A 70840-nucleotide genomic window follows, 5' to 3' on the forward strand; every position below is an offset into this window, starting at 1 on the left:
TGAAGTCATTTATTGTTAAGAAGATCCATACCAATAACAACATGTCAGACATGATGACCAAACCTCTACCGAGAAAGAAGTTTGAATTTTGCAGAAGGGAAACAGGCTTGGTAGAGCCTCCTAAATTAAATCTTACATATTGATTGTCAATATGATGAATTTCTCACATAGAGCATGAGGGGGAAATTTGTCATGTGTGGTCCCGCACCATGTGATGGTGGGACCAACACATTAATTGTTAAGAGACAACAACATAACTATCTATTGGAATTAAAAACATAATGTTACTACAGTAACATTATTAAACAAATAAAAAAAAGAGAAGAGAAAAGGGAGAAAAAAAGGAAGAAAAGGCAGCAAAACAACCTGTCTTCTTTCCTTGATTTCCAGTTTATTCACCATTTAATTGTGCTGAGATTTTAACAGTAGTTTTTAGACATGTTACTCTTCATTCTGAATGGTTGGATCAAATATTGGTGGTGTGGAAACTGGTTGTTTTGATTAAAAAAAAGGGCTGTTAGTATTGTGAGTTTTTTCTCAAATACTTCTTCTTTAATCTTGTTGTATTTCAAGAATAAATTGTTATTGATGATATGTATATTGTAGCCCTTAATTGAATCTAAGAAAGAATAGTTGTAAATTCATTATTTGTTGATAGTAGAAGTTTTTAGGTGGATTACTGTCTCGTGGTTTTTCCTGTTTTCCATGTAAAAATCTTAGAGTTAATTTGTGTGATTATTGCTTTATATTTGTTGATTGTTTGATCCTAATTTTAATTGTATAAAGAGAAAAAAGAATTGAAACTTCTGGATTATAAATTAATTAGGATAAATTGATGTCCAGTTATTTGTTTCTAGTTTTTCCAACAATATGCAATATCATTTTCTTACCCAAATTTTGTGAAAACAATGTCATTGCAATTCTTAGCTAGTGCTGCTTCGTCTGCTGTTTTTGGCTGTCGCTATCAGTGTCGTCCTCATCATAAATGGAGGAATTACAAGACTCAACTAGCTTGGGATGTCAATAATCAGAATATCTTTTAGGACCCATCCTTTAAAGAGAAGTTTGTGGCAGTCCGAATTTTGATCCACTAGCAAGCTTTGTTGAGCTGTTGCGCTTCCAGGTCGCAAATTGCTTTTTAATAATCAGTTTATCCTTCAAATGGATGGTGCTACTCTAGTGGTGTAAGGATTTTGGGATTTTCTTAGGCCTTTGGCCTAGTCTACACAGTGACCAAGCCGCTGCATCAAGAGAGGCAGTGCAAGTTTTGATCCTTTTAGACACTCTACATTCAGACTGAAAGGCTTCTTCTCGTACACTTCAGTGTTGATGAATTCAGCTCTGAATTCAATTCTAGGCTGAAGGGCTCCATGGTGGGAGCTCCACGCAGCATATCCAATAAGAACATTTTGCTGGGTTTCCATACTGGACCAAAAGTGGATCCATGTCGAGACTTGATACAGTTGAATTTTGAGCTGGGCCCGTTAACTGTTGAAGCAGTTCTTCCATTCTACTGGTAAAAAGAGACGCAGGTATGATGTTGAGAGGAGGAATTTCTGCGTGCTAGTCGTAAGTGTCTGCTAAGCATTCATATCTGACTCGGCAAAGGAAGACTAGACGCAGGAAAACAGTATGTCTAGTTCAATGTTTGATCATTTCCAAGTCCTCCAGAGGGACAGTAGCCAACCTTGACCACTTGGCTCTAGAACATCAACAAAGATTTAAAAAAAAAAAGGGTATGAATATGATCCCTAAGAGGAAGAGTGATGGCTCAAATTGAATTAACATTAAAATCACGAGCTTGATTAGATTTCAAGTTTCTTTGGAATCACATCATTTAACTTAGTAAATACTAGCTTAATGGCGTGTAAAGCTGTGGTTCAAATATTTTTTTTTATATACATAATAAAAATTATTATTAGTATAAAAAATTATTTGATTTTTTTATTAAACTCAATTTAATGAGTAAATTTTAGAATTTCTTGATTTAATTCTTTATTTAGCTCTGTTTTAAAATTAATTAAGTTAGAATTGCCAGTATAACCTAGTCATCTTGGCTAGTACAAATATATCTAATTAATTGATAAAAAAATTTAAGGATAAAATTAAAAAAAAATAAAATTAATATAAAAAAGCCTCTTAATTCAATTTTTTACATAATTCAGATTTAAAATTAAGCCATATAAAAAATGTCCCTACTTGATTTAGTTGATTTGAATAATTCAAAAATAACTTGATTAATTACTGCTTATTGAATTTAAGTTTTAAACGAACCGTGATAGTTATTTGGATTTAATGAATTTATTTAATTAAAATTAATAATAAATATAATTTAATAAATGTGCTGAGAAGGGTATGAATTTTTTCATTTAAACTGGCCATCAACATAATATACTAGTATTACATTTCTTAATAATAACAAACTATTTTTTATCATTAATTGTTCTAAGATTTTTTGAACATAATTGTAGTCTTGACATTAATGACGTGAAACATAACTTGTGAACATTTTATTTCTTCCCTGATATAGAAACCAGTTACATGAATTTACTATTTAATGTCATGCATGAGACCAAAAAAAGAAAAGAAAAGCAGGACTAGTTATCAAGGACTTTGATCATCGGACTTTGTCCCTGCGATAGATAGCAGGTTCATGGGAAACTTCAATTTAGTTCTAAATCTATATATTCATTCTCAATTTTACCCCAAACTTATAAGTTTAATCAATTATGTACTAAACTGGTTTCTTTCCGATAAAATTTGATGAAGAATTAATAAACATTAACACTTTCTGTCTAATGTGTGTATTTATGTCCTAAAATGATATTAATTTGATAATAATACTCATAAACATTGACTAGAAAATATTAAAAAGATTTATAAATCTGCGACTTAACCGAAAATAAATGCATATATTTGAAACTAAAATGATTTTTTTCTAGAAAAGTAAGCTTAAAGATAGCAAAAACTTCTTGTCCAGGAAATATGATACTATTACTAACTGCTAATTATTAAAATTAATCTATAAACTATAAGTGTGTTTGTTTAAAAAGTGCCCTGTACGACGCATCATATAAATAAACACTCTTTATATAAACTATGTATAAAAATAAAATCTCATTTAATATCTAAGTGTCTATAATAAAAATATTTTAAACATTGTTGGTTCTTTGAAGGCTAAAACATCTTAAAAAAACTTCTCATCTAAATTTTTTAAAATTATTTCTTGAAATATATTAGATTTTTATTAGTATTTATGAGAATTTTAATTAAAAATAATTAAAAAGAATTCTTAAAGAGGGTTCTGGTAATCAAAACTTGAGCCACTTGTAATGGTGAAATGGACAGCGGGACAAAGTTTCCCCCACAGATAAAATTGATGGCTCAAGGGCATGATTGAACAATTTGTTAGTATAAGGCTAAATGTGTCTCGATCTTAATAGTTTAGGGAGAAAAGATGACAAGGAAAAAACCGTTCAAAAACCTTTCTGACAATGTATTGCGACATAATAATCCGAAAAAATTGATGATTGACCGAAGGTGTAGTTAGCAAAGTGCACATAACACAATTTACAATCGGTGAAAATCCATTACCAAACGCGTTTAAGTTTTGAAACTCGCTCTCTCTATATATCTCCAAAACCCTAAGGAGGCATTTTGTAGACAATTCACTTGCGTTTAACTTTCAAAAGAGGGAAGGAAAAGGAGAGAAGCTGCTAGCAATGAAGGGCAAGGCAAAACACGTAGTCGGAGGAGGAGGAGAAGATAGCATGAAATACAGCAATAACAATGGCGGAGTGGCATGGTCAAGAGGGCCACTACTTGGCAAAGGAGGGTTTGGATCAGTTTATTTAGCAAGTTTAAAGAACCCCAAATTAAGAAATGGCTATTATCCTCCAGTTATGGCTGTCAAGTCTGCAGAGGTCTCTGCTTCTTGTTCACTTCAAAAGGAGAAAGAGGTATTTAACTGTCTCAATGGCTGTCCTTTTATTATCAAGTGTTTTGGTGAAGAAACTACTAGGGATGGAGGTGGTGAGATGTTTTATAATGTGTTGTTAGAGTATGCATCAGGAGGGACCTTAGCTGGTCTTATCAAGAAATCTGATGGTGTAGGTTTGCCTGAATTGGATGTGAAAAGATACACTAGGTCTATTCTTGAAGGGATCAATTATATTCATAGCCATGGTTATGTGCATTGTGATCTTAAGCCTGAGAATATTTTGCTTGTTTCCAGTAGTACGAAGGCAGGTGAATTTGTGGCAAAGATTGGGGATTTTGGGTTGGCAAAGAAATCAGAGAAGAGGAACAAGAAAAGGAAAATCGACCCTTATTTAAGAGGGACTACTTTGTACATGGCACCAGAGACCGTGGCTAATCATGTTCAAGAGCCTCCTTGTGACATATGGGCTCTTGGATGTGTCGTTCTTGAGATGCTTACTGGGAAGCAAGCTTGGGATGTGAAACCTGATGTTACTGTTGATGAACTAATGAGAAAGATTGGTGATGGATATGAATTGCCTAAAATGCCTTCAGAGGTTTCGAAGGATGCCAAGGATTTCTTGAAAAGGTGTTTTGTTGCCAACCCTATGTTCAGGTTTACTGCTGAGATGTTGCTGGATGAACCTTTTGTGTCAGGAGTGGATTTAGATGGTGGTGAATTTGTGGAGACTTTGGATGCAGAAAGTGTGGAATGGAAAGACACATTATGCGGGACAGATGATGAATTTAGTGGTTCCTCATTTTATGAAGAGTGGAGCTTCACATCAGATGAGGGCTCATGTTTCTCTCCTTGGTCTGATGATGAAGAGGGTATTACCAGTAGTGTTGATGCAATGACGCATGCACCACGGGTTGAAGAAAATGCAGTGCAGCAGTATCTGCCAACCTGCACTATCCCTGCTGGTGCATAAAAGTGAAGAAATGCAGACTCTTCAGTCAAATAGGTCTAGTTTGAAATTCAATGTTGAGGATTCTTTCATTTTTTCTGCGTATTGCAGTAGATTACAAGATAATTTTGTCCTTGTAGTCAATGATTCGTTTATTGTAGGTAGCCATATTAATGGAAGAACTATGTTATTGGTTAACACTCGCTTCCTTTTATTGAGTACTATAATTTTTAATTTATATTCGTAGCTTCATACCATCCGATTGTTTAAATGTTACGGGTGAAAGGCTGTATTTGTGTCTTGGATGTGCAGGTAACTGTGAAATTCACATCCTAGAGAATAATTCATCTTTTCATGCCCTTAAGCTAAATACTTATTCTCTTCCCATCTGCAGTTTGAATTAACAAATGCAACAAGACACAGATCTTCCACGTTACAACAAGGTTCACCCCAAAGCTATATATATTCTTGGGAATATGAGTTTCAAATCCTCCACTCTAACTCCAAAATGAAGGAAAATCATGATGCATTACCAATTTAATCCATACAGAACTAAGGAATATCTGTCAGGAAAGCTTACTAAAGCTCAAGCTTGGCTTTTAAGATTTTCAGATTCTGCAGTGGTCAATCTCAGATATTGCGATTCCTTCCTTTATTTTAGCACTTCTTTTTCATCAACTTACTTACAATCAACTTGGTCGTTGAGATATTCACTTGAAGATTGTCACTCCTTAACTACACGTAAATGTGTGTGTTGAAGTTACTTAATCTATCCCCACTTCCTAATTTGTTTCAACTTCCTTGAGCATGTTCTTCTAACAGGCTTCACTGCCAGAGTGAGTGCATCCTGTCCTTAAATACTGGTTTCCTTTGGAAATTAGGGTTTTCGTACCATGCGTACCTATTTTTTGAATATTGCTATGATAGGGTTTATTTTTGTTCTGGAACCTGATTGTATTACAACAAGAAGTGGCATGGCAGTAATCACAGACATTTAAGATACAGCTGATGAATAACACCAGCTAATGTTCCAAGGGGAAAACTATGCACATTCAAATGTGGCGTCCTGCAAGGATGCACAGTTTGGAAAGACAACAGAGTAGGTGAAATCTCATAAAAATGGCATGACATCGGATATAGAATCCAGTTATTATAAGCTCTCACAGAATCATAATAAGGTAATCATAACCTTTTCCTTTTCATCATTTTTACTAAGTTCCTGATAATGACTCCGAAGACTCGATTTCATCTTCATCTTCAGTTACCTTACCTGTTATCAACTCTTTATTTCCTAGTAATCATCACTCTCCAGAACTTCAGAGATTTCACTATGATTTTCTACATTTGTTGAACAGTTGTAATGACATTATGGTAGGATCATTGTCAGCTGCAGCTAATTCCTGACACTGCTATTCCTCAACTTCAGCTAAGGCATCAAGAACATACAGATTTCTACCATTACCACTATAAATAAATAAAACAACTTGTATGATAACAATATACTCAAAACTAGAAAACAGATCAATGAGAAACAATGGAACTGAAGCACTACAGTGAAAATCAAAAGGAATGCAAGAACTGGGAAGGTAACACCAAATAATCAAATGTATGGACTTCGAATTATTAATGATTGCAGGTAGTACAAATGCTGAAGCTGAAAGTAGATGTACCATCTGGCTCTGCCTTTGTAAATTGTAATCTTCAGCTCTCTTAACCTACCAATCAATTTCAAGTAACCAATAATACGTTCTAATCATGTCATTGCTATATCTGTCCAGTTGTTTTATGCTTTAACTTTATCTTAGCATAGCCAGCAAAAGATATTTTAGAGCAGCAGCATCATGATTTGCTGCAGACAATAAAATGGCACAAAAGAATGTGTAAATGCAGCAGAAAGAATTGATTAGTATAACAGAAGAAAAAGATTAAGAACAATTAATCAATTTTGATTGATTCATTGAAATGAATCCGAACTAAAATATGCAATATTAAAAATCTCGTGAACAATCAGAACACAGAGCCATTAAACTTAATGTTGAAAGAAAAAAATTGAGCTCGCTACATTGCAACTTGTTTAACCGATGTATTTGTAAATATTGGAAAGGCATCAGGAACAATGTTGGAGCTGAGACCTGCTCACTATCTTCTAAAAGGGAAGCGGATGAAGAATCCTCCAGAGATACATAGCTGTCCTCGTCGTAGGTTGAAGACAGTAATCAGCTGGCCCCTTCAAGATCCAAGACCTCCTCTCCTTCGCTAGCATGCTTCCTTCCTTCTCCTTCTTCTTCAAACTCCATCACAAACTTGTGATTCAGGAGCTCACTTCACTTGCTGTCGATCTCCATGCAGGACTCTTTGCGTAGTAATATCTGAGAAAATCCTTACCTTCCTCTGATATGTTGTCAGGAATAGCTGGTGATTCATGTGTGGAATCAATCATAGATAAAAGGCCACTCGTAACTGAATCAGGATCCTACTTTGGATCAGTCCTTAGAATCCATAGAGGCTTCGCTGTCAACATCTTAAGCACTACACAGCCAAATGCCCCCGAATATCAGACGATGTTTATTGGATACCGAATTTTTCACTATTTCAGGTGACACATACGTCGGACTTCCTCTTAAAGAAATCATTTTATTTGCTTTCTTTGCCGTTCCAAAATCATCAATTTTTGCCACATCGTTAGTAGCAGTAAACAAGCCAGCAGTAGCCATCAATATGTTGTCAGGTTTTATATCACATTGAACAGAGCCAAACTCATGAACTTTTGAAGCCCTTCGAGAACGCATCTTGTATAGAACCTTACTGTAGAGGTTCAGGTAACCCTCAGCCTCCGCTTTTGTCAGTAAGATCAGCTCAAGTAGCATCATAAGCAAATTCAACAACAGATTATAAATCGTCTCCTCTTCTTCACCTAGGGTAACGTCTTCTTCTTAACATTTTTACCAGGGAAGCCGTCAAGTTTGCTAAGAATCTCTCTCTCCTTTTCAAGAGAACATGCACCAGACATCTTTGTGGACTTGACAGCCATGGTAGCTAACGTTGTAATCCTTCGACATTTCCATGCAAAACTGACCCGTAACTTCCCTGTCCAACTAAAATCCTCGTTTGGTTTGGTAACATGGTGCACCGCGTTGCCAAACGCATACTGAACCATCAACTTTTTTTTTTTTAAAGTAAGATATTAGGATTAATATTTTTTGACAATAAACTATTTATAATATTAAATGTTATCTGTTTATCTTTAATTTACGACAAGTATTTATAAGACAACAACACATGTATGATTATTAACTAGTTTCAATATCTATCAATAAGCTGTAACTCAATTAATATTCGTATCCCTTTTCCCTTCAAAAAATACCATGCATGTTTGAAACTATTATTTTTGTTTCTCTCTTTTTTTTTCCTAAAAATGTTGGATGAATTAATTTTCTTATAATTAGGTCTTTAATTTCAATTACAAACATTAAGTTGACGTGTTACCGAGTTTGTTTCTCTCTTATGATAACAATGAAAAATCGAGTTTTATAATATTTTGGTGAGTAGATGTTTCTTAAAACTTAAAAAAAGTAAATCAACTGTTAATCCGGAGCTCAAGCATGGTAATTCATGGCTGCCCGAACATGAACCCACTTGTTAGGCCCATTACTTGCTGGATCCTTTTCTGGACTTAATAACTGGGCCCATTCACATGTACAATCCAAGGAGTTGCTCCAGGATCCACCAATATGATCCATCCCTGACATTGCTGTCAAATAGGTACAGGATGTCAATCATCCTGCAAGTTTTCACTGTTTCTGCAGATTCAGTAAATTATCGATTCCTGGTGACTCTCCGGTCACCGGAGAAGATAAAGATTAATGACACTATTGCCTCAACAAGCACACGCACACGGGCTCTTTTTATTGTTCTTGTTATTTATTTATTATAAATTTATTTTATTTCATATAAAGTGATAAAATGATTGTTTACGCTTTTTTTTATTTAATCTTCATAAACTACACGTGAAAAATATTCAATTTATGGATATAATATGCATGAATCTAAAATTATATTAACTAATGAAGTATTAAAAAGATATTAAATATTAAATAAAAAATAATAATGAAAGAAAGACAAAAAAAAGAAAAAGAGAGAAGAAAGTAGGTCTCATTTGTTTTTAAGAAGGAAAATAGTTGTCCATGTTCATGCAACACCGTCTATGCTAGGTTTAAATATTATTCTGTTCTACAAAATTAATGTAATAATGTTTTTTGGTCATCCATTAGTCTTAGATTCAACCTTTTTACTATTGTAGTGTGAAGGGGAGATGCATCAAGTTAGGAGTGAAACTTCTTCTTTATGGAGATTGATTGAATCCTGTAATGCAATAAAAACATGTTTTTGTTTATAAATTCATGTTGAACTAGCGCGATAAATGACAAGTAGAATATTTTATAGTGTTTGATAATGTATTTGTTTTCGTGTAAAAAAGTTTTAGACTGATATTTTTTTAATATTTTATAATAATTTTAAATTGTTGATATTAAAAATAAAAAAAATTAACAAAAATTATTTTAATATATATCTATTTTTAAGCAAAGAACTATTTTAAAAAATACTCTATATTATAATAATAAACATTTTCTCTATCAACAATTTATTAGTAATTAGATTAGAGCTCGGGTTCAAATTTTACTAGTTATATTTTTTTTATAATAAGTGTAAAAAATTAGTGATTTCATACAAGAAATTTATATGAATGTTGATTTAAAAGTTTAAAAATTTATTTGAGATAAACACAAACTATATATATTTCAATATCAACAAATAAAAAAAAAAGAAGTAAGGCCAGAGTGTTATGTCCTTCACTGAAGAAAAAAAAATTAATATTATTGGGGCAATGACGCCAGTTACCCACGTATGCTATGTCAAAGGTATGCTTTGTCAAGCGTTGGGCATTGCTCATCTATACACAAGTTCATTAGTGTCGGTCATTTTGGGTCCCATGTAATGATTATAATGGTGTTCTGCTTTTACTTTATCAGATCACATTACTCTCGTCTTTTAGACGGCAAGAGTAATTTTTTGAAATGGGTTTGTTTTGATGTTTAAAAGTATTTTTTTTTAAATTTAATTTTAAAATTATTTTAATATATTGATATTAAAAATAAATTTTATAAAATAAAAAATATTATTTTAATATATTTTTTAAATAATAAATATTTTAAAAAATAACCATTATTATATTAAAACATCTAAATAGGAAGCCATAACCTACATGTTTCTTTTTTTTTTTTTTGTCTGTATTGATTATTGCGTTTTAACCTACCAAAATCATGATTTGGAGAAAACTTTCATGTAGTTCAACCACGTTTAAAGCATTCAAGTGGCAACAGGTGACAATTAGGTAAAGGTTGGTAAAAAATGTTGCCATAACGCAAGCTACTTTCCACCATCAATGGTGTTCTTAGTTCATACAAGATGAGATGATGTCCCCATTTTCATGGAAGTCGAGGGGAATCAGATATAATCACTCTTAAGGAGTGTGAATTCTGTAGTTAATTATGGTTAAGGATTTAAGAATAATTTCATAGATTAGGCATGCGTTCTTTATCGATGCCAAATAAGATGCAGAAATGAGATTAAAATCTAGCTCAGGGCACGGTTTGTTGTTGAACTGAGTTGGAATTGAATCAATTTTAAATGATTTGGTTGACAACTCAAGTGAGACTCGGTTAGACTACCTTCAATGATTTTTCTTTTAAACTTTTTTTTTCATTTTAAGAAACTAAATTAATATTATTTTAGGGTTGATGCATATTAAACCGCTAACTCATGATAATCTTATAGCTATGTATGGTGATTCCATATTTGGTATCTAATTCAACGTGGTTTCTTGCCTTTTTTAATGTTTATATTTTTTTATTTTTAACAATCATGAAATTTCATTCATCATGAGTTTTATATTACAGAGACACCAAAATGTAGTATATAATTAAATAAGTGGTCCGTGTTATACTATAAACAGGGTTAAAATCTTCTAAACTTACAAAATGAATATTTAGGTGATGTCAATAAGCTTGTTAATTTAATAATATAATTAAAAAAATTAAATAAAGGAAAGAAATTATAATAATTAACTATAAAAAATAAATGGTCAATATTATATTCATGAAGTCAAGAAAGAAAAGCTCATTTGAGATCCAATATTAATTCTAACTAATTTAATATTAAAAAATAAAACAGGAGAAAAATATTAAAGAAGGACAAAATAAAAAAAATTCTAATTTTATAAATTATTTCAAATAAAAAATAGTAATTAAACGAATAAAAATCAAATCTTAAAAATAAATAAAGTGAAGAGTTGCTTTGAAAATTTAAAAGGTTAGGCGTTGTAATCGATAATGAGAGTAAAAAAAAATAAAAAATAAAAGGTTAGCATTGACAACAAATCAGGGGCTTGTTGAATCTATGTTGCTACTAAGATAATTTTAATGCCATCCTGAAAGTTAGTGTTTGGTTATCATGAGATGTCGCACAAGTTGTTTGAAAAGCATGATAATAATGGATGTGCAGTCATGTACAATATTTATTTTAATTATTTTTTTAATAATATTTATAAAAGATTTTATGATGTTAAAACTGTAATTATCAGTATAAAAAATAAATATAAGAAGTGAAGAAAAAATCACATCACCAGAAACAATAAGAAAAAAGGGTGGTCATGCATAGGTCACTGTCCAAACTCCAAAATGCAAAGTAATCTAAATTACATTGGCTTTATATAGTGTAAAATACTAAGCAAAATAAAGTTTTAGCTAATAATAATAATTAAAGGCCAATGTTGGAGGAGCCACCACTAATTACAAAATTGAAGCAATCTAATTCTCACTTTCACCTGATTTTAATACAAATTACAAGGAAATTAAACCAAATGGCCTTTTCCCATTGGTACACCTTTCCATTATACATTTGTGGACGCAAAAGCTAATTAGTAACATATGAAAGATATTAATTGTTAAATCCCACGTTCTAATAGTTAAATCCTCTAATTAATCAGGATATGTCCAAAGTCGAAACCCACTCAAGATGTTTATCATCAGCATGCTTTTATCGAGTGGAGATTTTAATCATTGCAAAGGGCATATTATCAACTGTTACTCGTTTTCTAATTCAGGTTGAGAATATATAGGAGGGTTAATTTATTAGTTAATCAATTTTTTTAATTTATGTATGTAATTAAGATAATGTATAATAATTAATATAGATTACAACATAAAAATAATAACCCTTTTCTAAATATATATAAGCTTATAATATATAATATATCATAATATGTCCTTTTAAGCTATGGGTGGAGCTTCAACTTGAAACTTGAACTTAAGAACAATAAAAAAAGTAATTGAGAGAGGTTCTCTATAAAAGTTTACAAGTTAATCTTAAGAAGAAATAAAGCAAATTTGAATGGTCTTTATAACAACTTTGTCATATACAAAATGATAATAAAAAAACATGCTTAGTATGGGTATGAAAGATGTGTTTGGCGGTACTCAGATTATTACGGTACTCAGATTATTACACCAAATCGTAGCCATAAAGAAGAAGTAATATGCTGATTTGACAATAAATATTGAAGCTATATGACCTCAGAAGTGTCATCGACTAAGGCTTTATATTTAATTTCGGTAGAAGAATGAACAACGATGTATTGTTTCCATGACTTATAAGATATCAATGTATATCCAAAGAAAACAAGATAGCTATTTTTAGATTTATGATCATCAACATTACCAGTTCAATAAATATCTGTAAAATCATGTAGGCAAAAAAGAAAAGTTATTGGTGATATGAAGACCAAAAGAAACCGTACTCTTAAGAAAACACAAAATATGCTTAATGATAACCCAATTTGCATCTGCAAGAGTATACATATACTGAGAGACTTTGTCAACCAAAAACAATGTTTAGTCTTGTAAAAATAAGATATTGAAAAGAAACAATAATTTTTCAAAAACATGTAGGATAAAAAAAAAAAGCAATCAAACCCTTTAACAACCTTTAATATAGAAATAAGAGCATCAACAGACCTACAAAAAGACATAATTGCCCAATAAAAAATGTTAAGAATATACTTATCTTGTCGTAACATAATACTTATAGTAGTAGGATGAACCTCAATATCTAGAAAATAATGAATAACTTTTAAATCCTGGAGCTTAAACTTTAAGCTCAACAACTGAATCAATTGGTGAAGCAAGACTAAATTGATTTTAGTCAACAAAATATTATCAATGTAAACCAGAAGATAAAAAATATCATTACCCATAGATAAAATGAATAATGAGATGTTAAGCTTAGAAGCATAAAAGCTAATAGATAAAAGATAATCACTAAGTTGAGTGTACGATGCTTGGAAATCATATTTTAAGTCATTTAAGGATTTATACAATCAACACACATGAGAAAAAATATTAGAATTAACAAAACCTAAAGGTTATTGCATGTGGACCTCTTCGCCAAGTGTCTCATTGAGAGAAATATTATGAATATTAAGTTGATTAATTTTCCAAACACGCAACACCACAACTGTGAAAATTAATTAAATAGTGACTTGTTTAACATCAAGACTAAATGTCTTAAAGTAATCAATACCTTTCTGCTGACAAAGCCTCTAGCAACTAACCGAGCCTTATAGTGTTCAATCTTATCATCGACACGACACTTAATCTAGTATATCTAATGATAACCAATAACATTCATTGAATGATAAAAAGAAACCAAGGGTCAAATATTATTGGAATATAATGTTTGGATTTCAATCTTCATAGCATCTTGTCAAGCCTCATACCTATCAGCCTAAGAAAAGTAAGTGGTTCATAGGTAGGACTAGAGACTACCTAAGATTTATGGCTGTTACATGAAGTTGAAGAAGTTGTCAGATTAACTATCTTTGGCAACCATGGATGAAAAACTATATGATATCGATAAACCATAGACAGTGAGGTAGGAAAAACTGAACTTTAATTGATGATGTTGCAATGGATAAGAGTAGAGATCAACAACTAAATTTTATCTAACAGCAGAGGTAGAGCTTACAATAGAGGCATCATTGTTAGATATTGGAGAACCAACAGTAGGCGACCTAGGACAACTAATAACATCAGACCTGTCACATTGCAATTCAAAAGGGGTCGAACCTATACTTGTAATATGATTATTTGAGAAATATGGATACAGTGATGTAAGAGCAGAACTAATAGGTTGTTGTTAATGGGTAGAAACGAGAGGCTGCAAGCATATGAGAGTGAAAAATTGGTGAGGTAAGGAAATTAGGCACATTGGTAGAATTTTTAAGAGAGGGAGTATTGGTTGGTTGTGCAATTTGTTTAGATTTATCAAAAGAAAACACTTGTTCATGAAAACAAACATGAAGAGAAATATAAATTTGTTGAGATGTAATGTCAAAATAACAATAACCAAGATGATAAGAGATATAGCCTAAAAACACACATGAAGAGGAATAAAAATCTAATTTATTATTATGATATGGAAATAAAAAAAAGACATCCAAATGTAGCAAAAAAATTATAATAAGGAGAACGTTAAGAAAGACAATAAAAAAGGACCTATTATCGAGCATAAAAATAGGCATATGATTGATGAGATAAACAATGCTCTACATTGTCTGAGAAGAGTAAGATCAATTTCTACAATATGCCTATGATAATGTTCAGTTGTGCTATTTTGTTAATGAGTATGATGAAAAATTAAATAATGATATTGAATACCAATAGTCTGAAAGATAGTATGTAACTTGTGATATTTACCACCCCATTTAGTTTAAATAAATTTAATTTTTAGCAAAAATTGACGCTTTACAAAAGTTTAAAATTGATGAAAAGTAGAGAAGACATTGTACTTCGCAATAAGAGGATAATACCATATTTTGTGTGTGCATAAATAAAAATAATAAAATAAAGAAAATCATAAAAAAAAACAAGGCCTTAAACATCAATAGATATTAATTCAAGTAGAGCATAAGTTATGTGGCTTGTAGACCCCAACGACAAATGCAACAACTTTCCTAATAGATAAGCTTAACACTAAAATTTCTTACATTAAAAAATAAATAAATAAAAAGTAGGATGACCCAATTAACAGTGGCATAAATCAATAGAAGCAAATACATAAAGAGACCAATAAACTTGAGAAATTGATATGGTAAAAGATTCAAATAAAATATAAAGACCATCTTTACCCTGACCAGAAAAGAGTATTGATTGCCTTAGAGTTAAGATCTTTAATATAAAACAAAAATAGTTAAAATTCAAAATAAATATTATTATCAAGAAAATATTTTTTTAACAAAAAATAATGGTTTGTACATAAAGAACATTAGATAAAGTGAAGGTATGCTTTGGTGTATGTAACTTAGTATGCCCAATATTAGATATAATAAGGCCTTTACCATCATAACTATGCAAAAAATCATTACCGAGATATGGTTCAAATCTCATTATATTTACAAGATTAGGTGTGACGTGTTGATTCATACTAGTATCGGGAAACAAATCCATAAAATTTATTGAGGAAACATTATTAAGCACTATATTAGCATTAGATTGTTTTTCATAGCTTTGAAGTTGAGAAAAATGAGGAGTTGAATGACTGAAGGTTTGGCACATCTGAAACGTGACATTAAACCACTGGGAAGAGCCATTATTTCATTGATTTTGTTGCCAATTACCTTGCCTTCAGTTGCTATTTAAAGACCTATTAAAAACTTAAAAATCGGACTCGGTATTAGTGCTGTTATGGTTGTTATTATAATTGTTACACTAGCCTCTAAGAGATCATCCTCTACTATAATTGAAATTATAATTGTTGTTATACAAACCAAAGGTCTAATGTTGGGCAAAATAAGCTGATAGTGGCTGAGCTGGTATGAGCAGTAAATGAGTAATGATAACAGCACCCATGGATAGAAAAGAGGTCTTGTGAAGGAACTCATGAGTAAAAAAATAATTATGAAGATAAATATATAAAACATGTTGTGTTTTGGTCATGAGGTTAGTTACCAAATGATGCGAATTTCATGATCACTTGGTCATGCAACCACAATCAACATTGAGATTTGATCTTGAAAAACTGAAATAGGTATGATAGGAGTGTGACATAGTAAAAACATGTCTTAAGACACCAATACTATTATAATGAAGTAAAAAAATGCCATAAAATCAATTAATTTTTGATAAGTCAGATTCAGTTCGTTCAAGAACTGAATAATACAAGAATCACTCTTACACATTAAAATTAAAAACTTCAAAAGTAATATTCATTAATGGCTACTAAAATTTTGGTTATATGAGTTTAAATAGTTCTTAAAAAATTAACCCTAATAGACCTACCCTTGTAGGCTAAACTGACCCACTACAAAACTGACCTAAAAACTCAACTGAAAAGCCCATAACCTGATCCAAACAAGCCTTGGATTCTAGCTTAAAATAAAATTTTAAATAAGCCCAAAAATAACAGAAAATAATAAAAATAACTAATATATCCTTAAATAGCACCAACCCTTGTTTCTTGTGTAGCTAAGATGAATAAGGAATCCTTAATGAATCGTTGCCACTTTTGAAAATTATGTTTCAGCTCATTAAAAATTCTTGTGGAACTAGAAAATTTCCAAAATAAGTTACCATATCCTTTTAGAAAAAGAATCCTTGCCAAATAGAAAGTCCACGGGTCAAAAGGATGTAAATAACAAAATTCATATAGCATATTTTAACCTATATTATAAATATTTTTTGAACTCTGATTTACCTGAAAATTTATCCCAATATAGAAAAATACTTCTAGAATCCTCTAGTAAAGATTCACCTCGATCTAACGATTAGATTTAGAGTTATGCTCAATAGTGTAAAACTAGACGGTAGAAAATTTTATGCCAAAATCCGAATATGACCTTACTTGGATTGTATCACAAGGTTGAACCATATCATCAAGTCCTTGAACTCACTTTAAAGTCCAATAAACATATAAAATTGAAATCCTTTAACAAAATTGGACAACTAACAATTGTTAATTGATTAAACAATGCCTTTATTTTTTGCATAAATATAGTGACTGAATCATCATCTTGATGAAGATATTGAAAAGTACTATAAACTTTTATAATGCAAGGATTTGACAAAGAAGTGAGGGTTTGCTCAGGAATACGCCAAATAAATTTTAAGGTTTAACAATTGATAACAAGATGCAGTACATCCATTGAAAGAGAAAAAAGTAGTGCACTTAGAATAAATTGGTCATGTTATTTACAATAAAGAAAAAAATTATAAACTTAAAAAGAAGAACCATTAACAACAACTGCACGAGGAGGGCATAAAAAAAAGCCATCACCAAAAAGAAAAACATCTTGTCTAAGAAGATATTACTTCTATACATTTGTCAATAAAAATAATTCGTGTTTGTAAGCTTTAAAGAAATAACTTGATAAGAATTAAAGAGGGAAACAATGCTTGCAATTAAAACCTTCATGATAACAAGAGTCACAACAACAATAGTAGAGGAAGGTTACACAACAGCAACATGGACAGATTCCAAAGCAAAATATGAAGAGGGATTCATAACATTTGAGAAAGCTTTCAAAACAAAGAGAGAAGAAGAAGTCTACATTAAGAATAAGAGTACATTGGAGAGATAAAAAAATAGTTTTTAAAATGAGTCTATATCAAAGGTTGAGAATAAGACTCTGATATTAAGTTGAGAATAATAAAAAGCCTAACTTATTAGTTAATAAACATTCACATTTATATATGTAGGGTAAATAGTTAATGTAGAGAGCATAATACAAGAATAATAAACTTTTTCTAAAGATATACAAGCCTATAACAAGTTATAAGCTATAACAAGCCAATAGCTGATTATTTGTCAATTTTATTATAATACCAAAATTAACAAAACTTCTCCAACAAATTAATATATGAATTACCGGTAACACTTGTATCTTCTGTAATCTATATATTATGTTTGTTAATTATATTATTTGTTAGTCGTAAATTGTCTCCCCTTGCGGAGAAATGACTTTGAATACAGAATTCCTCATTGGGAAGTCAAATCTACAATGACAAACTAGCTTTGGAGAGTTTTAATTAAAACGAGCAAGTATGAATTCGCAAAAGACAAAGTAGGGTTCTTGACCGACGGCTGTGTCTTTCCCATGTAATATTAGCAGACCCAATCTCCCAAACCGATTCTACAATGCATCTCCGTCCACTGTAGTGTTCATCTATGGAGCTTCTACAGGTGAATCAAATTCATTGTATTTGTATCATAAAAACTACAGCGTATACTACCAGATAACAAGTTGAGATTGATGACATGGACCTAGTAACTCAACACACAGTAACCCACCAGGTATATAAATAACACATCTGCATCATGCTTTAATTGGTGTCATACAAGCCAAACAACATGAAGACTCCAATGACAAGTGCTATCTTACTTGCAGCCATTTTGGCCTTTGTTGGACTTATAGCCATTAATGGCGCTCAAGCAAGAATTTTACCTGGTAATTAATTGACTAACTTATGCCTGGTTATGTTGTCACGTGTTTCAATAAAATTCATAGACGTTTGTCAAACCAGTTTTTTCTTGATTAAAAACATGTTGATTTGCTTGCATATTCTAATTAAAATCTCTTTTGTTCATGTGCTGCAGATAGCTTTCGACTCAAAGTAGCAATAATAGCTGCTTATGGAAGGAGTTATAGCCCACCACCTCCATCTCCGATCCCTTCACCAAGTTCCAAGGAACTTAACAGCAATTACGAGAAGTATTCGTCTCCGCCACCACAATCTCCAAAAATCGATCCACCAATCGGTCAAGTAACCACTAGTTATGGACGGACCACGCCATCACCTCCACCCCCGAAGCCTGCTTCACCAAAAGGCGAGCTTGAGATTGGTTCTCCATGCACTGATGGGACTCCATGCAACGATGGCTACATTTCGATGACAACAAATTTTGAAAGGCCTTTACCAAGTTCACCTCCACCTCCAGACCCAGCGACTCCTATAATTCATATAACCTTTGATCTTGAGCCGAAAGTGCATGCAAGATCACCACCAGGGGAATATGCATATTCAACTTGAGCTAGCTAGCTAGTTTTCCTTATTGGATCATCTAATGATCAATTAAGGTGCTAGCTAACTAGGTAGGAGTGATTAGTATGTGTGCCCACGAGCTATGCATGGTACTGATGTCCAGGTTAATCTCCCATCTCTCTGGAGCAACTTACCTGGTAGTAAGGTTTACATAGGGTGTTGTTTAGCTATGTAGCTTGGCAAATCTCATTTCTCCTTCATCGATAAGGTTTCTAATGAGATCGAGTAGCAGGCGAGGTTAATTAATGCGTGCAATATATATTGTGATGAATAATTGGATGTAATATACGGTAAGAGCTAATAGAAAGCCGAGTGATTTTAGCTGGAGAATTTCTTGTACAATTTTAATTATACAGTCCGTAATTATGGGGTTGAATTATGAATTGTCTGCACTTGTTTTTTATTTTTTCCCCAGATGTTAGATGGCTTTATTTTACAACAGCTATGAGTAGAATTCATACTATTGATTGATCTTTAATTAGCAGGAAATGATAACTGTTCAAGTACAAAGAGAATTAAACAATACCTGCATATATTCCAAGGAAAATGAATTAGTGCCTGATCATATTATATATCTTGCTGCCCAGCCGCCCCAACTAGACGATTGAAGCTTGCCGTGCAGCTGGCACTACATATAAATTCCTGGCTTAATTCAGCATCGATCTGCCTGAAGGTGCATCGATCTGCTTTAAGAGTTTGCCTACATTAATCCAGCTTTCCTAGAATATTTCCCACTTGTTATTTGACGAGCCAGGTTGATGATATAGATTGCTAGGTTTTATTTAGATTCAGCTCCTCTATCTGTTCTTCATGACTATAAGTATATGACTTTTACATGTTATGTAAGTAAATTTATGCTATTGAAATCAAATGAACTTCTGAGATTTTATGTCTAAATTAAATAAGCATTTGTTAATTGATTTCAATACTCGCCCTCTAATTAATGGATGATGAACATATATGGTTCATAATTAATTAATTCTTAACCTAAAGTGGAGAATTCTAGGAAAGCTTGATTGATGTAGACCAAACTTTTAAAGATATGGAAAATCTAGATTGCAACGACATACAATATTACCGTGACATTAATTAAACAGAAAATTAATGCACTGTTCATTTTATTTTTAAAAAATCTCGAGTCTTAGCAATTTATTATGTAATGGAGACATAATTATAACTCATAAAGGAGATTGGAAGGAGATTGTTATAAAGATAGATAGAGACTACTTTTGAATTATAAAGACAGATAGACTACTTTTAAAAATGATCTTTCATATTATTTCAAAACTATATTATGGATTAGTGTGTTATGTAATTAATACAGTGATACCTAATACAAATAGCGTTTACAAAACCTTAAAGGGAGAAATTAGTTTTAGATTGGGTAATGAGAGAAATGTTAGATTCTAGATAAACAAGCTGAAAGGTTTTAGAAATACATTCAAATTTAACTGTATAATCACTTATTATGTCAAGATTCCAATACCATCTCTCCATTTAATCATACAATAAAACAACTCATGCATATATAGATGATACAAGATGTCAAGATTATAGTTATGTAACTCTTTAACTTTCTTTGCCACTTTAAGTTCAATATTTGGACCCACACATGATAGATGATACAAGATGTCACTTTAACTTTCTTTGTCTTTCATATTATTTCAAAACTGCACTATCAATTAGTGTGTTGTGTCATTAATACTGTGATACCCAATACAAATGATGTTTGAAAAATTTTAAAAAGGAAGAATTAGTTTTAGATTGGGTAATAGGAGAAATGTTAGATTTAGACAGACAGATAAAAAAGTTTTGAGAAAATTATCCTCTTAATAGTGGCACATCCAAATTTAACTGTGTAATTACTTATTGTGTCAAGATTCCAACACTGTCTCTCCATTTAATTATAAAATGAAACAACTCATACACAATGATAAAAGGTGTAGAGATTGGAGTTATGTACCTCTTAACTTTCTTGGTCGCTATAAGTTCAATCCTGGGACCAACACATCATAAATTATTGTTGTTAGTTTGGAAGTTCTAGTGTAGAGGCAAGAAAATTTCTTCTTTATAATTTCATAACCTCATATTTCATATCATTTCAAAACTACATCATCGATCAATGTGTCATGTAATTAATACTGTGATACCCAGTACAAATGGTGTTTAAAAGACCCTAAAGAGAGGAATTAATTTTAGATTGGGTAATGAGATAAATGTTAGATTCTAGACAGACACATGGAAAGGTTATGAAATTATAAAGAAGAAATTTTTCATCTTATGAAATTCTATGGAGGATTGGGGTGACCAGAAATAACGTGGTGTTTCAGGAAAAAGATTCGAAATAAAATCGTGTTTTCCATATTATACTTTAAAGATTGACTATTTGGTTAAGGTTTGCAAATATAAATTTTCTTTATACAAGTCTGGATCTATATAGGAGCTTTCTTTAGTTTTTTTTTTTTCAATTTTCTCTTTGTTTATGTACACGAACATAACTTTTTTGTTTTCTTCTAGTTAGCTAAGTCTTTTTGGCACTAGTTTTTACATAAAATCTTAATTATTACAAAAAAATAAATAAATTATATATGTAATGAAGACGAGATAGTAGTTCAAGGTTCATTAAACTTCTCACTCAATCTAGGCTAATTAATTAAAAAATAAACAATTTAATATGTTTTATGCCTTTTCATCTATATTGGACATGCTGGCTTGATTTTCATTGAACAAAGCCTCGTGAGTACCATGTTAGGACCACATTTCCATAATCTTAAAGAAAAAGCAAACAAATTGCAGCAACATTGGTGGAGGAATAAAGGATGCCGCCACTAACATGGTGACCGATAATTAAATAATGATTAAGTTAATAAATCATCACAAATATGCTTTCGCAACGATATTTTTTGCTGAAGAAGAGAAGTACAGTTATTTTCCTTTTTTGGATGGTAGTTATAATGCATGTTGATATAAGCATATTTTAACATGTAAATGTTGCAAATTAGAAGATGTAGGAATATTTTAGCTTTGAGATATAGACAGGCTTGTTTTATTAATTGATTTTTTAAGTTTAAATATCATCATTTCAAAAAAAAAAATAAATCTATAAACCCTGCAGATCAATGTAAAATTGCATTCTTAAGATTCTTCGAGAGAGAGAAAAAAAAAAAAACTTAATCTTAGTTGATATATAATCTAATCTAAAAATATATATCCTTATTATCAAATAAAAACAAATAAATTATACCTTTACCATTAGATGCTTGTGTAATGTGATTCATACTAAATTGTTAAAATCCACCATTATATTTTATAATTTGTTCCATTAATGATCATAAGATTCTCTTTTCTTTTTTATTGGTGTTGATGATAACATCAAATGATTCTTAGTAGGAAAATCTCTCAACCCTTTATATGTGTTGCCTAACCCCTAAATATCCTACTCCCCCTCTCTTCATATAATTCGTAATCCTATATATTACCGAAGTGCAAATCTTCAACCAAGTTAATTATGAAATATTAACTTTACCGAAGTGAAAAGAAGATGTTAAAATCTAGAATATTGGTAGGAATGGAAAATTTACAGTAAAATCTAGCTGTGCCTTGATTGACAGGTTGACATGTCAAGGTGACGAAGCTTTTCACTTAGTTAAAAATTTATTTTAATTTTATAGGTTAAAGTTTTAGATGGAATTTTAAAATATAATTTATTTTATTTTTTAATATATTATCTTAAGTAAAAGTATTTTAAATTTGAAAATTATATAGATTCATATTATTTTATATTTAATTTTTATTAAATAAATAAAATAATAAAATTCAAACTTATCATCATTTAATTATTAAAGTTTTGATATAATGTCAAAAAATCTATCTCAAACTAATAAATTAAATTATTAAATAAAATTTTAAAATATAATTTATATTATTCTCCAAAACATTTCAAACATCTAAAGTGGAGTGGAGTGACACCGCTGAAAATACAGGGTTTTTTTTTATTATTATTAATGGTTAGCATTACAAAATCATCTGATTGCAAGAGACTCTTTTCTCAGCTGACACCTTGTTTCATTGGATCAAGCTTCATGCTCGTTTTGTGCATCAGAGATAGAGTCGGCAGATCATCTTCTCCTTCAATGCTACTTTGCTCGGAAACTATGGACAAAGTTCCCTACATGGTAGAGGTGGTGCGTTCCAAAGACTATGGATCGGCTTCTGGTTCGATGGCCAACATTGACACATGAGAGATTCCAGAGGAAAGCATGGAACCTCTCTTCATATGGCATTGCTTGGAGTATTTGGTTAAGCAGGAATCACCTAATCTTTAACTAAATACAGCCGAACTAGGAATCATGTTTTTCATTAATTCCACACTGGCTATCAGCTTGGTTAAAGAGCTGTGAAGAAAATTTTGGTTACACGGATAATAATTTGTTAAGAAATATAGATAACATTCACAAATAATCATTAAATTATTAGATAAACTTGTTGAGTAGACTCGTGTAGCATTGTTTGGTACTCAAGTATAGACCCATCATTATTGAGCCATGATAAGTAATGGGTTAAAATGCTAATTAAAATTTAATAAAAGATAATACACTATTACAAATTACAATTACAATTAAAAAAAAACCTAAATTACATGGACGTGAGTTATTATACCTTCTCTTGAAATTCATAGTAGATCTTAATAATTACTTTTTTTTTCTTTTTTCTTTTAAGTTTGGTCATCAAATTTGATAAATAGAATTAATTAATTAAAGATTAGCTAGATTTTATTCGAGATTTTTATTGAAATTATTAAAGATATAAGAGAGTCATTACCCTAAATTAATTTTCTCTTTTCTTCTTTTACATGTGAGGAATAATAATCGTAAATGGTTGATCTAATGTACCATAAAATTAAGAACTACAACATATACTACCAAAGGTCTGTGAATATTTAACACATCTCCAACATGCTTTAAAATTGGTGTCATACATGCCCAACAATATGAAGACTCGAATTACAGGTGCTCTCTTCCTTGGAGCCATTTTCGCCATTGTTGGACTTAGAGCCATTAATGGCTCTCAAGCAAGAATTTTACCAGGTACTTAACTAACTTATGCTTAGATATATTATCACGTTTCACTAAAATTCATACACGTTTGTCTCACCAGTTGTTTCTTGATTAAAAACATGTTGAATTGCTTGCATATTCTAATTAAAATCTCTTTTGTTCATGTGCTGCAGATAGCTTTCGACTCAAAGTAGCAATAATAGCTGCTTATGGAAGGAGTTACAGCCCACCACCTCCATCTCCGATCCCTTCACCAAGTTCCAAGGAACTTAACAGCAATTACGAGAAGTATTCGTCTCCGCCACCACAATCTCCAAAAATCGATCCACCAATCGGTCAAGTAACCATTAGTAATGGACGGACCACGCCATCACCTCCACCCCCGAAGCCTGCTTCACCAAAAGGCGAGCTTGAGATTGGTTCTCCATGCACTGATGGGACTCCATGCAACGATGGCCACATTTCGATGATAACAAATTTTGAAAGGCCTTTACCAAGTTCAAACACATTTCGATGATAACAAATTTTGAAAGGCCTTTACCAAGTTCAAATCCACCTCCAGACCCAGCGACTCCTATAATTCAAATAACCTTTGATCCTGAGCTGAAAGTGCGTGCAAGATCACCACTAGGACCTGAGGGGATTTTGAAGGAGCTCTTTTCCTCTGGCAGAATGTTTATTTTTTCATATCTTGTATAACTTTCTCCCATGTTATTTCAGACAGAACTCCATCAACTTGATGGGGTATTGCATTCATCAATAAAATTCGACTATTATATATACATATAAAAAAAAAATCGACACCAGGGGAATATATATATTAAACTTGAGCTAACTGGCTAGTTTGCTCTATTTGGTCATTAATCAATTAATTAGTTAACTAGGTAGGAGTGATTAGTATGTGTGCCTGCGAGCTATGCATGGTCCTGATCGCCAGGTTAATTTCCGATCTCTCTGGAGCAACTCACATGGTAGTGAGGTTAACGTAGGGTGTTGTTTTAGCTAGATAGCTTGGCGAATCTCATTTCTCCTTGACTGATAAGGTTCTTAATGAGATCTAGTAGTAGGCGAGGCTAAATAATGCGTGTAATTTATAATGTGATGGATGTGATATATGGAAAGAGCTAAAAGAAAGCAGAGTGGTTTTAGCAGGAAACTTTCATTAGCAGTCCATAATTATGGGATCGAATTATGAAATATTGTCTGTACCTGGTTTTTCTTTACGTTAGATGTTAGATGGCTTTTACCACAGCTATGCGTATCGGAATTTATACAATTGGTTGAACTGGAATTAGCAGAAAATAATAGCAGTTCATGTACAAAGAGAAACAAAATGTACATATATTGCAAGTAAAAATGAATTTTATACAAAACAAGGAGAACGCAAGAAGAAATACGTAGCCCAGCATGCACACACAAGAGCCAAAAGCTAGAGTCCACAACCTGAAATATATTAAGTCCTAACTTAATTAATTATGGCTTAAACTTAATACACCTCCGCATGAATAGTCAAGCTTGTGTTAAACATCATTTTTTTTAACAGTTAATCACCCGCACCAAACTCGAACTTGCAAGGAATCCGTTGTTAACAACAACTAACTTTGACTAATTAATTTTTGGTGCCGGAATGATATGATTTTTAACTAAATTTAGGCTCTAAGTTATGCTGGGTCAGAACGGAACAGCGTTGAATGGTGGGGGGCCATGATACCCTCCCAAACTTTGAGAAGATGACATATTAGTCCTAATATTTTGAGATTGTTTAATTATACCCTTGAGTTGAAAGATTATATATAAGAAATATACCTGCTTTGCCCCCCAAACAAATCATGTATTATCCAATCGGCACTCCCAATTCCTTAATCACTCACACCAAACTTTGAACGTGCATGAAATCCGCAGTTAACACACTACTTTTTATAAACTAGAATATCGAAAACTTACGGGTTTAATTAGTTTCTTTTGATGGATGGTTTAAAAAAAATGCTTGTGCCAATTAGCCCTTAGAATATAGAGAGAAAGGTTTGCTATCATGCATTTTTTTCACATGGGACGACGAACTTTGACGAGAATTTAGCCATTAATTTAACTCGAGCAAGAACTTCATCCGGCGGGCATGTACAGATCACTAGATTCTTGTTTATTTCTGTCCCAGTAATATTATATATATAGCTCAATGTTTTTGTATGATGACAGTTAATTAATGCACTGCGTACTTACTTTTTCTTGGGTTTAAGGGCTCCCTTAGACCTTTTTATATATACAGTGAACATAGATAATTGTATCTAAGTTGATAAATTTGTTTAGATTTAAATTTATATTAGTAGATAAATTTCAGTTTAAAATTTATCTTCCCATAAATTTATTATGATAATTAATTTTATTTTATTAAATTTAATGATCCCTGAAATTTTATAAAAAAAATATTTTTATTTCTTTATTTTTAATGGAAACAAAACACCAGCATAAAATCCCTTGATTTGTATGTATAGGGACTGATCAACAAGGGAAAAGATTTGAAAAACAATAGCAGCACACTCAAAAGCCAGGGTCAAGTCAATTGGGATCCAACATAGCCATCGCCAAAAGCTTCACTACCCTAAATTAACTACGGCTTTTGAATCTACATAAACATAATAATTAACGAGGTGTTAAACTATGATCCTTCTTTATTAAAATCTGTCAAAACTAACCGTATGAGAATAGTAAAACACGTATGGGCTTGGTGTTCATTATTTTTACACATAATTAATCACCCACCAAACTTTGTACATGCGTATGCATTGAATCTGTGGTTAACCATTTTTGACAAAAAAAGTTTAATATAAAGTTATTATCAAATGATTTATAATAATAATTTATTCAAAATTTTAAACCAAATATTAAATCGAGTCGATTCTTAAAACTATGTATATATATACTTATTTAGTGCTTGAATATAAATAAATTATTTTTTATAATGTTATTAATTTTTTTTTTTAAAATTACAATCTCGATTGACAAAAGGCAATTTATTCCAGTGTTTGTCCCGATATTTGACCCAAATCAATTTTTTTCACAAACACGTTGCCGATGCTTTCGGGAATATCGAGATAGAATCACACGCATGGTACCTTTTTGTCTTTCACTGCCCACCAGCCGATGTCTGCTTTTTGGTTAAAACGAAAAAAATAAATGTCATTAGACTGCAGAAGGGCCAAATTTAAGGTCGTCATTTCACGTGGCTCCCAGGAAATTTGGCTGCCATAAAATGATAAGTCATCGCTTAGTGGTCCCTAGCTATAATTTTGAGTTAGGCATGAGGATTTTAACTGATGTCGCCGCCTCTTGTTCTGAGTTAGGCATGAGGATTTTAACTGATGTAGCCTCTTGTTTTGTCCATTGCAGCAAAGATGCCTTTGCTCTCTGTCAAGTCTTTTGACGCGCTTCCAGTAGAGCCTTCATAAAATATTCATTATTTGAGATGCATTAGGTAGCTTCCATGCATTGATATTGTTTTGCATCCTTCCAACTTTATCAGGAATGCTATTTACTGTGATAAAAATTGTTTTTTAAAATATTATTTTATTTAAAAAATATAATTATACCGCAATGTTAAACAAGATCTTAGGCTGCAAGCACTAATGTAGATGGCAAGATTCATAAAAAACGAAATAGCGAAGGGGAATACAAATATTGTTTAGCTCGAAGTTATAAGCAATACACGGGATTAAGTGGTCTGCGTCTCTGGTTCTTGTAATTGAGCATGTCATCTTATTCTGATCTGACAGTGGGGAAATAATATCTCTGCAGAAACAAAGTCTAAGGTTATAATATCCACTAAATTCATCATTGCAAATTCACTTCATTTGCAAATCTTCTTGTGTTTTTCAGAACGAGGTGAAGAACGAGTGGACTACATTCCTGGAATTCCTCCAACGCGTTTAGTTGATTTTCCAAATATATTTCATGGAAATGGTCCACAAATCTTGCCCCGATCTCTAAAGGCTGTTTCACTGGTGTCGAAAGCTCAGTATCTTCTATTCACTTCTTTCTACGATCTTGAAGCCCAAGTAATCAGCGCTTTAAAACCCAAGTTTCCTTTTCCTGTATACCCTATTGGCCCTAGCATACCCTATTTCAAAATCAAAGACACCTCTTCAGTTATTGGCAGTCATCACGATGTGCCGGGCTACATTGAATGGCTAAATTCCCAACCTGAAGGCTCCGTGCTATTCGTTTCAATGGGAAGTTTCCTTTCAGTATCAAGTTCCCGAATGGATGAAATTGTTGCCGGGGTTCATGATAGCGGTGTTCGATTCTTGTGGGTGTCCCGAGGGGAAACAACTCCTTTCAAAGATGGTGATGGTAATATGGGGCTAGTTGTGCCATGGTGCGACCAATTAAGGGTGTTGTGCCATTCTGCTGTTGGAGGTTTTTGGACACATTGTGGGTGGAATTCCTCTCTTGAAGCTGTTTTTGCTGGAGTTCCAATGCTTGCTTCTCCTATATTTTGGGATCAAATTACAAACAGAAAATTAATTGTCGAAGACTGGCAGATAGGATGGAGAGTGAAGGGGGAGGTGGGAAGTGAAATTTTGGTGACACGAGAAGAAATTTCAAAGCTCGTGAAAAGTTTTATGGATGCAGAGAACATTGAGGTGAAAGCAATGCGGAAGAGAGCTAAAGAACTTCAAGAGACTTGTCGTGGAGCTATTGCGAAGGGGGGATCATCTGACGCTAATCTTGAATCTTTCATAAGGGATATTTCACAAGGCCAGGCCAAGTGAGCTGGTTGATTATGAATTAAAGTAGTCTTCAATCTTCATCCTTGAATAATGCATTAATTTTCTAGCTAATTTAAGACCTACGACCATGCATTTTTGGAAATGAATGTGAAATGCATTTTTGAAAATGGATGTGAATTTGTAGCTTTCTTAACGAAATTTGCATAATAACAGAGTATTTGAGTAGACTCTACTACTTATTTTACTTGTGCTTCACTGTTACTCTTATATGAATGTACATGTTTTTCTGACATTTTTTACATAAAAAAATTAGAAGTATAAATCAAAAATTTATACAAGAATCTACTTAAATAAATTAATAATTATCAATATAAATAAATAAATAAAATTATTAACGATAACTAAAAATAAAATTACAAATATCTAAAGATAGATTAGAGCTAAATATTTGATTTCACAACATAAAATCTTTATTCAGTTATGTTTGCTCAAATGTTTATTAAAATTAAATTTTTATTCAATCAAATAATAATAATAATAATAAATATACATATAAAATCTATTAAATAAAATAAAAATACACCATGTAAAACTGTACATATTATAAATATTATTTAAAAATAAATATTTTTATCTTTTAAAATAAAGTTCATTTATTTAATGACATATTAAAATCATAGAGGGATAATGATCAAAACATAAATAAAAAGATATTAAAAAAAGGAAATTAAAAAAATTAATTAGAATAAAAACCAAAATTAGAATTACAAAAGAAAAAGCAATGCTAGTCTAGGTGCCCTAAGTGCATTAAAAAAAACAAGAAGAGAAAAACAAGTGACTTGGTTGCATCCTTGATTGAGTTTAATAAGTTAGAAATGATAAAAACATATAAAATGATAATAATCATATGAGATTTTTATATATAAAAAAGATTACGATAACTTGAATAAAAAACCTCTTGAAAGTATGAAATTAGATAAAACTTGAATAAAAATAAATCAGTCTAAGTTAACTTGAGTCAGCATAATAGATATGTAATTTGAGTATTAAGAGACGAACTAACTCAGGTTATCCTGCAAAACTCGTGACTTGGATCATAAGATTGAAATAACCTAATAAAAAATTTTTTTTTTAAAGAAAACCATACATCCAACATTGTTTTTACAAAAAGCTAATATCAAACGATGAAACCAAAAAAAAAAAAAAGACTAAGAAAAAGGATGTTAACTCGCATTAACTTTTTATACTTGTGACCCAGGTTATTAAATAAAAAAAACCATAAATAAAAGAATTACAAAACCCAATTCCCGACAAATTAAATGATGAAGGATAAAATTAAGAAAAAAATTAATTACATAAAAGGATTTAAAATAAAAAAATAGCAATTAAAAAAATAAGAGTGGAAATTAAAATAAAAAATAAGTTAGAGGGTAACCAAATTTTTTTTATTGAAGAGTTAAATTGAAAACAAAAATAAATTCAATAACAAAAATAAATTAAAAGAATGCACACTAAATTGAAAAACAAATAATAGACCATAAACTTATATTAAATAATAAAATTAAAAATCAATAAAACTTTTACAAAAAAGCAAAGAAAAAATGTTAGAAATCAAAAGAAAATGATTGAATTGGAAAATATAATATATGAAAAATTAAAATTAAAAAATTGAATAAAAAACAATAAATTTCTTATAAAAAAACCAAGAAAAAAAAATAAAAATTAAAAGAATAACGACTAAAATTGAAACACAAAAAACATAAAAGACTAAGTTGTATTTTTTAGAAAATAAAAGAGAAAAAAAGGGGGAAAAAGAAAAACTTACCAGTAATAAACTGATCCACTCCACCATCATACACCATACTATGAGGAAGAGGATGTGACAATGCCTTCCACATAAACAACACTGTCAAAGGGCATGTTTGGTCATCGAGAGCTGTCAAACACGTCACACAAAGGTCATAGACACCTTCCACACGTTGGTGCATGGAGAGTATACACCGATATTTTTTTGAATATTTTTATTAATTAATCAAAGTAAAAAGATCAAAGTGCCCCTCATTGATATGGAATTAACAAAAATAATGTGAAAAGATGAAAAAATGAACTTATTTTTTCTTTAATAACAAAAATACATTTGATTAACAATTCTATTTTTTTTTAACTTTTAAGATTATTTAGTTGTTTTATTATTTAAAATAAAATAAAATAATATGTTTACTTGTGAACATAACAATCATGTAATGACTAATTAACCATGAAAAGAAAGACCACAATAACTTCAACTTATTTAAAATTATTTTACTGATCAATTTTTTTTATTAGTATATACAATGATTTTAGAGTGGTTTTTGATAAATACAAAATTATTCCTATCCTTTGTATTAGAGAAGTCTCATGATTCCTTATCATGTATTGTTGTAATTGCTTCAATTTATTTAAATTTTGAATTTGTATTTTAAGCTATACACTTATCCTCAAGGATAATCTTCTAGTTTGTTACAATCCTTTATATTTATATCAGCTAATCTAATGAGAAGATGTGTGACATATTTCCTCTCCTCTGTTTCTCTACTCTTTTAATGTTTTATGGTATTAGAGCAGCATCAATCAATTGCTCTCTTCCCCAGCCACTAAAAACATGACAACAACCAATGCCAAATCTACGCTTGATATGCAAAATACAAATGAACCAAACACATCTCTCATCTCCATCAATATATTTGTCCAAGTCCCACTCAAATCACCATAACTAATTACATCTCTTGGAAACTTCAATTCCATACACTTTTTTTTATCAAATATGACCTCTTAAGATATATAGATGGATCCAAACCTTGTGCACCCTCCACTATCATTCAAAACAACACCACTGTACCAAATCGTGCTTGTAATACCTAGATTAGACAAGACCAACTGATCTTTAATGCTTTAGTTAGATCTCTTTCTCCTATAATTATTCCATTCATTGCTAGAGCAAAAACATCAGAAGAAGCATGGTTGATCTTAGCAAATACATATGCTAAGCCATCTTGAGGGCGCATCAAGAATCAAATTAAAAATATGAGCAAGGGGTCTCGCACTGTTATAGAGTTTCTTCAATTGATAAAATGTCAGGCTGATGAACTTGCTATTCTTGGGGCACCAATGGATGAAGATGACCTCACAGACAAAATTCTTGATGGTCTTGAGGATGACTATAAAGAGCTTATACATGCAGTTCAAGCACGAGATACCATGATCATGTTCGATGAACTCCATGAAAAGCTTTTTAATTTTGAAGCATCTCTTTAAGGTGCAAAGTCTGAACCCTTTTATTTTCCAGCCACAACAAATCCTGCCAATCATAACACTACTAGTTGGCGTCCCTCTTCGCACTTTAGTAACACCAACAATAATTCGCGTCCCTATGGTAACCATGGTACAGGTTGGCGTCCCTTACCTAATGCCAATAATCAATCCCCTGTATTTCCTAACGCTGGAAAAAACTCGTTTTGCAACCAACGACCTCCTTCACGTCTTTATCTTGGTTACTGCCAGATATGTGGAATACAGGGGCACGCTGTTAAAAGATGTTCCTCTTTTCCCTTAGTGCCAAATTGACCAAATACAAGTCCAGTTGCACCAATGAACAACACTACTACAACTTGGCAACCTCAATCTCATTTTGCATTTAACATTACTTTCACCACTCCTCAATGGCTACTGGACAGCGGTGCTGCTCATCATGTCATTGTTGACCTGAGTAATCTATCTCTTCACACACCTTACAATGGTTTTGATGAAATTATGATTGACGATGGATCAAGTCTTCTTATAACGCACATTGGTTCTACATCATTTACCACTCATAACACATCTTTTAAATTAGACAATATTTTATGTGTTCCCAACATGAAAAAGAATCTAATTTTCATCTCTCAATTTTGCACATCTAATAATGTCTTTGTTGAATTCTTACCATCCTCTTTTTATGTGAAGGAACTTCGTACAGAGGCAATCCTTTTGAAGGGTCAAACAAAAGATAGGGTGTATGAATGGTCGGTTCCCTCTTCCCTGTCATCTCCACTAGTAGCCTTTTCTAGTGTTAAAACTTCTTCATCTACGTGCCATCATAGATTAGGCCATCCTGCATTTTTAATCTTACTACACATTATTTCACATTATTAGTTAAATTTGTCTTCCTATTTTATTTTTTATGTAATGTTTGTCACTGCAATAAAAGTCACAAATTACCTTTCTCTATATCTACTATCTTCTCATCTAAACCACTTGAAATTATTTTCTCTGATGTGTGGACTTCACCTATTCTTTTCCATAATGGTTTTAAATATTGTGTCATATTTGTTGATCACTTTACTAAATACATTTGGTTTTATTCTCTTGAACATAAATTTGAAGTTAAAGGTGTATTTATCTGATTTAAAGCTATTGTGGAAACACACTTTCAAAATAAAATCCATATAATTTACTCTAATAATAGTGGTGAATACATAACTCTTCAAACTTTTCTTGCTACCCATAGGATCACTCACCTTACTACTCCACTACATACTTTTAAACACAATAGATACTCTGAAAGACGTCATCGTCATATTGTTGAAACCAGTCTCACTCTCTTATCTTATACCTCACTTCCTTTAACGTTTTGGACTCATGCCTTTGCCACTGCTATTTACCTAATAAATCATATACCCACCCTTACACTAAATCTATCATCCCTCTATGAACGCATTTTTGGCTCCACCAAATTACTCTAAACTTAAGATTTTTGGTAGTTTGTGCTGCCCATGGTTATGTCCTTATACATCTCACAAATTTGAGTCTTGTTTCAAATCGTGTATTTTTCTAGGTTATTCCTTACTCAAAGTGCTTATTTGTGTTATCATCCTCCCATATCTAAAATGTATGTTTCTCATCATGTTAAATTTATGAAATCAATCTTCCCTTTTTTTACGTTAAACATACAACCTGTCAATCCATAACCAGCCACTGTCTCCACATGGATCCCTCTTATAATTACAGTCCCAACCAACCAAGCTACCACCGGGACATTTAACACACCATCTATAGTTCAGCCTCAAGGTCAACCCTCTTATGATGCATCGTTCCCCACTACAAATACAACCCCACACCTACCACATGAGCTTCCTATCCAACCAACCATTATTATACCTTCACTCGACATCTATCCAACCACCTCAGTGCTTTCATCCAACACCCAAGAAAACACCTCTATCCCAGTTCATAAACCTACATCACAGCCACCACCCCTAAACTCGATAACCATTAGAGCAAAAAACAACATTCGAAGACCAATCCAGAAACTTAATCTCTCCACACAACTATTTCACCCTATTAATATAGAACCACCATTGTGACCTAAGCACTCAAGGATTCAAAATGACATTATGCCATGTGATTGATACTTAAAAGTATATTTTTATCAAGGTTTTATATCATCATTTTGCACTTGAAGTATCAATAACTCCTTAACTAAAGCATGTTTTATAATAATATATCTAATAATATAAGATACTTTTTTTTTGGATGGTAGTTATAATGCATGTTGATATAAGCATATTTTAACATGTAAATGTTGCAAATTAGAAGATGTAGGAATATTTTAGCTTTGAGATATAGACAGGCTTGTTTTATTAATTGATTTTTTAAGTTTAAATATCATCATTTCAAAATTTTTTTTTCTTTAAACACATTAGATCAATGTAAAATTGCATTCTTAAGATTCTTCGAGAGAGAGAAAAAAAAAAACTTAATCTTAGTTGATATATAATCTAATCTAAAAATATATATCCTTATTATCAAATAAAAACAAATAAATTATACCTTTACCATTAGATGCTTGTGTAATGTGATTCATACTAAATTGTTAAAATCCACCATTATATTTTATAATTTGTTCCATTAATGATCATAAGATTCTCTTTTCTTTTTTATTGGTGTTGATGATAACATCAAATGATTCTTAGTAGGAAAATCTCTCAACCCTTTATATGTGTTGCCTAACCCCTAAATATCCTACTCCCCCTCTCTTCATATAATTCGTAATCCTATATATTACCGAAGTGCAAATCTTCAACCAAGTTAATTATGAAATATTAACTTTACCGAAGTGAAAAGAAGATGTTAAAATCTAGAATATTGGTAGGAATGGAAAATTTACAGTAAAATCTAGCTGTGCCTTGATTGACAGGTTGACATGTCAAGGTGACGAAGCTTTTCACTTAGTTAAAAATTTATTTTAATTTTATAGGTTAAAGTTTTAGATGGAATTTTAAAATATAATTTATTTTATTTTTTAATATATTATCTTAAGTAAAAGTATTTTAAATTTGAAAATTATATAGATTCATATTATTTTATATTTAATTTTTATTAAATAAATAAAATAATAAAATTCAAACTTATCATCATTTAATTATTAAAGTTTTGATATAATGTCAAAAAATCTATCTCAAACTAATAAATTAAATTATTAAATAAAATTTTAAAATATAATTTATATTATTCTCCAAAACATTTCAAACATCTAAAGTGGAGTGGAGTGACACCGCTGAAAATACAGGGTTTTTTTTTATTATTATTAATGGTTAGCATTACAAAATCATCTGATTGCAAGAGACTCTTTTCTCAGCTGACACCTTGTTTCATTGGATCAAGCTTCATGCTCGTTTTGTGCATCAGAGATAGAGTCGGCAGATCATCTTCTCCTTCAATGCTACTTTGCTCGGAAACTATGGACAAAGTTCCCTACATGGTAGAGGTGGTGCGTTCCAAAGACTATGGATCGGCTTCTGGTTCGATGGCCAACATTGACACATGAGAGATTCCAGAGGAAAGCATGGAACCTCTCTTCATATGGCATTGCTTGGAGTATTTGGTTAAGCAGGAATCACCTAATCTTTAACTAAATACAGCCGAACTAGGAATCATGTTTTTCATTAATTCCACACTGGCTATCAGCTTGGTTAAAGAGCTGTGAAGAAAATTTTGGTTACACGGATAATAATTTGTTAAGAAATATAGATAACATTCACAAATAATCATTAAATTATTAGATAAACTTGTTGAGTAGACTCGTGTAGCATTGTTTGGTACTCAAGTATAGACCCATCATTATTGAGCCATGATAAGTAATGGGTTAAAATGCTAATTAAAATTTAATAAAAGATAATACACTATTACAAATTACAATTACAATTAAAAAAAAACCTAAATTACATGGACGTGAGTTATTATACCTTCTCTTGAAATTCATAGTAGATCTTAATAATTACTTTTTTTTTCTTTTTTCTTTTAAGTTTGGTCATCAAATTTGATAAATAGAATTAATTAATTAAAGATTAGCTAGATTTTATTCGAGATTTTTATTGAAATTATTAAAGATATAAGAGAGTCATTACCCTAAATTAATTTTCTCTTTTCTTCTTTTACATGTGAGGAATAATAATCGTAAATGGTTGATCTAATGTACCATAAAATTAAGAACTACAACATATACTACCAAAGGTCTGTGAATATTTAACACATCTCCAACATGCTTTAAAATTGGTGTCATACATGCCCAACAATATGAAGACTCGAATTACAGGTGCTCTCTTCCTTGGAGCCATTTTCGCCATTGTTGGACTTAGAGCCATTAATGGCTCTCAAGCAAGAATTTTACCAGGTACTTAACTAACTTATGCTTAGATATATTATCACGTTTCACTAAAATTCATACACGTTTGTCTCACCAGTTGTTTCTTGATTAAAAACATGTTGAATTGCTTGCATATTCTAATTAAAATCTCTTTTGTTCATGTGCTGCAGATAGCTTTCGACTCAAAGTAGCAATAATAGCTGCTTATGGAAGGAGTTACAGCCCACCACCTCCATCTCCGATCCCTTCACCAAGTTCCAAGGAACTTAACAGCAATTACGAGAAGTATTCGTCTCCGCCACCACAATCTCCAAAAATCGATCCACCAATCGGTCAAGTAACCATTAGTAATGGACGGACCACGCCATCACCTCCACCCCCGAAGCCTGCTTCACCAAAAGGCGAGCTTGAGATTGGTTCTCCATGCACTGATGGGACTCCATGCAACGATGGCCACATTTCGATGATAACAAATTTTGAAAGGCCTTTACCAAGTTCAAATCCACCTCCAGACCCAGCGACTCCTATAATTCAAATAACCTTTGATCCTGAGCTGAAAGTGCGTGCAAGATCACCACTAGGACCTGAGGGGATTTTGAAGGAGCTCTTTTCCTCTGGCAGAATGTTTATTTTTTCATATCTTGTATAACTTTCTCCCATGTTATTTCAGACAGAACTCCATCAACTTGATGGGGTATTGCATTCATCAATAAAATTCGACTATTATATATACATATAAAAAAAAAATCGACACCAGGGGAATATATATATTAAACTTGAGCTAACTGGCTAGTTTGCTCTATTTGGTCATTAATCAATTAATTAGTTAACTAGGTAGGAGTGATTAGTATGTGTGCCTGCGAGCTATGCATGGTCCTGATCGCCAGGTTAATTTCCGATCTCTCTGGAGCAACTCACATGGTAGTGAGGTTAACGTAGGGTGTTGTTTTAGCTAGATAGCTTGGCGAATCTCATTTCTCCTTGACTGATAAGGTTCTTAATGAGATCTAGTAGTAGGCGAGGCTAAATAATGCGTGTAATTTATAATGTGATGGATGTGATATATGGAAAGAGCTAAAAGAAAGCAGAGTGGTTTTAGCAGGAAACTTTCATTAGCAGTCCATAATTATGGGATCGAATTATGAAATATTGTCTGTACCTGGTTTTTCTTTACGTTAGATGTTAGATGGCTTTTACCACAGCTATGCGTATCGGAATTTATACAATTGGTTGAACTGGAATTAGCAGAAAATAATAGCAGTTCATGTACAAAGAGAAACAAAATGTACATATATTGCAAGTAAAAATGAATTTTATACAAAACAAGGAGAACGCAAGAAGAAATACGTAGCCCAGCATGCACACACAAGAGCCAAAAGCTAGAGTCCACAACCTGAAATATATTAAGTCCTAACTTAATTAATTATGGCTTAAACTTAATACACCTCCGCATGAATAGTCAAGCTTGTGTTAAACATCATTTTTTTTAACAGTTAATCACCCGCACCAAACTCGAACTTGCAAGGAATCCGTTGTTAACAACAACTAACTTTGACTAATTAATTTTTGGTGCCGGAATGATATGATTTTTAACTAAATTTAGGCTCTAAGTTATGCTGGGTCAGAACGGAACAGCGTTGAATGGTGGGGGGCCATGATACCCTCCCAAACTTTGAGAAGATGACATATTAGTCCTAATATTTTGAGATTTATTAATTATACCCTTGAGTTGAAAGATTATATATAAGAAATATACCTGCTTTGCCCCCCAAACAAATCATGTATTATCCAATCGGCACTCCCAATTCCTTAATCACTCACACCAAACTTTGAACGTGCATGAAATCCGCAGTTAACACACTACTTTTTATAAACTAGAATATCGAAAACTTACGGGTTTAATTAGTTTCTTTTGATGGATGGTTTAAAAAAAATGCTTGTGCCAATTAGCCCTTAGAATATAGAGAGAAAGGTTTGCTATCATGCATTTTTTTCACATGGGACGACGAACTTTGACGAGAATTTAGCCATTAATTTAACTCGAGCAAGAACTTCATCCGGCGGGCATGTACAGATCACTAGATTCTTGTTTATTTCTGTCCCAGTAATATTATATATATAGCTCAATGTTTTTGTATGATGACAGTTAATTAATGCACTGCGTACTTACTTTTTCTTGGGTTTAAGGGCTCCCTTAGACCTTTTTATATATACAGTGAACATAGATAATTGTATCTAAGTTGATAAATTTGTTTAGATTTAAATTTATATTAGTAGATAAATTTCAGTTTAAAATTTATCTTCCCATAAATTTATTATGATAATTAATTTTATTTTATTAAATTTAATGATCCCTGAAATTTTATAAAAAAAATATTTTTATTTCTTTATTTTTAATGGAAACAAAACACCAGCATAAAATCCCTTGATTTGTATGTATAGGGACTGATCAACAAGGGAAAAGATTTGAAAAACAATAGCAGCACACTCAAAAGCCAGGGTCAAGTCAATTGGGATCCAACATAGCCATCGCCAAAAGCTTCACTACCCTAAATTAACTACGGCTTTTGAATCTACATAAACATAATAATTAACGAGGTGTTAAACTATGATCCTTCTTTATTAAAATCTGTCAAAACTAACCGTATGAGAACAGTAAAACACGTATGGGCTTGGTGTTCATTATTTTTACACATAATTAATCACCCACCAAACTTTGTACATGCGTATGCATTGAATCTGTGGTTAACCATTTTTGACAAAAAAAGTTTAATATAAAGTTATTATCAAATGATTTATAATTCAACTACTGATAAGAAATAAATAAATATGAAAAATCACTATAGAATGACCAAAAGGTCAGGGAATTGGACAACCATGGACTTGGACCAAAGGCAGTAGAGATGAAATATATATGTTGAAAATCAATCTTGGTAAAAGCTGATCGAGTCCAAGGTACTCTTTAAAATTTAAGTAAATAATGAAACCGAGTGTAAAAGTATGAATTAGTATACCAGGGGATTTATCTTTGTTTTCATATATAAATATAATGGAAGCTTGATTACCACATTTACCTACTTAGAGTATCATATGCTTAGAAATAGCTTAACTCGATCTACATATAATATGCTTTAGTAGGGAAGCTTGATTACCACATTTACCTACTTTAAAGAGTATCATATGCGTAGAAATAGCTTAACTCGATCTATATATAATATGCTTTAGTGGAATCAATACACACCAATTAAGGAACATGATGGCTACTCCAATGACGAATGTTCTTTTCCTTGCTTTAGCTTTAGCATTTTTTGGACTTTCAGCCATTGATTCCGCTCAAGCAAGAACGTTACCAGGTTATTACAGATCACTAGCTTCTTGTATATTTCTGTCCAAGTAATATATATATATAACACATACGCTCGCACGCACGCACACTCTAACCCAACATTTTGGAAGTGAGCTTAGCTGATTTTCCATTCAAATCCTAACTTTGACAACTGTTTACTAGCTAGATATTTAAAATTACGGTACCGTGGATCTAAAATTTCTTCCATTCATGTGTTGCAGACAGGTTTGGCCTCAAAGTTGCAAAAACATTAGCTACCCCGCCACCTCCGTGTATGGTACATTCGTCAAAATCCAAGGAATCAACGAGAGATTATCAGAAGTACTTGACTTCGCCACCACCAACGACTAGTTATGATCAAGAGACCTTGAGCTCACCTCCAAGGCCTGACTCGACAAAAAGCCAACTTGATATTGAGTCTCCATGCAATAATGAAGAGAGTCCATGCATTAATGATGGTTGCATATCTATGATAACAGATTTTGAGAGGCCTATTCCTAGTTCAAACCCACCTCCAAAACCACAAACTCCTACGGTGCCATTACTGAGTCCAAAATCACCTCCAAGGCAACATATACCTCGTGTCAGCTAGAAATCATCATGCATGATGATCTCTTGATAGTTAATCAAGTACATGCTCTCGCTGTATAAGTTACTGGCTTGGTTTTCACATCAAGAAATTCAACTGTTACTAAGGTTTCGAAAAGTTTAGGTGCTGGGCCGCTGGGATGCTTTTTGTGCTTGGCAAATCTTATCTCTCATTTAGAAAGTGTAGGCTTCTACTGGGTTTGCTTCCTTACGAGATTAATTGAGTTGTTGGTCATGTTTGTTTGTAGTTTCTTGGTACACACACTTTGCTTATTTCTCCATTGTTGATGACTCTTTAAGAAATTAGTCGATAAAAAGCGTTTTCTTATCAAAGAAAAATATAAGGTTTTAAATGGAAAATGTTTTCCTCTTAAACTTTGGGAAAACACTTTCGATTACATATTTATGTTTATATATTCCTATTTTAAAGTTTATTGTTAATCAATAATGTTTGTATAGTAAAAACTCTTTGTTTATTCTTTTTTCATTTTATGTTACATCATTAGTATCATGGGTGTTTAATAAAACCAATCAATTAACAAAACTAAAAACTAAAAATTAATTGAAAAAAACAAAAAAACAATTAAAAAACCTAAAAAATATTAGCTTGGTTAAGTTTTAGTTTTAAAAGTTTAGAATTAACTAAACTAAACTAGTTCAACTAAAACTTAAACCAACTATAAAAAGCCAAATAACTATAAAAATAAATTATTCTCAAACCCTAAAGTAGTATATGCAGCCACACGCCCCTCTCTCCCACCCCAACTTTATCCCCTCGTTTCTCGATCTTCCTTTAACCATAGCCCACCCTCTCTTCTCTATCTTCTTTGCCTCTCTTCAAGTGTTTTCATAGCATTAAACTTGCCAAATCTTTTAGCATTTTCTGATGTTGATATTACTGTTTTTTTTTCAAACTATATTAAATTTTTTTGTTTAATTATATCTAATCTGGAATTGTTCATATTAGATTTACTAATATGTTGTTTCTAATGTATTCGTTCATTTATTTTAACTTTTCTAATATGAACACTTTTATTAATTTGAGATGTTCAAATCTAATGAAGCAACTTGCATAGTGTATTAATTTGACAGGGTTGGGAAAATTGAGTTCTTGTTAAATTAGGTTAATGCAAATATTGCATAATGAGAATGTCTATTTGGTTGGGTTCTATTAAATTGGATTGTGTATATGTGTTTAAAAAGTTGTTTTAATTACAATTATAAGCACAACTTTCACAATTATTAAACCATGTAGAACACAACATACTCTCTTTGTTTTCTCAAGGTCGAACTTCACAGACTTATTGCTAAATTCCTCAAATAAACAGCTTAATAATGTAGTTAAACGAATATATATTAAATTCAATTTTCAATTTAGTAATGGTGTTGCCTTGTTTTTTTTTAAAAAAAAAAGTTTGATTAAAAAAATCTTAAAAGAAAATAAACTAAATTTTTTTTATTAAAGTATAATTTAATATAAATCCATTTAAATAATAATAATAATAATAAAATATAAATCCATTTAAATAATAATAATAAAAAAAAATAGCTTATTTATGTTAGTATTAGGTTTACTAGTTTTTATGTCAAAAAATCAACCTTGACTGAGCTGAGCCGTTCAATTTAAAATAATTTTTAATTTGATCTCCATTGTATTCTTTAAAAATAAAATATTCTGATTTAGTTGGATTTTTTAGCTCAAAGAGAACGAACTATACCTTTAATACCCCTCTTTTTCACTATTGATTTTATTTTTTATTGTTTAAATTATTTAATTTGCAATTTTAATCATAAAATAAATAACTATTATGTACATTTCATTCGAGGTATGAAATATAAATAAAACACTTCCCGTTTTTCATGTCATGTTCAGTTCAATTTTTGTGATTGAATTTTCAATGTACATGGGCATGCCTTGTTCTGTTTAAAAAAATTACCAAGAAAAAAATATATATAAGATGACCTTGACCTATGCTTACTAATTCCAATGGACAAACCAAGAAAAAATTGATTTTTTTTTTTATAATTCAAGGTATTCGGTTAGCTTACACGCATCATAATTAATACCCGAATTCACTAAACATCCTATAAACCCAATAAACAAATAAAACACCATAAAAATAACAAACATATATATTAATACTTGAACCTAAGATGTAGAGATAAAGAAACCCTACCAGGATAGCTGGGCTACAAGCCTTAGTATGCATCAATCTTTTAGTCGTGTCACCTACCAGGATAGCTGGGTTACAAGCTTTAGTACGAAAAAACTGATTTCTTCATTGCATCTGATATTATATTTGTTTTTTTTTTTTTCTACAAATGAATAATGAAATTTATTCTATTTCTTTTTTAAAATTTATTCATAATTATCCATGAAAAAATATTCATTATTTTATCAAGTGAGCAAAATAAAAAAATAGGTAAAATATATTTTTATTCTTACAAATTCATTAATATTCAAAATTTACTTATATACTTTAAAATTTCTCAATATTATTATTGTAATAATTTCTTAAGAAATTCAATTTTATCCTTTAATGCTAAATAATTAATTCAAAACTCCATTTTCTTCATGTTTTATTTTAATTTTTATTTATTTCTCTTATTATTTTTCTGAGATGGTAAGCTTTTAAAAATACAAAAATAAAATGAAATGAAAAGGCCGGCTATTTAACGTTTAGGGGTAAAAGTGGAATGTTATTGAAACTAGAAGCACAGCATTGAGAAATTTAAAACTAAGTAATCTATAAGGATAAAACTGAAGCTACCCAAATGACGTGGCAAAATGCAAAAGGACACGTGGGTCCCAAACCGAACCCTTTAAAAACTCCTCTATCTCTCTCTTCCCGGAGCCTTGAAGCGCCAAAATCCTGAACTCTCTCCTTCCAACAGAAACAGCATCTCTTCTTCCGCTTCTTCTCTACTGCTGGTAAGACTCCTTTCTGTTCCTTCTTCCTAAATAAATAAATTGTTTCCATTTGATTGGTATTTTGTGTGCGATTTTTTTCTATGATGATTTATAACATTTGGGTTTTTGTTGATTTTTTTTATCTGTGAATTTTCTTGGGTTTCTTGCTTGAATTATTAGGTTTTGATGTGAATTTTTTTCTTGTTGTATGATTTTTTTTTTGTGGGTGTTGGGTTTTGTGTGGTGTTTTTATATCCATTAATCTTTGTGGTTTGAGAAATATTTTGTTGTTTTAGAATCATGTGGCAGATTGATATTACTGCTTGTTAACTTCGATTATGTGGCAAGGATTGCATGAACTGTCTGCTTAATTATCTTAAGATTATAGTATTCTCTATGTTTGTTTCGATTTTTTTTATGTTGTATGACTGTAGATTTTTTCTTTTTATTTTTCTTTTTCTTTTTGTCAAATTTTGCCCCTTTGTATCTATTTTATGATAAAAAGAATTCATCATATCTTATAAAATCTATTTTTTTTCCTTTGCTAGTCTATGTTTGGATAAATTTCAGTTCTGTATATCCTTCTAGTAATGTGTACATCCGATTGCACTCATCCTTTGTCCAGAACTTGTTATGCAATGGCAAGTGAAAAGCCAAAACAAGGAGATAAATTAGCAAATCCTAGTTCTACACCGCAAAGGAATGAAAAACTTGGGGCTCTTGATCTAACTAATTCACCTGCTGGCCATAATGAGATTCTTGATGATCGGTTGCCACCATTTCCCTTTTTCCAAACTGGGGATATGCAGGGAATGCCTCAACATTATGCTCAGGAAATGCCATTGCCTGTCTTCTGTACGATGAATGATTTTTCCCAGTTCAATTTCTCTGATCGTACTGCATTTGACCATGATTACTTATATAGGCCAGTTCCAGATATTTCATTCTTGGAAGGGAATGTGAACGAACCAGTTGATTGTTTTCCCTCATGTGCTTTAACTTATGTTGATTGTTTTCCCTCATGTGCTTTAACAGATGTTGCTAGTAAGATTTATGATGGTCTTCAGAACTCCAAGATACACAGAAAAGTTGATAGTGCCAGGAACGACATGGCTAGAGGCTCAGAAATGCGTAGTGAGGCTGCAGAAGCAAAAAATAGTGACGTGCACAGGTCTTCCCTAATTGGAGAAAGGGGACCTAGCACACCTATGGCAATGCATAACTCAACTAGTGGAAGAGGGGTAATTAATAACATTGTCAACACAAGTGCAGCTCAGTCTAGTCATCCTCAAATCCTTGATGGGAGTTCTTTGAAGCTGGGAGTTGGATCTAATGCAGAGCCCAGGAATACTTCTAATGTCTCCAGCAGATATGGCACTATTAAGTATAATGAGACTGCTCTTCCCCAATTAAGTGCTTTATGTGGTCAAAAAGATGATACAAGTTCTTTGAGCTCTTCTTCAAAGATGACTGGGGATTTTTCTACTATTCAAAACAATGCTGGAGGATTCGATAATAATGCTTCAAATGACATTGGATTTTCCAGCCTCACACAGAATGTTGATGGGCTTTCTAGGGTAGTGCGAAATGCAGGTAGGGCTTCTGAACAAGTGCAGAATGTTGTTGAATTTTCTAATCTGCTGCCGAATATTGGTGTGTTTTCCAATAAAATGCAGAGTGTGGATGGGATTTCTCCTCAAACACCAAATGTGGATCGATTTTCTAGTCAACTGCAGAATGTAGAGCAGCTTCCTAGACCAACTCAGAATGAGGGTGGTAGGACTTTGTCACTTTTAGCAGATAGGCAACATTATCATTCTATTTCAAGCAACTGGAGCTCAGGCCCCAAAGTGAATGCGAATGCAAGATTTTCAAATGTAAATCCTAGTACAGGTTTTCAGGGTTTTCCCACTGAGCCCTTAATACTACATAATAGAAATCAAGTTGGCATGCCCGATTATGGACACGGGGAAACTGGGTTGCAATCATATTATTTCATTAGGAATGCTACTCAAAGTTCTTCTGACCAAAGACAGTATCCTCACACAGGAACTTTCATGAACCTCTCACCTGACCCTTCTCTGGTTGTTCCTTTTGTAGGGTTTGCCAGAAGCAACAGTGGACAGAGTCAATCAGGTGAATTATTGAGTTCTAAGTATTCCACTTAAGATCGAACTATGAATTTAGATAGAGCTTCTAAATAGTAGGTTTCTACTTTATTTACTTTGACTTATGTTTGTTTGTGTTTTTTCTTTTTCAATAATCAATGAGGAATTTTGAGAGTCAAGAATGCTCGTCAAATCATTAAGTATAAAAGACTATAATCTAAATAACCTTGTCCTGAACTCTATCAGTTAAATGTCTGATCATGATGAACAATCAGCAAGCTATTCTTTGTTTCTTTTATTCCCAAGTTTTAAGTGTAATTTAGGTGTCCCAAATTGCAGTTGATCTCCCCTTTAAATGATTATGGTGTTCTTCTTCAGGATTGTATCAATGATTTTTTTTCTTTTGTTTTACGGTGAATTAATGAAAGAAGAGAGTTTGAGAGTAAATACAATCTGGGAATTGGTATGAAGTGTAGAGATGGTGGAAGCCAATAGCTCAACTATGCTCCCAGAAAAAGATGTGAGTGGTCTGTGTATATATAGTGGAGATTTCTTGTCTTGTCCAAAGGAGATATAATTATTTGCTACTCTTTCCCCACCTCCGTTTTTTTTTTTTTTTTTTTTTTGTATGTGTTGTGTTTTTCCTCTAATGGATTTTTTAATCCATAATCTAACCATTAGGCTAACAGAAAGTCATAACTGATGTTTAATTGGTTATTTGCTGATTGATAATTGCTTAACTTCCAGCAATTCAGCCTTTTCAAGCTAAGGAGGTGCTGTTCGCTGAAAGCAGTCTATTTTCTAAGAAATTTGGAGTTTAACATGCAAAGGCATCCTTCGTTTTCTGCGCTAAAATCACAGCTTTGGCATGCATGTCTCTATGTGTCTTAAACTCATTTTCTCATAGTAAATGATGTTTTGATCCTTAGTATCAATTTATAATGCTCTTTTGGCTTGATGAAAGCCTTAATTGCCGTAGTTGGGATGCTGAGAGTTTCATGTTGTTCATATTATCAGTCATATGGTTTCATTGCAGCTGATTTACCTATAGAATATGAATGATGATGATAACAAACAGCTTTAGATGATGATTCTGCTAATTTATTTTGGATTTGCAGTTCTTAGAATTCATGTTCACAATATCATATTCTGGACACAAATTGAGCTCGGGTGGTAAAGCGCGTTACTTAATTCATTTGCCTACTTTCCCTTGCTATTGCATGCAGCTAAGCTTGCTCAAGCTCCTGTCGAGCTTTCCTGAAGTTCTTCTGAATCTTCTTCTAGTACTATAAATTAGCATGTAGCTTGACTTAGCTGTTGTTTTGAATCATGTGCTATTATTATTGGTGTTAATTTTTGAACTTGCAGGTCAAGTAATCCCAGCAGCAAATGCACCTGCTCAGTTGTCCGGTGTTCCTTGTAGACCATCATGCAAGAGGGGTGCGAGTGAATCCTCTCTTGCTACTCCTGAGGCTTTACACCGAAAGTTCAGAGTTTCTAGAGCTTCCAGTCACTTGTCTACTCCAAATACGGCCCAAATTGCTTCACCTCATGCACCATCGCCTCTGGCTTGGACTCCTTCCTTGAAGCTGCCCGCTGTCCAGCTAGTTCACCCATGCACAATTCAATCTCCTCCAGATGTGTCACAAATTAATGCACCAGCTCTGGTCCAGATTCCTCACCTGAGTCCACCACTGGTTCAAGCAGCTTACCGAAACCTAGCCCGGTGTGCTTCGAATGTGGCCCAAATGACTCCACCTCACTCACCTCTGGCATGGACTCCTCCCAACTCAGCCCTAGTCCAAACTGATCGTCCACACCTAGCGCAGTTTACTCTTAATTTGACCCGAGCTCCACCCAATGCACCTCTGGCTGGGACTACTCCCTCAAGCCAATTGCTAATCCAAACTGTTCGCCCAAACTTGGCCCAGAAGCCTCCAATTCGCCAACTCTTGGCCCAAAATACATCTGGTCGACCACCCTTTTCCCATCGTGTTCCACCCTTGCCCAGTATAAAAGCACATTATCACATAAAATGGCAAGGTATATCTCAAGAGTTAGGCTGAATTTTTTTGTGACAGTTGTCTTTAGTTGTTGAGTACCATTTTTTTCATTTCCAATTGACACTGTTTTTTACTAGGTCGTTTTTCATTTAGCCTTTATTTATGATGAGCATGATGTATTTTTTTTCCTGTTCATTCCATAGCACAGCCTGTATTGGCAAGCAACATTTGCCTTGCGTGAGTAAGGCCTGACAGGTTATTCTCTGGATTTTTATTTTTATCCAATGCTCATTGTATCTGTTAATTTACTTGAGGACCTGCTTGGACAGCAACAAAATATTTGTGGTGCCTTTTGTAAGATGGTTTATTGAACAATGGAGATTTGTCCTTCAGCTGGGAACTGCTTCATCCTGGTTTTTCCTGGACATGTTTCAAATACCTAATGTTATGGGCACCTGACGGCAGAGGCTGTGTTCCATTTAATTCAATCAAACACCTGCTACAAATGTGCTTTGATATTAATCATGTTAGCAATGATATGGATGGTAACAAGTAATGATGATGCTCTTTATTGCAGGTCCAGAAAAAACTCCTCAACTAAGTGGACACCAGTGTTTTATATGCAAGAGGGATCTCTCATTCACGCCAGAAGGGCCAGTGGAACAACCAGTGAATCCACAACCTGTTGCTGTCTTGCCATGCCACCACCACTTTCATACTTTCTGCTTGGAGCGTATTACTACCGGAAGCGATGCAGAGAATCCTCCATGTATTCCTTGTGCCTTGGGTGACAAGAACTAACTCTGACCATGATCATTCATGTCCTCAATGTTTTTTCTTTTCTTTTTGTCTTTTTGTTCAATCCTGCTAGCATTAGTCTTCTTGATATATCATATAGAGGGAAACTCTAAGTTTTGGAGAAGAGCTACTATATTAAATAGCTAGCTACAATTCTTTTAACTGTGTACAGCAGATAGTTTTGGAGAAGAGCTACTATATTAATTAGCTAGCTACAATTCTTTTAACTGTGTACAGCAGATGACATTACTGATACAAACTACAACATCTAAAATCAATCTAGTAGAGGACACTTCATGATTAATATAACGCATCCTTTAAACATTCTGTAGCTGAAGTTTGTTTTCGAGATTCTGTTGACAGGGTGCATCAAAGGTGGTTTGCTTGCGATTGCTTTCTCATAATTTTTTACTACATCAGTGGTTTTTGCCCTTAAGTTTATTTTAATGCTAACCTTCCATCATACAATTCGGCCATACCATTAGATTTTTTGTTTTCCAATTACTTCTGTGACGAAGACATGCAAGCCTGCAAAGCTGGACTGGCCTCAATGTCAGCCCAACCGAGCCCGCCAATGGTTCCTGTTAAGCCCTCAGGCTAAGCCCTACAACCCTTTCCAATCACCAACCAAGCCAACACCTGAAGTAAAAAATCATGAGAAAACAAAACATAAATGGAGCTACTGCCTGCCTACCGGTCCAGATCCAAGGTCAGTCGGTGGAGTAGCGGTTGCATATTGTGGGGTTCTGACTTCTGAGTTTGCTCTCTCTTTCAAGATTCCATTTTCCGAGAGAAAAAGATCCCCATGCATCATGGGATATGCCATTCTTGTAAAACTTGGCATCAAAACTGGGACTGGAATATAATTTGCCATCATAGATTTTAAATCCAACCCGGGTTTTAACCCGATACAAGCTTTAGGTTATAAATCATCCAATTTGATTTATATTTTTTTTAAATAAAGCAAATAAATATCATTTTTAAATAAAAAACACTTATTTTTATCGGGATTATATTAAATATAACTCTCTTTTCAAGATAAGAGTTGAACCTAATAGTGTTCGCAACAACTATTTTAGAAATTAAAATAGGGGGTTAAAACAAACCCAGAACAAGAGGCAAAAAAATAAAATAAAACCAAGCAAATAAAGACAGGCTAAACACATGGAAGAAATTAAAACACTCATAAAATAGATAATGGGACCCACATTAGACAACTGTTAGCTTAAAATCTTCCACCCTATAGCTAAAATCCCCACCGTTCAAATAAAGAACAACCAGAATCCACCTTGATGCTACCGTCATTTGTTATTGTCCCCCAAGATGGGTCAACTGTATTTTAATCCCTGTATTTCATTAATATTATAATTTGGTCCTTATATAAAATAGCTTGTCACTCTTTTCTAACCTTTTCTTTGATTATTTTCTCAACCTTTCCTTCTATAAATCATGGTGTTTTTTTTTTATGTGAAAATAATCCACCAAATCTTTAAAGGAAAATGCTTGCCTAATTTTTTTTTAACACAATTATCATTGAATTTCTTAATATTTTCACCAAATCTTTAGAGGAAAATGTTAATCTAATTGAGTAGGATAATTAACATTGTGTCTAATATTTTTTAACACAATTGTCCTTATGCATATTGTATTGCTTAATAACTCCAGACGATGACAATGTTATTATTCTCATGCTAATACTATTTATAATTATTACATATTTATTTTCTTAAAAGTAAAGTGGATCTTAGTAAACATTAATATTTACAAACATACTAGGAAATTAACAAGATACATATGCAATTGTGTCAAAGAAAACTTGGGCACTGTGCTAATTCCTCCAAGGAGTATGGAGGCTAGCATTTTCCATCTTTAAAAACCCTAAAATACTAAGACAAATCTAAATCATCCCAAAAAGTTATATTGTAAAAAAACATTGAGACTGACAATTGGAGTTTTTTTAAGACTATGAGGGCTGAAAGGAACATTATGAAATCCATGGGGATTGGAATGTAGTTACTTCAAAAATTTAGAAGTACATATAACAGAAAGGAAGTTGAAACGGACACTGCTTGTTATCTATCTTCATTTCCACAGGAACCTCTCTCCGTCTGTCTGTCTCTCTCCCTCTCTCTCTATAAGCATAGAGAGACCTTGGTGTTCATAGTTCTTGAAAGTTGAAGAAAGTTTTTATCTTCTTCAATGGAAAAGGAGGACGATAATCATAAAACCAAGGATGTGAAGATGGTTGAAGCTGAACCTTTGAATGGCTTCTCCCCAGTCTCTTCGACTAGGATCTTTTGGAAATCTAGAAAGAGATCAGGTAGTGCCAATTATGCTGTCTTCTTCTTTTTGGTCTTTTTTAATTCTTTCTCTTTATGTTTGCATGGTATACAAATATATCTATCAAACACTTGTCTTGAGATTTGATATTAGTAAAGAATCCTAGTTCTTGTTGCTTGGTGTTGAAGGATCTGTGTCAAAGGTTTCATTTTTAGACATTTAGAAGCTTAATTCTAACATTCCTCGTGAGAACAAGAACAGATCCTTTGATTAGAGAACTAATCATGATTATTAACCATAACCTTCCCTCTCTAAGGAGGCAAAGATTATAGCTTTGACATTTGGTGGTTAATTAGAGGAAGAGGGAGAGAGACAGGGAGAGAAGTAACAGCTTGTGATGACTTGTTGTTTGCTTACACAAGACCTGTTTACTTTGCTTGTAAGTTAATTCACTGGCTTTGGATTACCAGTTGCTCTCTTTCCTAGTATTATTACCATTATTACTATTATTATTACATCCATTTTTCTTTTCTGTTACTATTTTCTTACAAAGATCACACCAAGACATCTCCAATTATTAAGGATGGTATCCTGTTTGTGTTTCGACTTTTTGTTGTGGATTTTATATTTAGAGTCATTTTCTTGGTCAACTAACCCATGGCCTACCTCTCCTAGGGAATTGGTCGTTAATTTTTGTCAGGGCAAAGGTGACTATCTCTCTCCATTTTTGGTTTATTACTCGGCACTTAATCATTGTAACAATCTTGGTTCATGAACCTGTGATTTATGCTGTCAATGGTATTGTGCTAACCCTTATGAGGCTTCTGGTTTGGCATTCTGGTGCATGCTATTTTTGTTTAAGAATATATTTAAAAAAAATTAAAAAATTATTTTTTAATATTGACAATTTAAAAAAAAATTAAAAAATTATTTTTCAATATTGACAAATACTAAAAAAAAATATTAATTTAATATTTTTCCAAATATATTTTAAAAAAGCACCTCCAATGAAAAGCCAACACTCTCAACCTTGAAAGCAACTTTAGATATTTTGAAAATGGAAAAACATGGTGACTAGGATATAATGAATTTGTGTTCTTTTTTTTCCCCAACTGTGCTAACATCTTTCAAGAAAGAGGGTATGGAGAGGTACTGTTTCAATAGTTTCCTAGATAAAGTAATTGTATTATTACCATTTAGAAAGAAGATGAATTGAGTTCTTGGCAAATAGGTCAGTACTTCGCAGAAGTTGACTGTTCTTGAAGAAATGGCTCCTTAGGAAATGAACAGTTGTTTTAAGGGGGGTAAGAGAATATAGCGGTAATTATTTTTTAAAATGTTTTTTTATAAAAAAAATATTTTATAAAGTTTACTTTTAACATCAGCTGATCTAGAAATATTTAAAAATAATAATTTGAAAAGAAAATTAATTAAAAAAAAAGTAAGACCCGCAATCAAACACTTTTTTAATTATGGACATCCGTTGAGACATTGATGCTATCACATTTTGTTTCTTCTTTGATTAGTTTGGTAAATTGCAATGCCCTTTGCTCGAGAATATCAATGCCAGAAAGGAAAAACTTGCTTATGCCTGAGTAAAATCCAATTTACTTAAAACTTGGTTTGAGTTGGTTAAAAAAGAGCCAAGTGTGGATTGTAGATTCCATGCATTTCTCTTTATGTTTGCCTAAGCTCCTATAGAGCATAAAAAAATGTGATATATACCACCATACATGGTTTGGCCACATGTTTACAGTTTTGTATGGTCAATGAACACAATAGCATAAATGTTTCATTGTTTATGGCTCTCTTTCAAGGTTAAAATGATGAGCACTGCAAGTAGTTGTAGTTTATATGTGACTTGTTGCATCTTTTAGTGGCCATGATATCTATAATATAGATCTTCCATGCTTCTAAAACTATTTGGAACTAGAATGGTAACTTCTTTCCAACAGCTAGCGGGAGGAATTTAGACAAGGTAACTGAGGGCAATGTAAATGAAACACCCAACAAACAGGAGGAATCTTCCAATGATGAAAAGATGCAGGACCAAAATCTAACTCCAGAGCTTTCTGAGCGTCGAAGGGCCCTCTTTGAACCGTTGGAACCTGTAACAAATATCAATGGCAAGAGATTATCTGCAGAATCCTTACTTCCTCCTCCAGATTTTGATGCTGCAAGTTATCCCAAGGGCTGGCTAATTGGAAAGAAGCGAAAGCTTGTTAATGTAGACGTTGTTGAAAGCATGAGGAGGATTGCCGTGCAGGAAATGAACAGAAAGGTATCGGCTTCATAAACCTAACCTCTTATGCATCGCTGTGCAGATTGAACTAGCATCGGATGATTCTTGCAGGACCGAGAAATTGATGGCCTAAATGAGCAGTTGGAAGAAGATGCACGGTGTCTAGAACATCTCCAACTCCAACTTCTGCAAGAAAAAAGTAAACGTGCTGAGGTAGAGAGAGAGAATGCTATGCTGCAAGACCAGATATCAATGCTTATGAACATGCTACAGGAAAATGAGCCAATGGGCGATGAAGATCTGGGGAATGAAGGTCCTGATGAACCTTAAATATGTTTGATTATTTATTCTTTTTGTAGGTTTGTTGGGGAAGGTTAGAAGAATTCATACATGAACATATACGCGGTTTTGTCCAAATATTTGTTGGAGTTCATGTAACTGTATCTGTTGATATGGTCACACCTTGTGCACGCTTGTTGCTGTTTGTAGTCGTGTCTCCTTCCTTTCTCGTAAATGCATACAGGCCTCTGGTAATTTGTTCATGTGTTGATGCCTCGTGGCTAACAATATTTAGATCAATGATGTGGCTAGCAATTCTTCTGCCCTTTTGTTGCGCCCGCAATTCTGATTTGTCTTTCGCTGGTCGCTCTGCCAGCAAATCCTGTCCTATCCATTTTGGCATGCGCTCTGTGTGGTTTCATGTGGCATATTTTATATCTCTTGGTTTCCAGTAAATGGCATGCTGCCACTATAGCCGCCATCAAAGATGTTTTCTCAAAAGTCCTAGCAAAAAATTGTTATCCTGATTGATGTGCCCCTTGGACAAGGTTGCATAGAAGGTGCTCTACGGTTGAAAACCCCGCCAACACCACATTCCACGTGCACTATTAGGGCTACAAAAGGTTGTGATCCCCTACAAACACCAAGCTTTACATAAACTGTTAAGATTGCAAAAGGTTGTACAAAGGAAACACTAGTTCAAACACTATGGACACCAGTATCCCCATATGAACATCCGAGGATTCTTCATCAATATCCATTTCTGAATCCCCGAGAGGCAAATTATATCACTATACCGCTTCATTTTCACAATCTTCCTATCTATTGAATAACAACTGTGGCAGAGAAGCAATACTTGGAAGATTAAGAAGTAGCTCTCCAACCGAGTCCTTCCTTGACATGGCTGGTGCCTGCTTGCAAATGAAAACATTACTGGCCTCTCCCTCAGGTGGGGGAAAACCTTCGACAAATTTGCCTTGACACACCGATGCAGTGGCTGAATTAGTTTCGTTTATTCTCCTATCATGATCCACATCAAGATAGCTGAGACTCTTTGCCTGCAAGTCCCAAGCTGTTGCAGGATCCTTCTGCAGTAGGCAGCAAAGAGAATTGACGCTTGACATGACGGATTGCTCATCCGAGGCTGACATAGCTTGAGAGTCTCCAAGCAAGTATTGAGTAATTTCATCTAGAATGTCACTGCTCTTTATGTCACCACCAGAGAGGCTAAAATTTCCAGAGGTCATCTGTTCTGAAATGCAATGTCCAATTTGGTTCACAAGGTCGCTCATTGAAATGGATGGATGAAGTCCGGGCACTTTAATCCGATCACAATTGCTTGGCAACTTCTGTTCTCCTGTTCTGTTGCTCCTAGTTTCTTCAAATGCATGGGTTTCCATTACTAGAAATGAGAGGCAGGTTAGAAAGATTGCAGTAGGCAAGATAAAGAGTTTAAAAACATAGCAAATAAATCCACAAGAAAGTGTTCTATTCCAGATACTGATCTTAATAATGTCAGCCATGAAGGTTTAACGGAAATATAGATCAAAAGATTTGACAGAGAAGAAAGCAATTTTATCACACAGTTAAACAAGATTAAAAGATGGCTCTTAAAGATACTAATGATGCTTAGTATAAGGAGCTTCCATGCCTGTACTAGGAGTGTCATTTCATACTATGATGGACCACAAACTTTTTGCGAAGACTTCACTTTAGTTTGACAGATGAATTACTCCCAGCTTCTATAAAACCTCGATCATATATAGCTTCTATAAAAGCTAGATCATATATAGTTGATTGACTGATTATTTGGAACCTTTGTCCAACAAGTATCTAATTGTAGCAGCTAGTATAACTAAAGTGCTTTAGTTCCTTCAGAATTTACAGCATAGATTCACATGACACGGGATCAATTTTTCCATTAACAATACACGTATTATTCCCAACTAGTCCAGATTCTGAACTACCGACTGTGAGGCAACTCTGGCTCCTCACAGTTATCAATGCACCACTGGAGAACTGTTTCAGTTAGTGATCATTGTTCATTCAAACTGCAAAAGATATATTGGCGGTTGCAGTCCACCATTAATTGGTTAAACAATAGACATTAAATCAGATCAGATACATCCGATTGCTTCTAAAGCAAAAGGCAGAAAATCAGATCAGATACATCCGATTGCTTCCAAAAGGCAAACATATAAGGGTTATTAGGATTAAGAACAGTAATGACAAGAGATGACAAGAGCAGAAAAGCTTTCACCATCATTTTCATCAATTTATTCAGATTTAGGACTATATCTTACCTAAGGTAGTTGAAGAAGTTTTCTGGGAAATATTTTCAGGAGGAGACTGACACGTTAAACCTTGGCATTCATTGTTCAAGGAAGATGAAAGAACTCCAGATGGTGGTCCTGCTTCCTGCAGAGCAAAAACAGCTGTTCTATCCTCAACTTCTGAACCAAGCCCTTTGCCAGATTCATGCAAGTCACTGAATGCAGAAACTCTTTGCGCAAAATATGGAGATTCTAATATAATTTCTAGCTGTTGACTAAGAAAGTTGAGACGAGGATCACATTGAATAAGTTTTTCATAATGCTTGCCCATGAAGCCTTGCTGGCAATGGAGAAAATGCCGCCTAAGTAAGAAGTCAGAAAATCAGCATTCAAGGTTTGAATCAAATGAAAGAGCAAAAAGTTAAGGAATTAATCATTAGAAGTGTCTTCTACACATTATAAACAAATTGAATCTTCCAGCAATGAAGTAATAAAGCTCTAGTTCACATCTTGGCAATGTGGTGGTAAGAAAAAGACACTTTATGGTCGAAGCCACACCATGTGGTGTACAGAGGAGAAGACTTGACCATGTTTATATTATGCAGAAGTCTCAAACAGAAGGGGTGATCCCTCCACATCAGATGGGCATAGGAGTATACTTTAACCAACACGAGGAGACAAATAACAGGGGTTTCCAGAAAATTATAAAATCTCGTACACAATGTGTGTTGCCATCTGACTGGATTTCAAATCATCTTAGAACACTGAGAAACCATCCAAAATATAACCAAAAAATCAATTGACTAGATGGACCCATCAATGCTCCAGATCCAATAGCCTGACATGATGCTAGATTTCCAATAGCCTGAACCAAGCTCATCCTATTCAGTCGAATGTTGAAAATTTTTAGCATCTCCCATAACATTACTGAAATGGAGAAACAAATTCAGGTGGCTGTGCCAAAAAAAAAAAACAATTAAAAAGAAATAAGGTCAAGCTCATTTTCAAGAGCACCTCAGTGAGAAGCCTCATCGTGAGGGTTCGTTTTGTTGCTTCTTAGGGTGAAAAGCACCCCCTAAACAAACCCCTGCCACATGTCGTGGAAATGAACATAAAAGATGAAAGAATAGAACCATAAATCCCTTTACAGGTTAGCAGAATCGTGGTGAATATTTAAAGCCACGTATGACAACGTGTTCATTTTTATAGACTAGCGTTTTTGCCAAGAAAGAAAAAAGGGAAAAGAAAATAGACACTAGATGATATAATTAAAAGCACAAATACTGTAACCACCAGATATTTCAATCCATAAGGCAATGAGCATAAGTAAATTCCCCTCAAATTCACAGCTTAAGCATAGTATCAGTACCTGTGTATGCTAGCTTGTCCACCAGTAAAATCTGATGTTGCCTGCCACAAAGTATGCTTCCTAGGTTGTGGATTTGTCTCTCTAAAGAAAAGGGGTTGTCTAGCCAGCTGCGCCAAACACATACAACCCTCCATCACCACCATAATTATTAAGATTACATGTGTCTTTGAGCCGTCAGATGGGGCATGTATTATACAAGCATATGATTTTGATCAAAAGAGAAGAAAAATACCACTACATCCAAGGTTTCTGGTCCATCATCAGGAAAATTTGCCTTGATAGCCACAATATCTGACCACTGAATTTCAATCTTATTCTTAAGACCACCATCAAGCACTTCCCAAACAAGTTTATGCTTAGCAAAATAACACTTTGCCACCAAATCCCCTTCGTATCTTGACTTACACTAATTAAAAAAAAATCAGAATTTAAAAATACGAAACGTATAAACACCGAATACTCAATTAAAAAAGTAAAGAGATCAATTTGCACACCTCCCAACTCCCTATTTTTAGAAGTGAAGCAGTAAAGTTTGAAGCTTTAAGCTTATCAGCAGCAGCACTGCTAGGTTTCTTTGACAACATAGTATTACTAGTGTTTTGCTGAGATAACTTCATTTGAATCAAATCCAAAAAAGATGGACTCTTTTTCAGTGTCAAGCCAATTGGACTTGGCTCTTCAAGTGGATTATACAGTACTGCATCTGGGTTCATCACCTGCCCTCAAACAAATCAATCAACCAACCAAGAAAACAAAACCTCATGATTAATCCAATCACAGAAACTCAAAACACACCAAAAGAGATAACAAATTTAGTTGTGTTTGGTTATTGAGAAAGTGAAAGAGAGAGATAGAGAGAAACCTGTAAAGAAGGATCAAGTTTTGAACGTTTGTGAAGTGGACTGAGTTGATCCTCCAAGGAATCATCAGCTTCCAGCTTCACTGCTGCTTTTCTGCTAAAGGAAGTCATTAACTGAACCATCTGAATCCTGCCCTTTTAGAAACTCAGTGGGTGAACTCTGATTCTTCTTTAACTAACAGAACCGAAAGCTCTCTCGTTTCTTCATCCAAAACTCTATGCTGAAACAATAACAAGTGTGCTTTCTTTTTATAGTGTTGTAGCAGTCACGTGCCTGAATGGCTGAATAGGATCGGCACGTGTTCATTCCGGTTAAATGGGAATTGGGTGGCTGCAAGAATGACTACTGTACCCTTCAAATGAGCAGTAGATGGAAGGTTGGTTCGTAATTCGCGTTGTTTGGGTGGGAGGAGATGCATCATGAGGTGCCTCTGTCACGTGACGGACACGTGCGCTGCTATTTTTGTTTTTGATAAATGTGGACCCGGTTCATGAAAGTTCTACACGAGTTGTCTTTTGTCGTTTTAGCGATATTTCCTAGAAAAGGAAGAGATGTGATTGGGTGGAGGTGAAACGTGTAAGAATCTGGTAGGGTTGGAGTGACAAGTATATTTTTATGTAAATGAGCATGCTTTGTGGATAAGAATTGCCAACTTGTACTTGCCATCCTTTGTTGACCACAATGTGTTGCCCGCGGCTTCCGGTGGGCCGAATAAAATTTTTTAAACACGTAAAAAATTAATAGGTTAAAAACATTTAAGTTTGAATTGGGTTAAATTAACCATTTAAATATTTTAGAAAAAACAATGACAAAAATTTAAAAAATAAATATACTTAAATTTATTTAAATTATCAAACAATTTAATACTAAACTGACTTAAAAAAATAAAATAAAAAAGTTAATAATAAAAAAAACATTAACTAAAAAAAATCAAATGAATCGCCTAAATCTAATCTAATCTAAAAAACTTGCAACTAATTAAATTTTAGACCTGATTTAAATCAAGAATTTTAAATGCCTTTCAATTTAATTTTAAAAGTTAAACTTATTGAAAAAACTATTAATAAAAAGATTTGCAAAGAAAAAAAATAGTAAAACAAAATAAAGCTAAAATCTAACATGAAAAGACACCTTAAGGATGAAATCTTAAAAAAATTTATATCAAAAAAATAAAAGAATTATGACCAAACTTGAAAGATTAAAAAACTATAGGGGAATTGAAATTTTTTTACAATATAATATATTATTTATAGATTAAAAAATCACAGCCGGTGAAATAAAATAAAAAATTTGTTGAGAGTTAACCTAATAGAATCAAACCAAAAAAATAAAAAAATAATTAAACCAAAAAAAATAATAAAACAAAAGTTTAAAAAAAGAGATAAAAAAAATAAGACAATATCAAGTTATAAAAAGGAAAAAAAATAAGACAAAACTCTTAAATCTAGTTTAATCTCTAAAACTCATATTTGTGAAATTATTTACCCAGATTCAATCAAAAACATAATTCTTAATCAATTTAATTTTAAAATATAAGATCTGTAAAAAAAAATTAATAAAAAACTATTAAAGCAACAAAAAAATTAAATATAAAATTTGATAGAAAAAAACCTAAAAAGAATGCAATTTAATGAAAAAAATAAAAAATAACCCTAAATAAAATAAATATCAATTAAAAAAATAAGTACCAAATTTTAAAGATTAAAAACATCATATGATAAAATTGAAAACATCTATAAAAACCAAGCAAACAAGACAAATATCATAAATCTCACACTGGAACATCGCAGTGACCATTTAAAAATTATCTCTCGATTGGAAAAAAAATTGATATTTGGCATCTTGTTTTTTTAGAGGAAAAGGTCTTGTTGAAGGAGTTTTCACCTAATATTATGATTACTAGGAACTCTAACTGGTCAATAGAGATTATATGATACGGGATTGATTGCGTAAAAGGAAAGATATTATCACCACTTAAGCATTCTATTTAAGGCAGATTTCATTGCTGATTTTGTTTAAAATTACTAAGAATTTGTTCCTTTTTTTTATTCATTCTTTTATATTCATGACTCTAGCGTCAGTAAACAATTTCTATGAATATTTTCAACTCTGGCATTGGTAAATATCACACAAATCCAAAAAATATGATACTCCTGACTACTGATGTCATTGAATATTTTCATAAAAAATAAATTTGAAGAAGAAATTTTCTATGTTATTTCTTTATTATTTATCTTTTATTATTATTTACTATGTTTAGATGGAAGCAAAAAAATATTGCAAGACATATTTGCATTTAACAATAATAGTCCATAGATTGAGCACATCTACAAAAAACAATACAAACACAAAGAAAAAATAAAACAAAGTACGAGGAACCCACAAATAAATTAACAAAGGTTCCCAAATTTTTTTGGAATTTTCTGCTATTAAAAAGGGGTTTATTTAGTCAAATATCAAATTAGAATATGCATAGAAATTATGATCAAGGTATAAGGGTGTGTTTTGCAAATCACATACTTAACAAACACAATTTGGGCAAGCTGAGCCTAAAGCACAGACTTGGCCCACTCTTTTTTTCTTTTTGGGCTGAATTTAACCTAGCTATGCGGGTTAGGCTAGACCCAGCCAAATTGGCTCGGTTACTAGTTCAGACCAGTAACCCAACCGGTATACTTTTCTTTGCAAGCGTGTGCGAGCTACTCGTCCACATTTGCTATAGGAAGAGGGTAATTAAAAGTGAAAAGAAGGGGAAAAATGTTTTACCTATTAGTGGACTGTTGTTACCAACTTCTTAAGTGAAAATTAATGCAAACGCTCGTTCCTGGAAAAACTAGTATTGTTTCTTCTGCATTTTGTTTTCCTCCCCCTTTTTTTTACGCACATCGAGATCTGTATTTATAGTGTCAAAGTCCCTTCGCATATGAGAAAAAAAGTTTCAATTAAATTCATTCTTTTTTTTGAAGTTTGAATTTGATTAAGAATTAAATTTAAAAACAGATAATTACATTATCTTGAAGATAAGGATTATCTTGAAAATAAGAATAGAATGGAAAACATACATTATAGTCCTTAGTTTTCATGCAAGTTGACAAATTATACTTTTCATCAAAATAAATCTCTGATATTTTAATTTGATATTTTAAACCCTGTAAAATTAAATTAAAAGGCTAATAAGCCAAAATTGAGTTACAATACTAAACATGGTGTAATTTTTTAAAATTCACAACCTATGAAACTCTAGATCCGAGTTCTATTATGAAATTTATTATAAGTTAATTTAAATATATAAATTTTAAAAACTTGTTAAAGCAAAAAAAAGATAGCAAAAAAATCTCAAATGAACCCAACAACCAACCCAAGTTAAAATATCAAACACGTAACTTAGGACATGAAATTAGGATAAACATATAAATAGAAAAGAAAAAAAACTTAAAAAAAAATAAAAGTTGATTCGGGCTAATCCTCAAGATTTGTTACCTGAGTTATGGGATTTGGGTGACCCCGTTAAAGAAAAACTTGAAAAAACAAAGAAGTAAGATTTTTAATCAAATAAATATTGGTATGGGGATTAGTATAATTATAAACCAATAAAACATCATTTAGTTAGCTATAGTTTTTTTTTTGTACTAGATATTAAATGTAATTATATTTTAAATTTTAATTTTGTAGAAACTAAAATAATCTATTTTTTATTTATAAAATTTTGCCTTTCATTTATTTTACAAGCAAAAATTTATCTCATAATAATTTTAATGAAACACATTTTTTAAAGCCCACTTTTTTATAAACGCAATTAAAATTTTTTCCTTAAACCTTTTTTTTTTAATCACAACCATCAAAGTTACATAAGTTCAATTATACTCGGATTCAAAGCCTGACTGACATTGTGTTTATGAAAAAACATGATATTTTTAATAAAATAATATCATTTTAGGGTTTTTTTTTAACAGTTAAGTTAATTGAGGTCAATCCACCTTACTTTGCAAGGATCAAGGTTTTTTTTTTTTTACTTAACTTGTTTTTGAAAATACTTTTTGCCGTAAAAAATATTAAATTGGTGTTTTTTTGAGTGCTTTTTGATTGTTTTAATATGTTAATGAAAAAATAAAAAATATATATTATTTTGGTGTATTTTTTAATTAAAAAACACATTTGAAAAACAATATGAAGTGTATTACCAAACACATACTAAATCAACTAAAAAATGATAACTATATCTTTCTTTCTTTTCATTTTTTTAAAAAGACTAAAGAATACTATAAGATTAATCAAATTCAAATATCAGGATAAAATATTTGATTGTAGATTAGTTTGTGTATGTGTTTATGCTGATGTGGATTATAGGATTTTGAAAATAGGATAAGAAGTTTAAACTCAAAAATAAAATTCAAACTCCATATATGTTGTTTTTTAAAGGATTTTGTTATTACTAAAATGCAAAATGAAGAATTAAAATTTAGTAAAAGCTATTTACTTTGGATAATATTGTTTATGTATGAAAATAAGTTAGAAGTTGAAAAGGATTTTCAAGGGATGAAAATCCTTATTGTTTAAGATTTTAGCTATAAAAGAGGGGTTATTGTAATTGTTGATTTTGAGTCTTAAAACAAAATAATTTGGAGTTAATTTTTCATAAAAGTTGTTTTTCTATGTTTTAGCCTTTTATAAAGACAAATGAAGCCCAAAATAGAGTTTTGCAGCTTTAGTTATGATAAAAATACTAAATAGTATTCAGAGTTGGTTAAGTTAAATCGATCAAAATTATATAATTTTTAATCTTTATTTGGAATCACTGTGGAGTGATGATTTTAATAACAAAATTATAACAATGAATATGAAATGAGGAAGAGTATGGGATCCTAAGAAAATTCCTTGTGATTGGTTTAAGAATACTAGTTAAATGAGAATTAAATAAAGATGTGATGTTGGTTGTATTATTGATAAAAACTGGATCCTTGGTATTATAGGGGAAGTTGTGGGAACTGGACAATTACTTGAAGTGACAACATGTGTATCTATTTTAGGTAGGTGATTTATCACCTTATTTTGTAATTATTAGTTTTCCTTAAATATTTATGTTATTTATCTAATTGATGTTAAAAGAATAAAGCAAATGAATAAGTTGAGTGATTATATCAAATGAGAATTATTGGTACTTTATGAGAAATTATCGAAATTATTTGGTTAACAAAAGAGGTTAGTCGGATGCTAGGTAATTCATATGGAATTACTAGATTGACTATAACAACCAAAATGGGTTAGCCGGATTTCTTGGATAATTAAAAGAATTATTGGGTTTATTGGTTAACAAAGAAGTTAACTGGATATAGGGTAATTTATATGGAATTACTGGATTGATTGACTAACAAAGAATTATATGGAATTACTGGATTGATTGACTAGCAAAGGAAGTTAACTGAATGCTGGGTAATTCGTATGAAATTATCAGATTGATTTTGACAACCGAGATTGGTTAGTCAAATTTCTTTGATAATTAAGAGAATTACCAAGTTTATTGATTAACAAGAAAGTTAACTGAATATGGGGTAATTCATATGGAATTACCAGATTGATTAGTTAACAAAAGAGGTTAATTGGAAGCCGAATAATTCATGTGGAATTACTACATTTATATCTTATCTAATGATTTTTTTTGTTAGTCACATTGTCAACAACAGCTCCTTCCCAAACAAAAGTATGAGTAACATGTCAATTATCTTAAATATCGTCCACCCAATTAGTGAAGTATTGTGTCAACCACCCGAGTTATCCACCATTCAGATGACCTAGTCTCAATTTCATAACTTTAGCTTGTCATATTGTCAACTAAATATCTATTTATTTGTTAGTATGAAAAATGTATGTTGTAAAAGAGGTTCATGCTTAATTTTATATATCAAAAGAAATTTTTATGGAGATTATTACTTGTCATTATTATTATTTGCTATTACCTTTTTATATTTATGTGTACAAGTTAATTTTTATTTTAAAGTCAATTAAGGTCGCATGAAGAATGATATTGGTTTAGTTACCTTTTGCTTTTGACCATGTAATTATTTATAATTTAAAAGTCTTATCTTCTAAAACTTGAAATGTAATATTAATCGATAAATTTGAATGTATAATTTTAATCTAATGTTTGTGACACTATGTACTTGTTTAGTAATGTATGTTTATAGTTAAAATTGAATCTTTCACTTGATCACTTGAATTACATTATATGACGTTATTGAATAACATGTGTTGTGTTGATGATGATGAGTTGGGTTGAGATCCAGGATGATTGGATCGGGATGTGAATTAAAATTAGAAGTGTAATAAGATTTTGTTGATAATTTGGGACCTCCAAGTATAAGATAGACTCTGCCAAAATTTTAGTGGAATTTATATATTTAAAAAAAACTTGAAAATTTCTAGTGTATCGCAAAAAAGAATGTAGGAAATCGGGGTTGTTACATGCGTCATAGGCTCTTTTTTTGCACTTTTTTTATTCTTTTTTTTTCATAATTTTTTTATAAAATATTATTAAACCTGATTGAGTCCATATCTAGGATCACAAGTTTAATGACTTAAGCCACAACATTAAGACTTTTTTTCTTTCAATATTGCTTTTTTTTATTTGATATCTTTATTTTTTTACATGTCTTGTTTAAAAATAATTTTAAAATTTATATTTCAATTGATATTCATTTGCTGTGGTTTTTTTTTGTTTAACCTTTTTCTTAAAGAGATATTTTTTATTGGTGTTATGTGTGTTTAATTTTTGAAAAAGTTATTTTGATTCAATTAAAACTTTTTTTTAATCTTTTTTACCAATAAAATTTATTTTTTAAAATAAAAAATATTTATTTTCATATAATTTTATAATATGTGTAGCTTTGAAAAATATTTTTTCTTTTATTTTATTTAATTAATTTAATATATGTTTTTCTCTTTATATTATCATTTGATTGAAAAAAATAATTTTAATAAATAAATTTAGCAAATACAACTAGAAAAATATTTGATCATGCGATATTAAATATCTTTTCTCAATTTTTTCAATTTTATTTTTAGTTATCATTAACACTAAAATATATGATCTTTTTACTATAGATAAAACATTGTGTTACTTTGTTTACACACTCATATATTATTGTTAATTGACTATATATTTTTATTTTCTTTACTTCAATCCTTAAACTTATATTTTTTGGTGATGTGCTCCTAAATTAAATGTTAATTACTTATGATTTCTTAAACAAAGCAATATAGAAATAAAAAGGCTCTAAATGAAAAAAACAGCTACAATGATTGATGTATTCAAAAGGTTTTTTTTTTTAAAATACACTCTAGTCTTTTAGCTTTAAGGATTAAATAATTTAGGTCCCTTTGAACATTTAAGATTTTATTTTGGTTCAAAACTTTATTTTTCTTGTATTTTAATACTTATATAGAAAGAGAAAAGAGAGAGTTACTAGATTCTAATATTAAAAAGAGAAAATTAGTGTTTATGCACTCCGCTCGCGAGGGTGCGACAAGTAACAATAAGTTGCATTTGGATTCTAATATTAAAAAGAGAAAATTAGTATTTATAATTATTCCTGCTATCAAAATTGTCAATATTAGTACCAACAAGTTGCATTCAGATTCTAATATTAAAAAGAGAAAATTAGTGTTTATAATTATTCCTGCCATCAAAATTGTCAATATTAGTACTGTTGTTACTTGATTTTGGACCCCATGTGCTAGAGATGGTGTCTAAGTGAGAGTGGTTTCATTTGGGTGTTTTTAAGTTTTAGAATTGTCTAAAAACACTAGATCCAAGCTCAAGATGAATTTTTGTTTCATGTTGGATTCAATTTATTTTATTTTTTTTGTAGTTTTTTTCCTCAAAAAAAAAATTGGAAAGGACAACATAACTTCTTAAAAAATTATTAGGAGCTTACAAGTGGTCCATTTTTTATGGATCAAACACCTTACCTGACGTAGGTTTTGTTTGGAAATGCGAGTTTCGGGTTAACTTATATTTTCAAAAAATTTAATTTTTTTTGCTAATTTTTTTTTTATATTTTCAGATTTTTTTGATGTATTGATCTCAACAATAATTTTTTTAAATAAAATAATTATTTTAATACATTTCTAAGCGAAGAACATTTTGAATAACAACCGCAACTGCAACCACATTCTCAAACAGGCTCTTACCAGACCCAATAACATGTGGCTTTTTTTTTTTTAATTAATAATTTTTTATATATTTTTTTAGATAATTTTTATTTTAATTAATATCCATTCTATGTGATTTCTTTTTGTGTGTCTATTAGCCTTTTTTAAATAGCAATTATTTTTTAATTTTACTGTGTATATTTAAGTTTTTAAGAGTTTTGTATGATTCATAAATACTTCTATTTTTGTATTTTATATAGATTAAATTTATTTTTAAAAATAAAAAAATATTTATGAATAACATTTTTAATATATATAACTTTGCATAATAATTGTTTCTTTTATTTTATCTAATCAATTTTATATGTGTATTTGTTTCTATTATCACATGATTTAAAAAAAAAAATTTAATAAAAAAAATTATTAACCAGGGTTAAATGATTCTTGTTATGAAATTAAATATTTTAATTTATATATGTTTCTTAAATTTGTTTTTATTTATCGCTAATAATTGTTTATTTATTTATTTATATAAAAAATTCCTGATTTATTTAATTAAATGTTTTCATAAGTTTTTTTATTTTATATTAAAAAAATGTTAAAAAAAATATCAAAAAGGTGTTCATGTTCAAAATTTGTATTGTAGATAAAAATATCCGATCAAATGGCAAGTCACCTGAAGCAGTTATTATATGATACACAGCTTCATGGACACAAGGTCAATGGCTATAAATCCCTGGGCCTGGCTTGGAGTCTCCTCACTGTAGGCTCGAAGGTTCATATCTTCTTCCTTGAAATATGTATTGTTATATTTGGGTCGTAGCCCTCACAATGTGGTCTCACAAAAACCATTTTTTAGGATTAAATAACTTGTAGAAGCAGCATGCCCCTCGAGACGAGGCAATACAGAGCTCAAGGTTCACGGCTTTCGTTTTTGATATATTAATATTAAAATTAATTTTTATACAATAAAAAAATATTATTTTAAATAAAAAATATTTTAAACGTTAACTAGTATTTAACATGTCCTAAATATTATTAGTTTTATACTGGGTTCAGCCTTCATGTTGCTTTTGGATTAAAATTTAAGGGAAACTTCTTAATAGTAATTGTTACTATCCAATTAATTATTAAAAAGGTGTCTTTTTTTTTTATTTTTTTTATGAATTCCTTTTTATAAAATGCTTGACGTATTAATAAATAGAAGAATATATTATTAGTCGACAGACGAAAGATAATAATAAGAGTATTATGCCTACCTCACCTTTTTATCATAACGGACAATTACTAGTCAAATACTGCTGGAGGCTTGACTTGATTAAGAGTTTGGGTTGCCGGACACCCACGTTAATCTAAAAAAGAGTTTGAGTTGTCTAATCATTTTAAAATAATGTTGTTTTAAATAATAATTTTAAAATATAAAATGATATTGTTTTGAATATTTTTTTTTCAAAAAGAATTATTGAAATTGATCCAATAAATATCTAAAATATAAAATGATAGTTATGGGTTGACATCCAATTATTTAAATTAATGTTCAAAATAATTTAAAAGCAAACATATTCCATATCAGCTCTAAGTTAACCTGACAAGTTAAACCATGTTTAATAATTGTAGTCATGAGCTTCCAGACCTATGACAGTGGGCCTTCCATCCTATTTCAATAGTTATTTATGCAGAGACAAATCTTTATTGTTGATGATTTATATGCTTCATTGATATCAATATTATATTTTAAATTAGATTATTACTAGTTTTTTGTTCTGCACTGCGGGTCAGTTTTTTTTCATCCTAAAAAAATACTAAGACATTAAGAAGTTAAAGACTTGATATATAATGAAAAAAAACTTCTAAAATATTTAAATAGTAATATATTAAATCGTATATTTTTAAAAAAAAAAATATTAAAATGACATATTAATCCAAATCAACAATACTTAATATGTGAAATCTATAATATGGGGTGTGAGATCGTGATAAAATCATGGAATCCACATTAAAAAAATTAAAAATTATAATTATAATGAATTACATATTGAAGGCTAAAAATAAAAAAAAATTAATTTAAAAAAAGAATAAAAAATATGATTTAAGTAAATTTATATCAATAGCCGTGCAATGTCTTGGGTCAGGCTAAAGTTTTTTGAATGTAAGAAAAACAAAGTTAAAGTGATGCTAGAATTCCTAAGAAAGTAAAATAAATTCAAGACTCGAAACATTGAATTGACTATGTTTAAAAAGTGTGGTTAATTTAATAATATAAAAAAAGATAATTTTAATTTAATATTTTAAAATCATAACCCGTGAAATCTCAAATCCAAATCCAATTAAAAAGCTCAATTCTAAAAAAAAGGCATAAAAAAATATTAACTTTTGTTAACCTAATAAGTACATGACCTAAGTCATTTGACTAGAAATGCTAAATTTATAAAACTTATAACCTAATTTTTAACTAATCAAATGTTTAAGGATGAAATTGAAAAAAATTCAATCATATAAAAGGATAAAAAATAATAATTATAAGATAAAAAAAATTAGAGTATACTCGGATCAACCTACTAAACTCATAAATTAGATTATGAGAATAGGTAACCCGCAAAATCTAATTTCTAAAAAAACTATTGTTAGTTTATAAAACTTGTAACTTGAGCCATTTGGATGAAAACACCAAATAAAAAAAAAAATGAAGCTAAATTTTTAACAAATTAAATATTAAATAATGAAATCTTTTTTTTTTGAAAAAAATCAACAACGCAAAAGAATCCAGAAAAAGAAAGAATAATTAAAAGCCAACAAAAAAGTGCAAGCTCATTCAGGTTAACCTATCAAACCTACATATTAGGTCATAAAATCAAAATAACTCTATAAAAAAAAAACAAATAAAACTTGATAGAAATAAAAACAAATAAAACCACAAAGCCTATATTGGTTAAAAAAAATGTCGAATAATGAGATCTAAAAATAAAATAAGTAAAAGAAAAAATGATATCAACCCGTATTAACTTATAAAACTTGTAACCTATACCATTTGATTAGAAGCACCAGTCCTGAAAAAATCACGAAGTCTATTTTTCTATAAATAAAATATTAAATGATAAAATCAAAAGAAAAAATAATTGTACAAAAAGATTAAAAAAATAACAATAAAAAAATAAGGATTAGATTTAAAAAAAAGATTAATAATTTTGGATTGAAGGGTTAAATTAAAAATAAAAAATTAAATTGACAATAATTAAATGAAGAAAGAGACTAAACTATAAAAATAATAAATTAATTTTTTTAATTAAAGAATAAAGTTAAAAATAATTAAAAGGTTACAAAAGCGGTAAAAAAAAATTAAGACCAAAATTGAAGAAATCATAAATAATAAATTTAAATTGAATGATGTACTAACACAAGCAATATTTTATTTTTTTATTTATCAAATTATCACATTACCCCTAAAACTAAATAATAACTATATGAAAACCTCTATGAAATTACACAAAAGCCCCTGAAATGATGCTTTGACAATTTTAATTATAAGGGCAATTGAATCATTGCATTGTGTTTAATAAAATAAAAAACTGAAAATTCCCCTTTGCCATGTCCAAGTGTTGTTTTTAAAGGTGCAAAAAAAAAAAAAAACCCGAGTTGTATCTTAACAAATATAAAAATAACACATTAATGAGCTTTGCAAAAATTATTTTACCCGTGAAGGCCAATTCAATTGATTTGATTTTTTATCAAAGACAAAACCATCAATTTATTATTATAATTCATATTAAATCAAGAACATGTGTAATATTATTTCCGCATGTTTTATGTTTTTTGTAATTATTGTTTTAAATATAAAGTAATTACTCACATCCTACATAATTGCCCCCCATCAATGGACGAGACGAAAAGAGTTCACCAAACAGTAAATATGAGATCGACCAAATTAATGAACGAATGAAGCTGCCTTTAATTCCGATTCAATATAAACGGCTGATCAAGGATGTAGCTGAACACGATTCCTGCTTACCTCTCATGCATTTTTACCATGACAAGCTACTTGATAGAAGAGAATGAATGTGGGGGGAGGGGAATGGAATTAAAAAAAATACTTCAAAATACCTTTCGAACGCATTATGAAACGAAATTTAATTATTATTATTACTATTATTATTATACTGGCGATTCCATATTTGTCAAGTGCTGATCCAAGGAGATGATTTTACTTTATAATGGTGCTTGAGTGCTTAAGAAAAAAAGGTTGGTGATCGAGGGACCCTGCCATGGATGCCTTGGTTAAAATCCAAAAAGCAAAAGTCAAACAGTTGAGAGGAGCAAAGTAGGAGACAATGGACAGAACACTCAAGGTATCGCAGGTGATCTTGGACAAGTCGATACATACATGGATACGTAGGAATTGGACACCATTTACCCACAGAAGAGCCCCAAAACTCTTGACTGGTAGCTTGATGTAGGGATTAAGGTCTCCCGAATGTTCTTGCAGAGGTCAATGGATACACAGGAGCCGTAACGCTAAAATTGTTGGCGTAAGGTCCAAGGTTTTTCCATCCATACTTGTAATAACCTGGTTTAGAGGGGGGAAAACAATAGAGGGATGTCTAATCAAATAATTAAGACTCCAGATCAAGTTGATTGTAATCTTATTACTCGGCAGAGCACAAAAGTCTAATGCTATGTTCATAGATATAATGCTCGGGTAGTAGTGCTCCCAGTACCATGTTGAAAGGGACAATAATCGAACACACAATATCAAAATGCTTCTTCATGTCTGCCTCTCTATCTCTCTCTCTCTCGGAGTAAGTTGTGACAGTTGATTCCGTGATGGGTGAGTCCTTATCTTATGAAAGCTCAGCAAACCAATCAAATTATTGTAAATGTCACTACCTCTCCATATCCACTACTAGCTACAAACACAGCGGCAACATACATCTCCTTTCTTTTTTTTTTTTGGTGCCAAGAATTTGCACGTGAATCTACAATAATTTCTCATGCACCAGTGGGGTCCTTTAGCCAGCCATTTCTCTTTTGTTCTCTTGCCAAACTCCAACTCTTAAGAATCTCCCTCTCTTCTCCCTCCTTCCCTCCCTGCCTTTCTCTCTTTCTCTCACACACACATTCAGATACTCACACACTCATAGCCGAGATTCTTTAT

The 70840-nt window shown here is 31.7% G+C and overlaps 9 protein-coding genes and 1 long non-coding RNA gene across 17 annotated transcripts in view; 8 read left to right on the forward strand and 2 right to left on the reverse strand.

The window, feature by feature from the left end:
- Positions 1-3549: 3549 nt before the first annotated feature.
- On the forward strand, positions 3550-5084 carry LOC105132664 (protein kinase byr2-like). The gene has a single exon (XM_011036274.1). The coding sequence runs from the start codon at positions 3723-3725 to the stop codon at positions 4908-4910; it is 1188 nt and encodes a 395-aa protein (XP_011034576.1). The 5' UTR covers positions 3550-3722; the 3' UTR covers positions 4911-5084.
- A 13176-nt stretch (positions 5085-18260) lies between these two features.
- Positions 18261-19418, forward strand: LOC105132665 (hydroxyproline-rich systemin-like). The gene is made up of 2 exons (XM_011036275.1): positions 18261-18444; positions 18594-19418. Exons 1-2 carry the CDS (start codon positions 18348-18350, stop codon positions 19025-19027), a joined length of 531 nt encoding a protein of 176 aa, XP_011034577.1. The 5' UTR covers positions 18261-18347; the 3' UTR covers positions 19028-19418.
- A 4599-nt stretch (positions 19419-24017) lies between these two features.
- On the forward strand, positions 24018-29067 carry LOC105132745 (UDP-glycosyltransferase 87A1-like). Its single transcript, XM_011036417.1, has 5 exons — positions 24018-24126; positions 24270-24582; positions 24630-24770; positions 27484-27508; positions 27867-29067. The coding sequence occupies exons 1-5, from the start codon at positions 24018-24020 to the stop codon at positions 28863-28865; spliced, it is 1587 nt and encodes a 528-aa protein (XP_011034719.1). The 3' UTR covers positions 28866-29067.
- Positions 29068-36404: 7337 nt separating this feature from the next.
- Positions 36405-37135, forward strand: LOC105132746 (hydroxyproline-rich systemin-like). The gene is made up of 2 exons (XM_011036418.1): positions 36405-36513; positions 36657-37135. The coding sequence occupies exons 1-2, from the start codon at positions 36405-36407 to the stop codon at positions 37133-37135; spliced, it is 588 nt and encodes a 195-aa protein (XP_011034720.1).
- A 2612-nt stretch (positions 37136-39747) lies between these two features.
- LOC105132668 (leucine-rich repeat extensin-like protein 2) lies at positions 39748-40701 on the forward strand. The gene is made up of 2 exons (XM_011036278.1): positions 39748-39839; positions 40054-40701. Exons 1-2 carry the CDS (start codon positions 39755-39757, stop codon positions 40422-40424), a joined length of 456 nt encoding a protein of 151 aa, XP_011034580.1. The 5' UTR covers positions 39748-39754; the 3' UTR covers positions 40425-40701.
- LOC105132667 (uncharacterized) lies at positions 40570-49747 on the reverse strand. Its single transcript, XR_843619.1, has 3 exons — positions 49394-49747; positions 41681-41686; positions 40570-40582 (listed from the first exon to the last, which is right to left on the reverse strand). It is a non-coding gene; the product is annotated as an uncharacterized LOC105132667 (long non-coding RNA).
- Positions 43282-48568, forward strand: LOC105132666 (uncharacterized). 2 transcript variants are annotated; one of them, XM_011036276.1, is made up of 5 exons: positions 43283-43352; positions 43957-44186; positions 44367-45467; positions 46808-47482; positions 48020-48568. In XM_011036276.1, exons 2-5 carry the CDS (start codon positions 43970-43972, stop codon positions 48241-48243), a joined length of 2217 nt encoding a protein of 738 aa, XP_011034578.1. In that variant the 5' UTR covers positions 43283-43352; positions 43957-43969; the 3' UTR covers positions 48244-48568. The 2 variants fall into 2 exon arrangements, with proteins under 2 accessions (XP_011034579.1, XP_011034578.1); XM_011036277.1 differs by lacking the exon at positions 43957-44186 and having other exon boundaries at positions 43282-43352.
- A 540-nt stretch (positions 49748-50287) lies between the features above and the next one.
- Positions 50288-53304, forward strand: LOC105132670 (uncharacterized). Of its 4 annotated transcripts, none has more exons than XM_011036288.1 (4): positions 50288-50560; positions 52454-52498; positions 52652-52801; positions 52874-53304. In XM_011036288.1, exons 1-4 carry the CDS (start codon positions 50504-50506, stop codon positions 53090-53092), a joined length of 471 nt encoding a protein of 156 aa, XP_011034590.1. In that variant the 5' UTR covers positions 50288-50503; the 3' UTR covers positions 53093-53304. The 4 variants fall into 4 exon arrangements, with proteins under 4 accessions (XP_011034590.1, XP_011034589.1, XP_011034587.1 ...); XM_011036287.1 differs by having other exon boundaries at positions 50289-50560; positions 52476-52498; XM_011036285.1 differs by having other exon boundaries at positions 50289-50560; positions 52454-52801.
- A 172-nt stretch (positions 53305-53476) lies between these two features.
- Positions 53477-57806, reverse strand: LOC105132669 (uncharacterized). 4 transcript variants are annotated; one of them, XM_011036282.1, is made up of 7 exons: positions 57546-57804; positions 57178-57399; positions 56916-57089; positions 56684-56790; positions 55345-55676; positions 53898-54443; positions 53477-53675 (listed from the first exon to the last, which is right to left on the reverse strand). In XM_011036282.1, exons 1-7 carry the CDS (start codon positions 57663-57665, stop codon positions 53656-53658), a joined length of 1521 nt encoding a protein of 506 aa, XP_011034584.1. In that variant the 5' UTR covers positions 57666-57804; the 3' UTR covers positions 53477-53655. The 4 variants fall into 4 exon arrangements, with proteins under 4 accessions (XP_011034584.1, XP_011034582.1, XP_011034581.1 ...); XM_011036280.1 differs by having other exon boundaries at positions 53477-53817; XM_011036279.1 differs by having other exon boundaries at positions 53477-54443.
- Positions 57807-70734: 12928 nt separating this feature from the next.
- The window catches only part of LOC105132671 (Eukaryotic aspartyl protease family protein), a 2428-nt gene continuing 2322 nt past the window's right edge, over positions 70735-70840 (forward strand). The window contains exon 1 of the mRNA XM_011036289.1: positions 70735-70840. This exon is cut by the window's right edge and continues 235 nt beyond it. The gene's annotated coding sequence lies outside the window, so the exon portion shown is untranslated.

The sequence above is a fragment of the Populus euphratica genome, unplaced genomic scaffold (genome assembly GCF_000495115.2).
Source record: "Populus euphratica unplaced genomic scaffold, PopEup_1.0 scaffold87.1, whole genome shotgun sequence".
In the NCBI taxonomy this organism is placed as follows: domain Eukaryota; kingdom Viridiplantae; phylum Streptophyta; class Magnoliopsida; order Malpighiales; family Salicaceae; genus Populus; species Populus euphratica.

Excerpts from the sequence above, each read along its gene's own strand:
- LOC105132666 (XM_011036276.1), top strand. The coding sequence starts at position 43,970 with ATGGCAAGTGAAAAGCCAAAACAAGGAGATAAATTAGCAAATCCTAGT. Across the intron at positions 44,187-44,366 it reads AATGCCATTGCCTGTCTTCT|ATGTTGCTAGTAAGATTTAT; the intron begins GTACGATGAATG and ends GTGCTTTAACAG. Across the intron at positions 45,468-46,807 it reads CAGTGGACAGAGTCAATCAG|GTCAAGTAATCCCAGCAGCA; the intron begins GTGAATTATTGA and ends TTGAACTTGCAG.
- LOC105132664 (XM_011036274.1), top strand. The coding sequence starts at position 3,723 with ATGAAGGGCAAGGCAAAACACGTAGTCGGAGGAGGAGGAGAAGATAGC.
- LOC105132669 (XM_011036279.1), bottom strand. The coding sequence starts at position 57,665 with ATGGTTCAGTTAATGACTTCCTTTAGCAGAAAAGCAGCAGTGAAGCTG. Across the intron at positions 57,400-57,545 it reads AACTTGATCCTTCTTTACAG|GTGATGAACCCAGATGCAGT; the intron begins GTTTCTCTCTAT and ends GTTTGAGGGCAG. Across the intron at positions 54,444-55,344 it reads AACTTCTTCAACTACCTTAG|TAATGGAAACCCATGCATTT; the intron begins GTAAGATATAGT and ends TCTCATTTCTAG.
- LOC105132668 (XM_011036278.1), top strand. The coding sequence starts at position 39,755 with ATGACGAATGTTCTTTTCCTTGCTTTAGCTTTAGCATTTTTTGGACTT. Across the intron at positions 39,840-40,053 it reads TCAAGCAAGAACGTTACCAG|ACAGGTTTGGCCTCAAAGTT; the intron begins GTTATTACAGAT and ends CATGTGTTGCAG.
- LOC105132745 (XM_011036417.1), top strand. The coding sequence starts at position 24,018 with ATGCCCAACAATATGAAGACTCGAATTACAGGTGCTCTCTTCCTTGGA. Across the intron at positions 24,127-24,269 it reads TCAAGCAAGAATTTTACCAG|ATAGCTTTCGACTCAAAGTA; the intron begins GTACTTAACTAA and ends CATGTGCTGCAG. Across the intron at positions 24,583-24,629 it reads ATGATAACAAATTTTGAAAG|GCCTTTACCAAGTTCAAATC; the intron begins GCCTTTACCAAG and ends AAATTTTGAAAG.
- LOC105132665 (XM_011036275.1), top strand. The coding sequence starts at position 18,348 with ATGAAGACTCCAATGACAAGTGCTATCTTACTTGCAGCCATTTTGGCC. Across the intron at positions 18,445-18,593 it reads TCAAGCAAGAATTTTACCTG|ATAGCTTTCGACTCAAAGTA; the intron begins GTAATTAATTGA and ends CATGTGCTGCAG.
- LOC105132746 (XM_011036418.1), top strand. The coding sequence starts at position 36,405 with ATGCCCAACAATATGAAGACTCGAATTACAGGTGCTCTCTTCCTTGGA. Across the intron at positions 36,514-36,656 it reads TCAAGCAAGAATTTTACCAG|ATAGCTTTCGACTCAAAGTA; the intron begins GTACTTAACTAA and ends CATGTGCTGCAG.
- LOC105132670 (XM_011036284.1), top strand. The coding sequence starts at position 50,440 with ATGGAAAAGGAGGACGATAATCATAAAACCAAGGATGTGAAGATGGTT. Across the intron at positions 50,561-52,475 it reads GAAATCTAGAAAGAGATCAG|CTAGCGGGAGGAATTTAGAC; the intron begins GTAGTGCCAATT and ends TCTTTCCAACAG. Across the intron at positions 52,802-52,873 it reads TGCAGGAAATGAACAGAAAG|GACCGAGAAATTGATGGCCT; the intron begins GTATCGGCTTCA and ends TGATTCTTGCAG.